The 61134-nt window shown below is 41.3% G+C and overlaps 2 protein-coding genes across 6 annotated transcripts in view; both read right to left on the bottom strand.

Moving 5' to 3' along the window:
* Positions 1–1988: 1988 nt before the first annotated feature.
* EPG5 (ectopic P-granules autophagy protein 5 homolog) lies at positions 1989–56895 on the bottom strand. 3 transcript variants are annotated; one of them, XM_015615212.1, is made up of 44 exons: positions 56800–56895; positions 51643–52566; positions 49144–49387; positions 48159–48295; positions 47481–47588; positions 46416–46489; positions 44649–44757; positions 44217–44331; positions 43483–43633; positions 42431–42586; positions 41919–42076; positions 38341–38495; positions 37645–37785; positions 37252–37416; positions 35932–36054; positions 33838–34097; positions 31843–31983; positions 31299–31443; positions 30270–30467; positions 29381–29491; positions 28543–28662; positions 26999–27165; positions 26583–26807; positions 24656–24779; positions 23622–23763; positions 22381–22552; positions 21043–21205; positions 20300–20442; positions 18858–19014; positions 17653–17847; positions 16463–16676; positions 15540–15700; positions 15216–15423; positions 14379–14454; positions 13414–13517; positions 13036–13211; positions 12363–12548; positions 10668–10877; positions 10372–10516; positions 9110–9352; positions 7913–8132; positions 6193–6408; positions 4970–5084; positions 1989–3913 (listed from the first exon to the last, which is right to left on the bottom strand). In XM_015615212.1, the coding sequence occupies exons 1-44, from the start codon at positions 56845–56847 to the stop codon at positions 3731–3733; spliced, it is 7728 nt and encodes a 2575-aa protein (XP_015470698.1). In that variant the 5' UTR covers positions 56848–56895; the 3' UTR covers positions 1989–3730. The 3 variants fall into 3 exon arrangements, with proteins under 3 accessions (XP_015470698.1, XP_015470701.1, XP_015470700.1); XM_015615215.3 differs by having other exon boundaries at positions 13414–13514; XM_015615214.1 differs by having other exon boundaries at positions 3731–3913; positions 35932–36051.
* Positions 56896–58325: 1430 nt separating this feature from the next.
* The window catches only part of PSTPIP2 (proline-serine-threonine phosphatase interacting protein 2), a 21181-nt gene continuing 18372 nt past the window's right edge, over positions 58326–61134 (bottom strand). For 2 of the 3 annotated variants that reach the window (XM_015653578.2, XM_015653579.3), the window contains exons 14-15: positions 60782–60839; positions 58326–60274 (exon numbers count right to left, since the gene is read on the bottom strand). In XM_015653578.2, coding sequence (XP_015509064.1) covers positions 60790–60839 — 50 coding nt within the window. In that variant the 3' untranslated portion in view covers positions 58326–60274; positions 60782–60789. The remainder of the gene's footprint in view (positions 60275–60781; positions 60840–61134) is intronic. The other variant, XR_001525530.2, reaches the window with a different exon arrangement.

Below are 61134 nucleotides of genomic sequence, written 5' to 3'. Positions count from 1 at the left end.
CTTCTAGTGCTCAGAAACTCAAGAGCTTTGTGAAAAATGTGCTGTGAAAATGTTCCAATACACCTAATTGTTGGGTTTTTTCCTAAAGCTAAAGAAATTATTTCTAAACCATTTCCATCCTTGTGTTACACGGATGAGTTTTTTTAAGGTCTGACTACTCATTTCTTAAATCCCTCTCTTCTGAAATGAATGACTACTACAGAATCACAAAGGTCACAAGGGCCAACCACAGGGAAATCTCTAACCCAACTGTAAACACTCTCCAAGATCAGGTGAATAAGTCCAGCTTATGGTATAGGGCCATGTGGGTCAACCTGGAGTCCTGGAGGCAGGCAGAGGCCCCAGATAGGGCTGGAGACAGCAACAGGTTGGATTTGATGAGGAGGAAGAGAAAGAATTAAGAAAGAGCATGTGGCTTGAACTTACTTTCATGTTTACACTGCTGGATTTGATGCTCTGTTCAATCATCCCAGTATTGCAGTCAGAGGCACAGAAAATAATTCCTCATCTGTGCTGACAGGCTCAGACACTCAAGAGAACACTGAGTTCAACTTAAAACCATGGAGAAAGCTTCTAGAACTAAGTGAAGAAACTGAGAATGTGAGTGTGGGAGTTAGATAGAATCATATAAAGTCACTGGGTGAGAAAGTTAGTTAGGATTTAGGGTTTAAGTTATATTAGTGAATAAGAGACAACATGGAGGATTTAAGGTGTTGTCCCTTTCTCCTTCTTCTTCTTCTTCTAGGGTTTTTGGGTAATAATAGGTGATTGGATAGAAGAATCTGTATTGCAGGACACAAATGTTTGGTTATTGGGTTGTTAATGACAATAAGTTACTTGGCATTTCATTATTGGATGGGTTGACACTTAAAATACCTTGAAGAGATTCTTTGTCCCTCCATTTTGCACCTTGTTACCCTACTGTACATAGCTCCTTGTAGTCTGTAAATATGTCATACAGACAAGGAAAAATAAACAACTGAGCCCAAACATGGAAACAGTTTCCCTCTCATCAATCTCGGTCCTGGGGAAAAGAACTGAGCTACCAGTGTCACCCCAACACAGAGCTCCAAAACTGCTCCCCAAACAATCCTGCTCCTGGCAACAGCTACTGAAATACCATCAAGCTCGACCCCAGGCTGGGAATCATTATTTTAAAGTTCACCTCTTCATAATATCTGCACTGGGAAAGCAAACCAGAATTTTAAATGACTTGGCCAGAATGATAAGGGGGGGAAAAAAATAAATGCAAGGATATACTTGAACCTGATCTTTTAAATCCCTGCTTAAAATCCCAGCAGTGAAAAAGCCAGATTTAATAAAAATAAGAAAAGATGCAAAGAGAAAAGGGAAATTACAGCAGACAGTGTAGTCACAGACTGTAAGCTCAATGTCACAGGTGTCACAGAGGAAAGAGATCTCAGATATATCAGCGCTGGACAAACTGAATTTGATTTCTGAGCCCTTATGATTTACAGACATAGAGTAATTAGAGCTCACTTCTACCTGTGCATGGAATTTAGGCTTGGCTTTCTGAATTTTTCTCTCAAAAATTACTTCTTTAACTCAAATAGTTTGGGTCCAAATAGAAGCATCAGACATCACGTCCCAAAACCAACTCATTCTCTCTGGTCCTCATGGGAGACTCAAACACCCACTAAAACCAGTATGAACTGGAGGGGTAAAACACAGCACTGCACCAGGACACTTCTGGTATTGAACTCATCTGGGAGATGCAGGGACTGACAAAGTCCTTCCAGTAAAACTGTAAGGCTTAGACTAGAAACCAGAAAAAAAAGCTCAATCTGTTGGGCACCACTTGGAAAATGAGACCCCAGGCTCCGGAGTTCGTATGTCCACAGAGAACTGCAATACAGGTTCAGACTTCAGACTGAAGACTGGTCTGTAGGTGACACATACAGCAATTATGTGTTATCTGATGTGGATCCTTCTACCAAGTTGAAAATATCACAGTGTCAGTCACCAACTGCTTGATTTTCTGTTTTTATTTTGCATGGTCTTTGCAGACAGAACATGTTATAAATACAACATCTGTAAAAACTCAACAGCTGAAACAATTCCTCATTTTGAAAGTGCATATCAAACACGTATTTCTGACTTTTTCACATTTATATGCAACTGATCAATAACATTGAGCCTAGTAAACCCAGTGCTTTTAAGTCTTTGGGGGGAAAAGCAGCAGAATGTATTCCTCCAGACATGAATTTTCAAAAAGTCTGTTAAAAACCATGCTGCATTGGTATCTGGTTACTATACAGAGGGATGTACATATATATATTTATTTATAGGCTCGCAGATAGAGCAAAGAACTCTAAGACCACATTAAAATGACGGTGATCTAATGACCCAGCTGGCATAATTAGCAGAATCTGCCAAGAAGGAAAAGGTGATCTGTCCTCTAGCACCAGAACCATGGTTTAAGAGCAACAGCTCAAAGCATCATTGACCAGACAGTAGGTAGCACATTTCTATCCCCTATTGACCAGAACTCATGTTTTAACGTGCAACCATGTCAAAAACACAAAGGCACAATTAATGGAGGAAGGGAAAAAGTGGTCAGTTCCTTCATAGAGCCGTAGGAACTGGGACTGCAGGACCTTGGGCCAGCTCAAAGAGATCAGTGATTAAAGGGACATCAAACAAGCACCAGGAAAAATTTGCCTTCTGCTTTCCCTAAACAAAAGTGCATCCGATGATCAGACAAGGCAACAAAAGCAGTGATCATTCAGCTGAAACAACAGATTTACAGGCTCATGGTTCATGCTTTGGCAACAGAATTTTAACAAGTGATCACCAAATTTAATACAACAAAAATACCTCTTCACAGCGTCATCTAAAATCCTGTCATGTCCAGCCAGGCAGAAGAAAATAAGCTTAAGTGGTGGTTATTAAACCCCTCCTAAACAACCAGACTTAGGAATTAAGGAATCCTATTTAACATGATCATGACTGACTGTTCTCCTCTCAGACACTGGAGATCCAGAAAATATGTCTCTGGATTTAAATCCCCTTGAATGTGGCTAGAAGTTACTTCCATTTAATCAAGAAATATAGATGCAGACACACTAATATTTTGAAAACAGGAAAAAACAATGTTCTTAGTTCCCATTTTTGTTGGTATTTACAGAAGTGGGTAAAGATTGTAGGCATGCCTCTAAACTACAGATTTCTGTGGAATAGCAAAAAAGTCAAGATTTAAAATACCATCTTTTCAAATACAGGGATTTCACAAAAATTGCTAGACACACACTCATCAGGTAAGACTCAAAGGTATCCCAGTTAAGAAAGTCAAACCTCTTTTACACACTCCTCCACTCACTTTTGAACTGGCCTAATTGATGACACACTGGAAAAGAAAAAAAGGCACAAAGCAAAAACTTCAGACAGTACAGAATGAGCTGTGCTGACTAGTGATTTGTACATCTATCCCCAGGCACCCTTCCCTCCAAAGGGCACCACACACAGAAAATATTCAAGTGCTTTCAGTCAAAAAAAAACAAAACAAAACACCCCAAAACGCAAACCATTAAGCAATTCCACCTAAAAATCAAAAGGAAAGCAAGAAAACCTTCAAGTGGAGAAAACTTGACAGTGTGCAGTTCTAATTCACAGGTCTGACTTAACTGAAGTGGAACTCTGAAGGTAAAAATCATTTGTGCAATAAGGACACTATTTGTAAACCAGAGCCACCGCCGGCCCCTGCATGCCGCTACCGAATGCTGTCCAAAAAATGCACTTCTGGGTACAGCGTGTTCACCAGGAGGGACAGGAGGTTATTGCCATCCTGAAGGCAGTGCTCAGGGTGCTTGATGAACAGAGAGGCCTGGGAGAGCTGCTCTTGATAATCCATGTATTGTTTGTTGGATGACATGGCTTCAAGAGCACTCAGTGCCTACAGGGAAAGGGGAAAATTCTGTTAGTTTTGTGTATTTTGGTCTGTAACACACCACCATCTGTACAATCCCACTAAAGAACCCTCAGCTACTACAGAACCCAGAGTACTCAGAACAAAACAGTTGCAAATTACCATCCCATAACAGAGTTTCAAGCCAACTTGTATTTTTCAAGCTGTTCTCTTCCTGAGATCAACACAAAAACTGTCCTATTAATGCTTCCTAGGATTCTGTAACCCAAATATTGTCAAATATCTACTTCATGAACTCAGACATGGTTTCACAGAAAATATATCAAACTACAAGCTGCAGCACATTTAAATCTTCACTTTAGGTTGTTCTTATGAATATATTGACTTTCACGAAAGTATTGTATTGCTCCCATTAATAGAATCAAGGTTATATATTAAGTTAAAAATTGTATACAGAGAACTCTATGTCGGCAGGACTAGCAAGGGCAAATGTAGAAAATATTTCTGAACAAGTTTTGTTCTTTTATTAAAGAAACAGGCTGTACCAAGCTACTTTGCTTTGGTTTCTAACCAGCTCCTCCTTCCTCTTCTCAAGTGCTTACTGAAAGAACACAACGGTCAGTGCACATGCTAAAGGGGGAATGTTTATTTGTCACAGGGCTTTTAAGCCCTGACCTCACATAAACAAATGTCACTGTGAATGTAGCTCTGTTTTATCACTGAAAAGCAGTGCAAATCACAGCAGCACTGTTTTTTCCTGTCTGTTTTAAATTCCTTCTACCTGCTATGCTCCAAAGTTTCTGAAGTCAGGCTTTACAGACATAAATTTATCTGCCTCTTTTAAATGTGTAAGATTCAAAAATAGTGTCTTCATATTAATGCAGAACACCATATAAAGTTTTACCCAGGATCACTTTAGGACAGAGTCAAACACACAATCCTGCTGCCAAAGCTTAGCAACAAGGTGAGAGCAGGATTTACCTTGAAGGAATCCTTGCAGTGACTCTTACAAAGTTCACCCCAAAAGCTGAACAAGCATACAGAGAGGGCAATGCCAAGCAGCCAGAGATGAGCACAACTCACCTGCTGGGCCTTCTGAGACAGCCTGGGATCCGAGCCGGCCTTGAGGCGCACCTGGCTCTCTGCAGGGATCTGCACCAGGAGGAAGGCAGACAAACTGCGGGCAACCACCCGGAACCTGCGCGGGGAGAGCACAGAGGGACAGGGTGACACCAGACAGGTAAATTGTAAGATCTGTCCAAGTATCTTTTGCATGAGGAACAAAGTAGAGGCTTTAGACCCTAAAGACATATTCCAACACATTAAAAATGACTTCAGTATCACAGAATCCCAAAATTTGGATATGGGTTGGAAAGGACCTTAAAAGCTCATCTTGTTCTACCCCCTGCCATGGGCAGGGACACCTTCCACATGACCAGGCTGCTCCAAACCCCATCCAACCTGGCCTTGGACATTTCCAGGGGTGGAAGGGGATCCCAGATTCTCTGGTTATATGCACAATAGGACACAACACATACTAGAAGATAATACTTTTATAGGAAAGTATCTGTTTCAAGTCTAGCTGAAATACTCCTCAGCTCATATCTGAAATTCTCCTCAGGTGACAGAATGTAAAACATTCCTATCATCCTAATCAAGGAATTAGTTGAATGACACCAAGAATTCACAGCAATTTGAACAGCACTGCATCCCAGAAGGTCTTTATAAACACTAAGTTATGTTTAGGTGCAGGGTTAAATTGTTCCACAAACATTCATGAGGTTCTTTTCTCAGCATTTTTTCCAGAGTGAACTCGATCTTGACACCTAACAATCAAACTTGGTGTCTCTATTTAGAAGGTAGAGTGAATCACAAGCAAGCACATGCTTTGTGCATCTCTTAACATTTCCAGTACTTCAAGGTTAGGACAGAAATGCCAACGTGTCTGTTTTTATATAAAATCTTGGGACGTCAACTGAAATAGTTTTCTACAGACCAGGTGGAAGTACCTTCCTCTAACAAATGGTGTGCCTACAAACTTTGCCTGAGGTGGACACTAAGTCAGATTTAGAACTGCATTTTTCACCACAACCTTTGCAGAGGTTCACACTTGTTTCTTAACATGATTAACACACTCACTGTGCTATTTCTGTGACAGGCCCAATGAACATTATAGATCTGGGGACAATGTGGACTCTCATCATCTTCTAACACTGCACTGGACCCAGACTGGGCATTCTAGACCCAGGCTGCAGTTCCTTTAAAATGACTCACACCAATTAATTCACCACAGCTTCAGCCCTCACCTGGGTGACAAAGGAGACCTCCTGCCTAAGCCAATAGCACCAAGTATTCCAGAAGTGAGTCTCTCTTCAGCCAGCTGGCTCTGCCGGCCCTGGATGGACAGCAGGGTCCGGATGACAGATTCAATCAGAACGGGGTCATCTTGCTCCAGCTGCACCAAGGATAACTGCATGGCTTTATGCCACCAGAGAAACAGCTTTGCCTCCTCCTTTGCTGAGCTTTAGGTAAAATTTAAAGGAAAGCGTAAGAGAAAATAAAAATTAAAGAGTCATATGCATAGGTTAAGAAGTTTAATTTCCTCCCCACCAGGTCTATGAAGAATTCACCTTGTTACTTAATAACAGCTAATTTTATCACATGAGGATAGCATAACTATACTACCCCACCAGTTATTATATTGCCATGATCCTACTGTTAGGGATTTGATCCACCAGCTAGCAGGTTTTATGGGCCTGTAACAGGACAAAGAACAGTGCTTCCTTTTAAGCTTTACAACTGGAAATAAATGATACTGCAGTCATAAGTGGATTTAAACTTGCTTAAGACTTGGCACAAAAGGAAAGAAGCTGTATCTCTACTCGTTTGTTCTTTTCTTTACTTACCAATAAAACACTTTAGGAAGCACTGGATGTTGTTACCACAACAATTTAGATATTTAATATGATCCTTGAGAAAAGGAAACATTGAAGCTTTTTGTTGAGTACAGCCCAAAGTGAAGTTCCCCCTATGCTATTTTTAATCTTTCCTCAAACAGTTGGCAGTTTAAGTTAACAAGCTCAGATTTTCCACATAAAGCACCAGCACGAGTTTCCTGTATCAGATTATCTTCCCATTACTCCTCCCAGTCATTTCCCATCGCAGGCAATCTCAGATCTGATGTTTAAAGCAAGGTTTAATCTGCATTATATGGTGGCTTTGCTGTCTTCTTCATACTTTGGCAATGAGATTACTGCAGTACCTACCGCAGTGAAAGTATTTTTTTCAATTTCAAGAAACAGCAATATAGATTTTTCCAAATTGTTCTTTTACAGAAAATATGAACATTATCAACATTAACATGGAAAAATAATAATCAGGTTTGCCAAATCCCAGAAATTTCAGCAGCAACTCTAACTACACTTGTTACATAAACACTTTTATTTTGACCCCAAAGCTATGCATCCTTTCCCCTCAGAACCCAGTTATCTAATATGTTCTACAGCAATACAGTCTGCTAACCCTAACCATTCCATCAGATCCACTGGCTCCAGGTTTGGTTCAGAGATGCTGCATTGTCCCCATCCAGCAGCTTTCAACACCAGGTCTCTCAGAGTGCCAGCCTGAACATTCAGCACATAACTCATCCCACCTTGTGGACACGCTGGGAAGTGGAACCCAGAACGATTCAAGGTTTGCTTTGAGTCGTTTTAACAGAGCACAAATCCAGGCTGCCATTGAAACCAAGCTTGTCTGACTGAAAAATGACTGAAACTCACTAATTTTCTAGCAGATTAAATTCTTTCCTCCATCTAACCACCACAACTACTTTCTGGTGGTATTGCCACTACAGACCCTGTATTAGTAGATATAGAAGGACAGACCATTTCATTCAGCACTCTGTTGAAATTAACTTGATTAACCAGGGCTACCTAATTATACCAGCTATACAACTCTGAATAAACTGTAATCTAAATAATAATAATCCAAAAGTCCAGGCACATTCAGAAGTTTCAAGTTTCATACCTGGGGTACACTTGCTCCAGCCATTTGCTGATAGTCAGCAGGATTTTCATTTCATTGGTAAGGGTTTGGTCAGTGTTCAGGCACTGCAGCAGGTAGACATAGAGGGTCAAGTAACTTCCTAAAGACAGGCACTCCTGCAGGAATTCTTCCATGGTTAGCTCAGGAACTTGGAGGGAAGCAAGTATAGGGCCCCAGCCTAACTCCCGGTGGTGAGGGGAATCTTTGAAGAAAGCAGAAGGAAAGAACAAAAAGCATGTGAGAAAGCAGCACTTGATAAAACATAAGAACCAGGACTACTAGTTAAGAGAATCTCAGCTGGTTTACACTGTTCTTCAGGTAATCAGCATATCATGCAACTCTGATGGAGAGAACAGAAAAATTTCACTATCACAGGGCACCTCCTTGAGGTCAAGGTGAGGTATTTTCCCAGTCAGGACTAAAATTTTAACATTTTAGCAATGGAATTAGAAGTATTTCCCCCAGGTGTACTAAAATCTTCCAAACAGTGAAAGAAATAAAAATGTAGTTCCACAATAATTATGTAAACAGAAAAACAAAGAAAAGAAAAAAGAAAAAAAATCATGCACACTACACTACCAGAGTTTTACCAAACCAGAATATTTTTTTCTTTAATTAGCCTACAGAACACTAGAGAAAGGGAATAATGTCTTCCATTTTCTTGGGGTTATTTTTTTTATGAAGTCCTCCACCTTAGCTGGAAAAATGGCAACAGTACACAGAGCAAATCGGTTTTCAGAGAGATGGGTATGGATATTAAGAAAACATACAGGTAGAGCAGCTGTAATACCCAAACCACAATCACAGAATCCCAGAATGGTTTGGGTTGGAAGGGACATAAAAGACCATCTTATATTATCCCCTGCCATGGGCAGGGACACTTTCCACTACCCCAGGTTGCTCCAAGCCCCATCCAATCTGGCCTTGGGCACTTCCAGGGATGGAGAAGCAACAGCTTCTCTGGGAAACCTGTGGCAGGGCCTCATCACCCTGAAAGGGAAGAATTTCTCTCTCATCTACCCTTGTGACAGTGTGAAGCCATTTCCCCACAGCAGAGAGGCTGGAACAAGGTGATCTTGAATGACCCTTCCAACCCAAAGCAGTCCATAATTCCGGACAATTTGTGCTCAGCAGCGTCTCAGACTGAGCAGAGGCTGTGAGACAGAGATGGGCTCCTACCGTCGCTGAAGTAGGAAGTGATGCAGGCCTCGGTGGTCTCGGCCATGTGGCGCACGGAGGCCAGGCTGTGGCATGCAGCTGTGAGGAGGGGCATGGCCAGCAGCCCCTGCACCCTGCTGTCGATCCACCTGCGCAGGCTGCCCCGCAGAGACTCGGCCGTGGTGATGCTGGAGTTGTTGAGCATCATCAGCGTCTCCGTGAACAGGCTGCTGAGGGCCAGGTGACGCGTCTGCAGATCCATGTCTGCAAGTCAGAAACCACAGAAGCCTTTCAGTGGAGAGACACTGGAACCCAGATTCAGCTTCACCAGCAGACTTTCTGTGGACACTGGGAAAAGCCTCTTCCTTGTTACACACCCATGGGCAGAAGAGACACGATCCCTCACAACCACTTATGTGGAGTACAGCGAGACACGGATTTTACCTGAACTCATAGTTTGACAGAAGAACCTCAAGATGGTACTAATAATACAAATGAGGTCTAGGTGATCTCACCACACAATCCTGGGTGTCTGGACACATTATACCACTAGGGTACACCAGTATACCTCTTCTACTTCAATACATTTTCCCGGTTTCACAGCTGAAAACCATTTCTGAGTCACAGAATTATAGAATATTAAGAATTGGAAGGGACCTTAAATATCATATAGGTTCCAACCCTCCTGCCATAGGCAGGGACCTTCCACTAGATCAGGCTTCTCAAGGCCTCACCCAAAGTGGCCTGGAGCACTACCAGGGTTGAGGCATCCCCAGCTTGCCTGGACAACCTGTGCCAGTGTCTCACCACCCTCACAGCAAGAATTTCTTCTAAATACCTAACATAATCTTCTCCACTTTCAGTTGGTACCCTTTACTCTTAATCTGTCAGGACCAGGCGAAAGGATCTGTGCCATTCCTACCTTTAAAACAGAGGTAAATGACAAGTAAAATAAAAATCAGAAAAAACCCGAAACCACCAGATGACAAAGAAATGAATTGCTTAAGCTCCTGTGAATCAGCCAGTTTTACTCTCAAACATAACCCCTGTTTTTAATGTTGGTTCTGTCACTCTTGACAGCTCTGTAGGGCAAGATTCATATTTTTGTTTTGTGCTAATATACCACCTATGTATACATCACCAAAGCATCATGCCCTGCTGCCCATAAGGGAGACATGACAATAATGCAAATAATTAAATCATCACAGATGTTCCTCAATCCACTCAGCGGAATAAAGGATTTTGACAGCTTTAGAGTAATTTGCCATTTCCTCAACACAAACCTGGGGGATTAAAGATGACTACATCATCTAGCAACTTGGCCATTTCTTGCTCCAAAACTGCAAGGGTTATCTTTCCACTTTGTTCTAAGGTGCTGAGGAACTGAACCACCTGGCGAATATATGCTCGGCACTTCAGTGTTGCATCCTGTCAAACAAAATTAAAATCAATTAGGGGAAAAAAAAAAGTAAAATCACACCTAGAACTCTTTCCATAATATTATTCCATAATATACACAAGCATAACTTCACAAAAGCCAAGAACAGCATGGAGATGCTCCAAAACTAGTTCAACTCACAAGGTGGATGTGACTATCAGAAGATGCCCCAAAGCCTGCTGAGATCTTCAGGAGCTTCACGATCAGTTCAGCTCCAGCATCCTTAGCAAGGATAACGGAGGGAGGGTAGTGACTGTTGCAGTAGCTGATGATGCTTTCATAAGATGAAATGCCCACAAGCTGCCAAGGAAGGGAGCTGGTCTGTCCAAGAAGATTTATGAGTGGAGATTCCTGAAGATTTAAAGACATCAGTTTAAGCTACACCTTCTTTGCAGTTTTCAATTCATACGCACAGTACTCAATATTGTAAGGAAGCTCTGGCTTCAGAATTTGAAGGAGATGGAGCTGAAAACCGGCAGAAATAGATGACCTTAGGGAGTCTGTCTGAAAATCAATTCCTTATTCAAGCAGTAAGCTAACACAGGTATTTCATCTCTAGCATTTGCAGAACTGTATTCAGACTGTTGCAGCAGCTCTAATCAAGTACAAAACTGTGAAAAATGATAAAACATGCCATGTAAACATATAAATACAGCTAGAAGGATATGGAAACCCTTCAAGGTAAAGTCACCTCAGTACAGGTTTAAAAGAGGCATAAAAATATTATTTTTAAATTATAAATTATTTCTAAAAATATGTTAATGTAACTATGAGAAACTGTGTCCCTCAATTTTCCATTTAGTGAGTCATCCACCAACCTGGGGGACTCCTCATGTGCTTATTCTCATAAATACCACCATGAACAGCCCCACAGCTCACACAGGGAGTGCAAGTCAGCAGATGTAAAAGTCTCTCTGTCTATGAGCAGCTCCTATCTATTCTTAAACATCTGCAGTAAAAAAGAGTCCCCTGGGCACAGAGAAACACCAACTGGCATGGAGCTGTGTCAAAAGTTTTGACTGGAGATCAGGGAAAGGTTCTTTCCCCAGAGGGTGCTGGCACTGCCCAGGCTCCCCAGGGAATAAGCACAGCCCGAGGCTGCCAGAGCTCCAGGAGCATTTGGACACTATTCCAGGGATGCCCAGGGTGGGATTGTTGGGGTGTCTGTGCAGGGACAGGAGCTGGCCTCAATGATTAATTCCAACTCAGGATATTCTATACCCTATTCTATGTTTCTACAGGTTTTACAATGAATAAATACTGGAATTGTGGTGACAATCCAGAACTAACCCAAATTACACTACTTGTACAGGAATGTGACACTGTACTCCTCAGGTTGCTCATGCCCTGGAACACAAGGCTGAGAAAGTTTGAGATTTAAATCAAGGTGTCACAGGAGTGCTCTGGGAGGCAAAACCCTCCTGACAGTGTGCCAGTTTAACACACTGCTGGAGGGAAGAAGAAATTCCTCAGGTTGACTCACACCATATGCAGACAGCTATCTTCTGAAGATTGAGAAGCTTCTGATAAGCAAAGACATTCAGGTCAAAGCACATGAACTCTGGTAATTTTCCTAAACTGAAATACAATGATGGTCAAAGGCTGCTGGTGACATCTTGGTGCAGCATCTTGTAATGCCTCAGAGAAAATGGAGTGCAAAAGAAACTGCACATGGAAGAAAGCTGACAGATGTGAAATGGGACTTCTTGAAGATGATCAAGACCCTCCAAAGAGTCCTCCAGAAGCAATGAACTGCACTTAGTCACATCTCATACCCTTTTTAGTAAAGGATTATTTTTCTTTTAAGAGATGGGTATGAACCATCACAAAAATTACCTCTTCACTTATAAGCTGTTCCTCCTTTGCCAACAGGACCATCATATACAGCAAACAGACAATCATGCTGTGAGTCTGAGGGTGAGGGTTGGGATTCCAGGCATCAGAGAGGACACTGACCCAGTTTACTTCACATAAAACATAACCCAAGAACAAGAAACAACTCTTGGGGCTGCCTCTTTCAATCTAGGAAGGAGAAAGGGAAAAAGACAAGTGCATAAAACAATGTAGGATATAAGCAGTTTTACAATTTCCAGATCCTTAACCAACTGTAAATCTACAGCAGCATTTTAGGTCAGCAGAGGAGCAGACAAATGTCTTCTCTCCATCATTTGGTTCCCCCCCTTGCACCTTTACTTTGTCTCAGGTGACTTGGAAATGAGAACAATATGACAATAGCAAAATATATTAAATCTAACTATACATATATAAATAATACATATGCAGTAAATAAGACATTCTGGAAGATCAACAAAGAAGGAGCTGTACAGCTCCCCACAACTTTGTCTAAGACTCAGAATCACTCCTTTCCAAAAATCCATCACAAATTGAGCAGCTGTGAATGCTGAAAACAAACTTTAAAAGCCTACTTGCTAAAAGAACTGTCTCCTGCTCTCCAGCTATTTTCAGGGGCAGCACTATGAACTTAATTCAACAGATGCCACAAACTCACTTTAAAGAACTCTTCCATAAGCATCTGGTCTGGATGCATTTCCTTCCATGGAAGCTTTCTGAATTCAGTGTGGAAAGCATAGAGAATAAACTCTGGCATTTTGGGGGCTGTGCAACACTCACAGTAATGCATTAGGTGTAACCAGAGAGCCCCATGGTGGCTTGGCAACAGCTTTTCTACAATCAAAGAAAATAGCTGAATTAAGAACAGAAAAAAAATTCAGATAAAACTTGATTTCAGAAGAAAGTCTATTTTTGAAGATGAAAAACTTGTAAGTTACACTAAAATACACTCAAAGAAAAAAAAAATGCACACTGAACTTTTGGGGTTTTTTTCCTCCAAATCAACAAGTGGGGAGAGTTAGGATTTGATGCTCACCTTTGAAGCTCTCATGCAAGAGCTTGATGCAATCTGCAAACAAACAGACCACAGTGGAGGCTACAGGAGTGTCACTCTCCAACCAAGGGTAGCAGGGCTGGCTACTGAAAAGAAGCACAACACAAATTTCAGTGTACAGTTACCTGAGCATAAACATTCACAATTTAAATATTCTAAAGCAGTCAAGTACAGGTATCAGCAGTCCTCCCAATTTCAGCTCTTTGGGACTCTCCTTCCTTAGAAGAGCTGCACATTTCACTATGCCACTGAAGATCCACTGAGTAAGCAGAAATTACTTGTTTGGCATTTCATAATGGAGCTGAAACAATAGTTTCTTAATGACATTATTCACCAGCTGCAGACAACCTTCTAACTTCAGTGCTGAAGGTGCACTCAATTCCAAAAGCTTTTAATTTTGAAAGAAAGCAAAATCTGAATGTGTAGCAGCATAACTAACTTTTCATGAGAAAGCAGAGGTACACAAGGCAACATGAACTGTGTACATGAATGAATGCTGTGAATGAATGATGTGAATCATCAAAGCATTAATTTAGCCTAAAGTTTCTTTATACACCATTGGCATTTGGGGTTGTGTATGTTTGGCTTTTTTGTTTTCTTTTAAACGGGTATTACAGATATTATGGAAGCTAAAAAGAGGAAATCCAAAATTCAAGTTTCAGTGTTTTTAAAACTGAGTGAAATTCTTCAAATAATCAAGCTCTGCTCATATTATTACAAGATCTTTCTCATTCTAAAATAATTATTCTATACAAACCTTGGAAAATCTGATGTAGGTCATAAATTAGTTCTGTAATTATTAAGGAAATGACAAAGTGAGAGCTATTTAAATGGAAGTCAAGACAGTCACAAATTATTAAAAACTAGGTAATAATGAAAGCCATTCTTACAGGACTAAAGTCCCTACTTTAGCAAAAATTAATTTAATTTTAAAATTCAATATATACCTTGCATCCTCTTTCTCCAAGACCAGAATCCATGGTTTAAAGAGTCCAGCAATGACTGAATACAAGGACTGCAAAGCTAAAAGGAAACAAAACAAAGTTGTTTTTTTCCTTCAAATCAAACACTTTTCTAAATTTGCACATAATATCCTTTTCTCATTCTAACATTCTTATCTAACAGTATTATAAATATCTAACAGTATTATAAAATAATAAAGATTGGAAAAGACCTCTAAGGATCATTGAGTCCAAACCTTCAACCAGCTCCTTCTGATCAAATAAAAATTTAAAATACAATATGCTTAATAATAACTCCAGTTAACAACAGGGCAGTTTTAATAACCACCATAAGCAATTTGCTTTGTTAAGATGTTTTATTAGTATAACTTTAATAACACACTAGAGATTGTGGGGGCAATGATGATTCACACTTTAAACCTCCGCATATTAAAATGTGTTAATTAAAATTTAAATTTAAATTAATTAAAAATTAAAGCAAATTTTCTCCAGATCTAAATCATGCATGATGAAATTCAGTAGTTTCTCCTTCCAAGCCTCTGCTCAGTGCAAAAGACTCCTCGAAGTCTCAAAGAAAGTACAGTTGCTTCATAAAATAATTTTGAAGCAATTTCAAATGCAAAAAAGCTTCCTTTCAGATTATAAAGCATAAAGTCCAACATGGCCATAAAGTAGCAGCAACATTTCCTGTCTGTATTTTAATATTACCATTATTCCACAAATGCAAAGAAGATTTTAGTGTATATTTAAATGGCCCTTAACAGAGGGAATTAGAAAAATCAGGTGTCGGTACTTTAGTAATTTGCTTTTAAGACACATTACCTGCTAAAATTCTGCTACTGCCAACAGGCTCTTGGGCTAAATTAGCAACTTCAGTGTCAATCAGTCGCTTAACGAGATACTTCAGGAATGTGTTCACTTCAGCCACATAAGGAGTCCATTTTGAAAACAGGCCAAAAGTCCTGAAGTCCACCGAGGCCAGTCGGAGCTTGCAGAAGGACGTAGAAAGCCACTCTACTGTCTCTCTGACCTATAAAAAGAAGGAAGCTATTAATCAGCTGCAGAAGGACTGCACAGCAGTGTTACCTGTCTCTAGAGGGCATCTGTTTCACCTGAAAAACATAAATCAACACAAGAGGCTCCCACCTGCTCTGTGGAGAGGAGAGATTTTGCAGCATCCCTCACCACAGGACCTTCAGCAGAATCACTTTTATTGAAACTGCCCTGCTCAGTCACTGCTGAATCACATCCCAAAGCTTGAAGTGATGCCTTCCAACAGTCAGGGCTTAGGAGCTGCTCTGATGAGCCTTAGGAGAAAGAAAGGAATGCGTTCGTGAAAATCAGAGAGATGTTAGTCCCTTTATCCAAATAAGTCAGAAGAGGTTGAAATTAGAGCTCCCTGCTACATGAAAAATTAGGTAACATGGGAGTTTGAAAGCCCCAAGTTTAAAGGTGAGAGATTATCTATAGTTTGCAAATGTAATCAACATTTCATTTTGGCGTCTACATGTTTCTCTTCTTAGACAGCTTCCCAGGCACTTTGTACGTCCCTGGCTGCAAATACACATTTAAGAGACAGCTGCTGCCACAGCAGACATGGTTTGACAAACAGAAGTACTTTCGTTCTCATTTGAGGGGCACATCAGAATATGGGTGGCATCAAATGTCAACCAGGACATTTTGAGCAGATTTCAGTGTCAGTAACACGTCTTGATAATTCCAGCTCTCTGCCTGATATTGAAGGGTAATCAAAAACAAGGGTTCTGCATTACAGACCATGACATAACCACCATTAATAGGCGCTTCCATTAACAGAAGACTCTCCTCCATCCTTCTCCTGTTACATGGGCTGAAAAATCTATAGTCACTGATGTGTGCCTTGACCCACAGAAGAGCTACAATATGTCTAACAAAAACCTATCACTTAGGAAGACAGGTAAAAATGCCCTAGGTAGAAATCTAAGGAAGTGTAGATCATTCTGCAGTATAACTTTGTTGCATAGACTTCATATTTTTAAACCAGGAAAGTTCTACACAAAGGCTTAGGATGCATCACCTCAGATACTCACTCTGCACAAACAGCCTTAAGAAATCACTGTAATGATCAGGGAACTGATACTGGAGAAGGTTAGTCCAATGCTTGCAGAAGATACTAAATGGCATCAAAATATCTTCTTCAGGTTCCAGGCCACATGCATTGAGAGCCAAGTGAATGGACTCCAGGAGCTGGGTGCGCTCTGAGAGAGGTGGCTTGGCCACACTCAGCCACTGTGTGAGGTCAAACTACAACAGAGCACAGAAAGCACTTGAAAGCAGGAGATTCAACACCTTTACAAGGAGAAAAATTTAATCATGGCATTTTCATGTATTTAAGAAAAACCTCATAAATTTGCATGTCTTTAGTCCTAACTCCATACATCGCTCTCTAAAGGCTATGATTTGGCATACTGCAGAAGCCTCTAGAAATGTGAAACAGCCCTTGGCAGAGGAGCTCAGATTCATGAAGGTGTTTCTGAGTTTGCACACAAGCATTAAACTGGACTGATGCCCACTGTTCATACATTTTCAGATGGAGGAGCAAAGCTTTTGCAGCCTCTGGAGCACCTGCTCGGACCTTGGTCAGCAGGGAAAACACTGACCACTGCCACCATGGACAGCTCAGAGTCCTGCCCAGGACAGACTGCCTGCTGCTCCCAGCTGTGCCCCTGTAACTAAAGAGGAGAATCACAGCAATATCAGTGTTACATTAATTTCTCCACTAAAGAGGAGAATCAGAGCAATATCAAAGTGTTACACTAATTTCTCCACTGGCAGTATAACGAGTTACAGCAGATGTGCCAATCACTTGCAATTACCTTACTCTGTTTTAAGGCATGCAGGATGGAGAAGGGTGCCAAACAGAGCTGGAAAATGCAGACACTATCCCAAATTTTATTTTGATAGATACCTGGCATTCACTAGCTATTGTGATTAATGTCTTTGCAGAGATACCAGGCAGAAGAAGTCATTGAGAGATGGTTTTAATTTCAGCAGTAAGCCCTGGGAAGCACATACCAATACTATCTGGGCTAGAAAAGGCTACTTAAGCTATTTGCTTTTGATTCCAGCCCCTCTTGAGCTTAAATACAACACTTACCATTCAGTATGACCAACACAGCTCTACAGAACCTGTCAATGCTATTTTAGAGCACAAGATTGGCACCTCTTTAAGCTAAGGACATGGTCTTTAGGCAAAGAACACCTACAGACCAGACTTTACCTTTGTCAGCAGCATGAAGACAACATCACTGTTATCCTCACTCAGAAAGGCCACAACTTTTTCATATAAAGCCACAAATTCACTGGGAGAGGCAACAGGAGTGAAGTAAGGAGAAAGGAGAGTACAGAGCCTCCGATTCTGCAGGATTGTCTGGAGCAGACGCTTGCACTCTGATTTGGTCCCGCTGATGAACACCTGAGAAAAGTGGCAGTGGTGGAAAAAATAACACCCAAATATCAGTCAACTGGAAAATACACCTCTTAAGCTTGTTGAGACACCCACAGTTTTGGTCCTTTTATAAGTAGGGAAGTTTTTCTCAAAAACAAAAGGCTGAGATTATAAGATTAGCATCAACTAAATGCTGTTTTTCCACAAGATTTAACACAAAACAAACATGCCTTCCTAGCTCACTTTAGACCAGCATTTGTGGTAACATATGTTGTCTAAAAACACCTAGAAAAAACATTTTTTTTCTGATGGAATAGTGTAAGAAAATGAATCTTGATTTCACCAGCTCTGCTTGATAATAGGCAAAATTTAACAGAGTTACAGCTGTGAAGAACTTCTCAGCACTTCAGCTGTTAGAGGTGCTCAAGGACACCTGAACATGAAAATAAACTATATCTAAAACAGAAGTATCTAGACCTAAAGCAGAGTCTAAGGATTTTATTCAGAGCACAAACACAGCAAACATTACCACTACCAACAAGCACTTGACTGCTCTACCAGCAAACTTCTGGTATAAATCACTACACAGAGAACACTGCAAGGTTGTAGAAGAAGGTTGCCCAAATACAGAGGTTGATAAAATGTGAATCAACCAGAAAGTGACACCTAAAAGCAAAGTCTGTGCTGAAACACACTTTTATTAACTGAAAATATCCAAACTTTAGTTACCTGCCCAAAACTCCAGCACTTAACTAACACAATGACAATTTATTAACACTAACCAGAAACACCTCAGAGCAACAGCTTTTATTTTGCTTAAATTCAAGCTTCACCTCTTCTAAAGACTGTGAATATTACACACTTAGATGAAAACAAAATGGGATAGAAGTTTAGAAATTAACTTAAAGCTTTTGAATGTGTTTAGGACCACCTCCCCACCCCTCCATTAACAGCAGTGAAATTGGAATAAAAATAAGCATCAAAAATCAGATTTAAAAAATTTAGAAAATATTTTCATATTCAAGAAATAAACTCACTTGGCCCAGAATCTCAATGCAGGATGTGAAGAACTGCCTTGTGGGAGGATTTCGTTGAGTTTCATCACACACATACTCTACCAATGTGAAAAACAAACCAATTCCAACTTTCTTGATTGCAGGCATAGGCTGCACCTTGTAGATATTTATCAGAGCCCTAAAAAAATTAAGTTAAGAAGGCAAATTAAATTTACATACAGAAAATAACCTGTGACAATAACAAAAGGTTTCCTGCCAATGTATAGCCTTGAGATGAGTATTTATACTACCCCATCCCTGAGTATCCCCCTCCTTCTCATACCCAGACTGAAAAGTCATAGATTTAGCTCATGCAATTTTGCTGCCTGAAATGGATACTTCCAAACCTTAGAAAATCTCCATAATCAGAGTCAGAAAGTGAACACTGAAAGATCTCCAAAACACAGTTCCAATGGATTGTTTCTCCCTTTAATCCTGTAATTCTCATATTCTGATGGCATCTCAACTGTCTTCAGAACTGTATTTCAAGAAAAACTACCTCATTTTATTTCACAACTCAACAACAAGCTCAACAATAAAAAATTAAAACAGAATCAATCTTTTCTTGTGTATTGCCAAGTAAATGTTTATTGAGATTAAATCCCTGTCTTCACTAAATCTGAATTAAAACAGGTGAAGATGCAATTCCACAGATGTAAATCCCAAGAACTAGCTCATCCACATAATTTTTCAGATTAATGATCAAGAATGAACAAGTAGAAGCAGAACATAATTCCTTTTAATTGTACAGTCATTACACTCCATAGTAAACCAGCTACACTAAGAGAATCCCACCAGAAATCTGGAAGATTGAGGATGAAGTTGCAAAAGTGGACCTGTGGGATGAACTGTAAAAGGGCTTCAAGTGAGGAAGAGGGCCTTTGATGACCCCATTTTATTCACACACACCCCCTCCAAAAAAGTGGTATTATCTAACCCCCTTCCACTGCACCATTTTGTTTCACATATTGAAAAACTACCTCAAATTATAGCACTCTATGAAAGATTTATGTCCTGCACTGTAACACAGAAAAACCAATAGTCATATTCAAATCATGTAATTTATTTACTATGGCTGAGACAGCTGTGGTACAAGTTTGCCACTTCCTAAAGTTTAGGACAGCATCCTTGTCATCACTCAGTGTCCTTTTGCAGGATTAGGAGGACTATTATAATGCACAGAACAATAAAAAGAAGTAGAAAACAATAAACAGAAATACAACACAATACTGGGTGCCCTGCTGAGTAAGCCTCTGATTAATTACTGTGTCACAAACACAAAGGTTTCAGGATTCCAGCTCTCTTGTTGGCCTGAGATGATGAGCACAAGGAAAAACACATGAACAGGTTCCACATTTTAGCTCTTAACATACCAAAATGGAAACACAAACACCACTACCCAGAGCAGCATCTGAACAACCTACGTTATGAAATTCTCCACGTGTACAGCTGCTTCCACAACACCCAGGGAAGGTGGCTTCATGGCTTCTGCTTGCAGCTGTCTCACTTCTTTACGCAAAGCGTGAAGCTGCTGGCTCACTGCTTCGTTTTTGTGCTTCCCTTCAAACTAAATGACAAAAAGACACACATTTGTTTCAAAATTAACATGGTTTTGCTAAAACTCTTCCATGTTGCTGCTATTTCTAAAAACAAAGCGGAGTCTGGTCAGAGAACTCTGGATTTGGATGGCTTTCCCCCTGAGAGTTTTGATCAGATTTAGTACATGATGTCCAAGCACACATCCTTGGTCACGTTCCTAATTAATTATCACATACACTAATAGAATTCATGTCTTTTATCTAAGGTTTATAATCCACAGGGACTGAAACTTAGAGGGGATCAAAAAATTAATTTACTAAGCAACATGGGAGTATTCCCATAAACATTTTCATGCTTCTATTCCTATCAGCAAGCAAATTCCCACACCCATACACTAAGAAGCAGTTTAGAATGGATGCCACAAGCAGAAGAAATTATGCAACAACTTATTCTTCAGCAGTTGATATGCTTCTCCTTTTGAGTATTACAGGAGGTGTTTCAGATGACTAATATGTGTGTAGATTTATTTGGTCAAATGCTACCACTTTTATAATAATATAATATACCATTTCACACTCATCCTCTATGTCCAACTGCCCCACAAGAGGGGTGATGCCATGCCTCTAACCTGTATGGTGAGCTGAGCTGCTCCCTGGCACTCTTTATTTGAAGTTCCCCGGCATTCCAGGTGGAGGGTGATCTGCTCCTCCCTGTTGACATACAGCTTAGGCACCGTGTCCAGGATCTCACTGTTCAGAGCAACATGCTGAGACTCCCAGAGAGCTGCAGTTCTGAAAGGCATTTATTAATAACATTACCAAAATCTTTCCTGAAAACAACAATTTTTAAGAGAGGAGGCTTCAATTCAATGCGCTGTACAAAGACTCATGACACTTTCCTGGAAAACATATAAGGTTATTAAATTAAATTGAGCTGAAACTTCAAAGTAATAGCACTTCAAAGTAATAAAAAACAGGTTCATAAGAACAAAACTGTTCAATTATGTGTGAGTTCTTTTGAATTACTTGATATGACAACCTGGAAGGAAACTAAACAGAATAATCTCTGTAGAAAATGCAATTTTCTACCAGACCAAAAAAAAAAATAAAAATCTGTGTGCAATGATTCAGTCAATAGTGAAAAAAAAAATAAAAAAAAAAAAACCAGAAAAAAGAGAAGCCACCTAAAACTGGTACTGGAATTATTAAGATACAGCCTCTCATGGGCTTAGTAGTTTTTGTTCTGGTTTGTAATATTGTTATTAAATGACTACGTTGGGTAAGCACAGCCATAGATTGACCAGTTGTGATCAAAAAAAATACAGCTGAATATCAGAGTTGGAATACTAAAAAACAGAAAGTCTCTTTCATTCACAAAGCTAGCAGAACCAGAAATCAGATTTCTCACCTGGATGCTTCACATTGCAACTACTACCTCAGTGCAAAGAGGTTAACTCATTGTCAATAAATCTAGCCTAAAAGAAGGCTTTATTTCAGGAAATGAGCCAAATGAGAAAATAAGATGCAATCTAAAGTCAGTAGATAAGACTTGTGCACTCTTATGTCAGTTGAAGAAATAGAATAATAACCTGATAAACCAGAAGAAAGAGAAAACGAATGGGACAAGAAGAAGGAATCAAGTAGTGACAGTTCTGTGCTAACACCACAAATAAGGTTGCTGAGAAGGACATCTTTAGGAAGAAATTGTTCCCTGGGAGGGTGGGCAGGCCCTGGCACAGGGTGCCCAGAGCAGCTGGGGCTGTCCCTGGATCCCTGCAGTGTCCAAGGCCAGGCTGGACAGGGCTTGGAGCAGCCTGGGACAGGGGAAGGTGTCCCTGCCATGGCAACAGGTAGGATGGGGTGGGCTTTAGGGTATCTCCCAACCCAAACCATTCTGTGACTCCATGATCATTTGAAGGCATTGCTGGACACACTGGTGAGGCACAAGGAGCACAGACATGACTCACTTGGCGTGTTGCTGCAAGATGTTCAGGTCCTTGCGCATGAGCTGGATCGCGTCTTTCTGACTGACGAGAGTGGCAGAGGAAATCACTGGCACAGGGGCTTTCATCGTCTGCAGAGGCAGAGGGGGCTTGGGAGTATCAAGCTTCTTCAAATTATTCATAATCCTCACTTTGGCTACAAAAAAAAATTTAAAAAGAGCAGAAGCAAGTTTGGTCAGTAAGAAAAGTATTGGAGAAACTGAATAAAAACATTAATTTTTTTGCATGAAGCATTTTTAACTGCATAGAAATATTTCTTGGGTTTCCCCCTTTAAAAAAAGAAAAAAAAAATCACTCAACTAATCCTCTTATTTTTGTCAAACTTTATTTCACACAGCTAATTTTCATGACCAGCTCTTTCATCACACAAAGATTAGGATCAAAAGACTCACTGGTCTCCTTGTTTTCCCTAAATACTCCTATCTTCCAGTTTTCTTGTCACTCCATTTATTTTACTCATCTGACATAGCACCCAGACAAAATTCTAAGCAAAATTCATCTTCCTTTCCCTACAGCTCATCCTCACCTCCAGTCTTGTCAGTGTCAATTCCTTCTCAGAGCACAGTCTCTCTCTGTGTCAGCCCTCTCCTGCTGATGTCCATCCAGTTTCTTTGTCCAGTGTAAATTCACCTATGAAACTATTCCCTTCTACTCCCTCACTCTTTCCTCTTCTTTGAATCAGCCCCAAATCCAATCCCACCACATCCTTAATGTACCAGCTTTGACTATCACCCCTTCTGTGCTAGAACGACCCTTTCACTATGCCAAAATTCCAGGGAAACACACAGGGAAAAACAACACAAAACAAAAAACAAGCAAATTAAACTAAACTAAAATAAAAACAGAGAAAATATGTTTTCAGATACAGTTGGTTTTACCTTTGCTTGCACCTCTCTCTCTAAATTTTGGAAAAATGTCTGGAGCACTCTGTGCAGAGGAATTTCTGGGGATCTCACCCATGACACCCTAGCTCTGCTATGTGACATGGAAAACTTGAAGCCAAAAAACATCAATGTTAGCCTCTCACATAAAAATCTCAGTGAAAAAAACCATGACAACTTCATGGAAAATATTGTACCCACAGAAAACAAAGAGTATTAATATCTTTATTGACAAGCATCATCAAGCTCCTAAAGAAACCAGGGCTTTGACATTCCAGTAATTCCTAAAGGTGCAGTTTCCTTAATGGTATTTTTATCTCTTACCTGACAAAGGGTTGGTGAAATCTGTTTTCCCTGCAGAAGCACAGGTTGTGTGTGATTCAAGCTGAACCTGCAGCCAAAGGTTCAGAGCCTCCTGAAACTCATGGTGTATGAGTTCCACATTGACATACTCCATCCACAGATCCTGAGGCACAAAAGAATTAAATTATCATTCCTGTTTTGGTCATTGCCATGCGCTGTCCACCCATCCTAGTAGCTGAGGAACTAAAGTAAGTATATAAAAAATATAGCCATCAGTTTTAAGTCATAAGGAATTTATTATTAAGAGCAAAAAAATCTACACTGAAGAAAAATACTGAACTATTTTTATTATATATATAGATATCTACTGAAAAGCATTTCTGACACTTAGAGATGAAACCTGGTATAACTTCTAACACGTAAGAGACAAAAGGAAAGACAGATTATTAAAAATCTGCTCCTAAAGAGGGAATAGTAGAGACCAAGATAGTCTAAAACATCACGGCATGATTAACTGCAGCCAGGCTAAAGCAGGCTTCATTTCAAGCAGTCATACACACTGGAGGAGTGAAAACAAAGCAAGCATAAAGAAATATCCTTCCAAAATCTTTTCTCTTGCAGGGTTTTGCTTATACTAAGTCTTTAGGCTTGAAGAATAGAATAATACACACTCACTAACTTGTATTTGAGCCTGATATTTTATAGACTACCAACACAAGCAGGTTTTGGCTTCCAGCCTTTTGTTATTTAAAGCTGCAACTTAAATAATCCTCTAATACTAACTTAGAACATAAACAGAATTACAGAGCAGCACAGAAAAATAAAATGTGTTGCAAGAAATGACAGATATGCAGGGAATCTACATCTGAGTCCTCTTTCAAACATAAAGGAAGGCAGTTCAGAATAGCACAGGATTTTAGGAAAAAAGGTTAGAGCCATGAAGGTATCATACATGCTGTATTAAAGATAAGTAACACAACTCTCTCACTGATTTCAATGACTTATTTTAGAAAGTGGACTTTAGATTTCAGATTTTCAGTGTTATTAGAACCCACCTGTTGATTCTGCATGACTTTAGCAAGTCTGTGTGCATCATACTGCTTTGGTAAAGAGGGAATGTACGTATCTCCTTTCTGGAAACTCTCTTCTTCCAACCACAAAATTAAAACATTACAAAGCCTGAGGGGGACAAAAAAAGAAAAAAAAAAAAGGAAAAGAAAAATCAATGTGAATTTGATTGTTAGAAAGTTTAATCTAAGGTTAGAATTGGGGCAACAAATAATACTACAAGGTGGCATAGTTGAAAAAAGATATTTCAGGTGTTTTTTCACTCATTTACTGTCCAGTTAAAGACCAGTAGTGGAAAGAAGGTACTTAGAAAAATATGAAGGGCAGCAACAAAGAATAAGTGGACAAAGTCTGAAGAGGAAAACATTTATGCAAACTAGCATAAGACCCAGGACCGGAATAGTCTCTTAGGTCAGAAATTATCACCACAATCCTATTCAAAACACCAAAGGAATTAACAGAGTACACATGAACAAGTCTGGCTTCTCACCAAAAATGTCATGCCTGAGTCAAGTCACATCTTTTAATTTCTCTTCAGAATCTCATCCATGGCTAGTTCATTCTCATTTCCTCCTTTGTTAAAACTTTAACATAAGTAGACCATTTTTTCAGCTGACATCATTGACCGACTGCTACCATTTTCACAGTCACACCATCCAAGCCTTCCTGACAAGGAAGCACTAGAATGCCATTAAATCTTCACACAGTGGTATTAAATATCACTAGCAAACTCCTGCTTCCTTCATCAGTGTCACTGGTGAAAAAATGGAAGTAGACCAATTCCAAGAATCAGCCCCTATAAACCCTACCAATAATTTCCCTCCTGTCTAGGAAACTAGACAGGTCGTTAAACTTCCTGAGTGTAAGATTTATTTGGGCGTAGAGCAGTCTGGTTTTCTGTTGGAGTGGGGAACTTATTTGAAATGAATCACTGAAATTATTAATCAAGCTCAGCCGGTGAGCATCTCTGGATTATTTTTCACAGACAACCAAGTGGGATTTATAAACTCCCTTGTTTGTTTGTACAGTAACTACTGACTGCTGAGGAGAGCACTGAGCAGGAGCTAGGATTCCACACATCCAGGGTTCCTGAACAAGAGACTCTTTTCAAATATTTCAAATAATCCTTCCAACTATTTCCTTGTGATATTCACATAATTCCTCACGTTCAGTATACATGAGATATTGATATCTCTTAGGAGCTACTATCTCTCACAAAAGTGGGTATTCACCAACTGAGTAGCAGTGAGTGTGACAGTGTCCCCCTCCTTAGCCTGCTCCAAGACAAAAAGGACAAGGTGGCAAGGTTTTGGTAAGCAGATTTACCATTTTTCAGGCGGCATAGAACACACTTGGCAGAGCTCACCTTTAGGTTGCCAACCAAGCAAACTGCACTGAACCATGTGCTGAAGCCCACAGTACATTTCCTGATGAAGTAATCTGACTCAGACATAAATTCAGGCCCTGGTCTGTAACAAACATATATACACACCAAGAAGCCTTTTACAGCTGTAGCTAGTGATGGACATACGAGTAGCAGATATGCCTAAATACTAAATATTTTTCCAGCATGGGGCTACCATTCATTTAAAACTAAAGCTTTTCCCCTAAAGGGTGCAACAAACCTATCAACGTTTTATGTTTAAAGCAGCCACCTCTCAAACTAAACAAGTCATGCAGAGGAATGGATTTGAGCCTAGCTATGCACCTGGGGACAAGGGTTAGTGGTGGCCTTGACAGTGCTGGGTTAAGTGCTGGACTTGATGATCTTGGAAGGCTTTGTCAAACTGAATGGTTCTATGATTTTATGCTTGTAATAAGTGCCTCCAGTACATCTATAAGGTCACATCCCAGCTACAACTGTGCTGGAGCAGCTACTCAGGCTGAACGTGGAACTGGGAGGCATTTTTTTACCTGACGAGTTCCTTATGCAGCTCAGGTGAAGTCAGGTAATCAGGTGAGCAGCTGGCCTTCTCTGGTGACCTGTCACTGCTCTCAGGACTCTCCACTCTCAGTGCTTTACTGGCAGCATGGTGGAAGTCTGCCACCTCTGTCAGCCGCTTCTTCATCTCATTTAGCAAGTTAACATGAGCTGCACTCTGAAAAAAGCGTCTTCCAATACAGCCATCTACAGGTAATCTAAAAATGAACAAAAAAGCATAACTAAGTCTTGTTACAAATGCCAAATCAATATTTCTGCAGATAAAATGGTTCACCAGAGAAGCTGCTGGTACTCACTGCTTTCAGGAACAGTCAGTGTAACACACTGACTCTCATTTGCTGTGCACTTAATTAGCACTTGCTAATCTGCTGGAGTAGGTCAGACTCACCCATACTGTGGTCCTGGTCGGTGAAGGTACAGGAGGAAGAATTTCTGCCAGATCAGTGGCATGAGAGGGTGGTCTGCAGGGGTGGCAAGGGCCTGGTGAGCCCAGCGGTAAATCATCAGCCTCTGAAGGGAAGGGACGATGGGCAGCTTCAGCTGGGTCTGGGCTTTCTGCAGAAATATTTCCAGACAAGTGTGGTGCTGTAACAGGCTGTCACAGGTTAACTGAGCAGATTAACACAGCGTGAACACTTGAAAATTACAGAGGAGAAAACTTAAGAAGCAGTCACACATCTGCTTTGAAGGATGAGCTGCCCATCTCACAGTTATGTTGGAGAGCAGACCTACATCTCTGATGCTTACAAAACCCCAGCATGATGGCTCTGGCACAAGGCCACCATATGGGCCACTGGTGTTAATTACAGTTAATTAATGTTCTTCCTCACAGAAATAAATGTTTAGCTTTTTCCACATTACATTTAATACAGCTCTAGTAAAAATTCGAAACACAAAGTATAACTAATGTGAAGATAGTACACAGAAACAAAAGCAGAACAAAAAAAAAGCAACCTATGAATAGCAGCATCCCATTCTAACACCACCAGACCCACTAAATAGTTAAACAGTCCCACTCCAAGCTCCCCTGGGCTATTCCCAAAGCAGGGAAATGGGAGGCTTTTCTGAGTTCCCACAACTGGGAGCAGACCCTGGCACTCCCTCATCCCCCAGCCCAGACCTCTGGCATCCTTTTCCACACATTGCCCACACTTTTTTTGTCTTCCAGCCAAATCAAGACAGGCAAGCCAAAGAACAAATGTTCTCCAGGCTAGCTCCAAGGATGCAAGACATGTACTTGACACAGCCCAAGCAAACCTATTCTCACAGAGCCACTTCCTTCACTGAAACACACTGAAACTGCTGAGATGAAGGATGGGCCAAAAGTTACACTTTGAGAATGGACAGCTTTGGTTTCCACTTGCTTCACTCCAGAATTTGGGCAAAGAAGCTGGAAAATGCTGCAAATGTGGCCTGAAGTACAGCTGATTTAGTGCCTTTTTAAAGGAGAGACCTAACTAGTTCTGAAAGCCTTGGAAAATAATTCAGAAAACAGAGAAAAGTAAAGGTCAGTCTTCTGCACAATTCTGGTCATCTGAGAAATCATCTGTTTGAAATACAGACACATTTTCCCACTTGGAAAATAAGCACTTCCCATATCAAGGGCATGGAATAAATCCACAGAAGGTTGTGAGGTATTCAGATGACCCAGAAGATCATGCAAAAGCACAAGTTAGTTTTCTATAAATATTGATATAGTAAAACCAGGTATTTCCATGGTAGCTTTTAAATGTACAGAACTCAAATATACTCAAAATGTAAGAGGAAATTTTCCTGCAGTATTATTTTCTCATGCACAGCCAGGCACAGCATTATTTATGCATTTATCCTGGTAAGAAAGTAGTACATAAGAGAAAAACTAAATGATAAAAGGGGACACTTTTCTCCAGCATTTCTCTCTAATGAATAAAAAGGGATGACCAGTTCTCTCACCTTCAAAGCTTGGTCAGGAGTTAAAGCATTGATAACCAGCTCCCCCTCCACAACTCTTCGAAGCTGTGAATCTTCCTCAAATATTGACTCCATATTTAACACTGTCCATGCAAACCAGACCTAGACAACACAGAAATGACAGAAATACTTGTAACAAAATGGCACAGGGCAGGATTAGGAAGCTTGATGATTCCTCTAAGAGGAACAACTGTTTGACAGATTCTCATTGCAAAAAGCAGTGTCACATCTCAACAACAAATTCGTCCTTAAATTCAGATTTCCCCTTTGTACAGTCTTGGGAAAGAAGGGGAAAAGGAGACATAACTGACAGAATTACCCAGAGAGCTCTGGAGGAAACAACCTCAAACTCAATAAAATAAGATCCCTTTTTTTCCATCTGCACTACACATCTCTCTCTGGCATACTGCAAGGGGCTCTTTTTCCTTTTTGCTTGAATAAGGAGCTCACTTAAGCAGAGAGAAAGTAACTCAAATTCAAAATATTTATCAGATAAAGACTGATCTAATAGAGATGTCAGGCTTTACATATTTTGTCTTGTTAAACAGATCAAGAACAATAGTAGATCAGAATAAAATTTAACTAATAAATCCTATTATATGAATTCTTGGATGCAGATTAAAGAAACTCTGCCTGTGCAAAATATCCATGTTCTTGTTAGTGCAATAAACCCACAGCATTCTCTTAGGCTAAACTGGGAAGAAAGAAAACTCTGGGACAGGAAGAAAAAGTGATCAAGAGAGAAATCTGGAAAAAAATAAAAAGACTGCTAGACCAGTGTGCTGCTTTTCCCATCACAAAACACCATCATGGCACTTACCTGGGAGGAGTTGGAATTGCCCTCCACAAAGGATGGTGTGACATTGCCTGCCACGATCCAGCTCACCAGTGAAGACAGCATGCCCTTGTCACAGTGATAGCCCAAAGCATTCTGCACAGAAACAGAAAACATCTGGGGTTCTTTCATGACCAGGTGATTTAGAAGCTACAGGTGCATCACTCAATCTTCATCCAGTGAAGATTTCTACCTCCTGTTGCTACTTTCCAGCCTCAGCTCAGCCAAGCACCACTGAAATGCCTGCTTGGCCTTTCCATTTCAGTGAAAAGATCCTGTTGCGGTGACTGTGGCTTTTTTCAGGAGAAGGAGCTTAATTTTTGTCCTAAACACTCCATCAAATATTTGAAATGCAAGGAAGACAAACCACAATAGAACTCACATGAATGAAAACTGTGTTCCAAACTAGTTTTATTAGTAATTTTTATAATAATTACTAAAATATCAGACATTTCATTAATCTTGACCCACTCAGAAAAAAAATATTTCTTGACCAACTCAGAAAAATATCAAAAAACCCCATCATAACTCATCATCATGACTGGCTATCCAGAGAAGCTGTGGGTGCCTCATCCCTGGAAGTGCTGAAGAAGTTTGGATGGAGCTGGGAGCAACCTGGGATAGTGGGAGGTGTCCCTGCCCACAGCAGGAGCTGAACTGGATGGGCTGTAAAGGTCCCTCCCTACCCAAACCACCCTAGGATTTCACAATCTTTCTTTTCACATTTCCCATTTATTTTCACAATAAACTCACATCAAAATCCAACTGTGCAACACAGGAGCTGACCATTTCCTCAAGAGGCACACCAAGACACCACAGCTATTTTTATTACCTAAAATAATAATTTTATTATTAATTTCATTATTATCATTACCTTGTGCTGCTGGTAAAGCAGCTTTTGCACACAGTCCTCTTGGCTGTACTGAAAAGCAGCTTTGCACAAGTCATCCAGCAGGCAGAGGGTGGCCCGGTCCCTGTGCCACAGCTGCTGGCTGGTGAGGACCTGCACCCAGAACTCCAGGACTGCAGCTGGCCCCACTCCATTTGGATGGTCGCTTACAAAAATGTGAGTCTGAAAAATTAAATGGTAAAAACTGGTCAACAGATTGCAGCTTTGGGTAATGCTGAAGAACTTACTGGAGAACTGTTTGACTTGCTTGAGGCTGTGGGGCTGTCTTTAAATTAAATAATTTACAACAACATTATATACCCTAGTAAGGACAGTTTTGTCATCTTCAGCCTCCAAATTTCTGCAGATTCTGACACCTGGAGAGCAGAGCACCTTGTGCAATCAGCAAAAACAGACACAGAAGCCTTAAGCAGGACCCCTGCAGGCATAAACAGCATCTGTTTCCACAGTCCAGGCTGCTGTTTCTGCAAATGGCCTTCCCAGAGTAGGTCTGTTTCCATTATCCCTCTCTAATGTTAGAAGGCCTTGGGTTTTGACCTCTCTGCGCTTCAAAACACACTTCTGTAGCCTAGCCCAAGAACATTTTTCCATTCCAGAGCCCTGAAATAATGGTAAAAAGCAGAGCTTGCAAACATTAATATCTCTGCTGCATTCCTCAAATAACACAAACAAGAGAAAGCAGTGAGGCATATTACATTTCCTTTTTTAAACAGTTTTGACCCAGTATGGGAAAATTAATTTTCCAAGAAGTCTGAAAGCAGAATATTGTTGTTAGTGTCACATGCATTGCCAGATTTAGGCAAGTTTAAGCAGGAGCATTTCAGGAAACCAAATCCAACTACTAATGCCTATACAGGCTACTCTGACTGAACTGCCAGGTTCAGTATCCTTTCTAACCTTTAACACTAACTCAGTTAAATAAGCTTGGTTTTAAACCAAGTTGACCAACCAACTTTCTCTCCCCCTCTTCTTTTTTTTAAATAATCTTCTTACCTGTATCATACTACTGAGCAGCTTAACATTTTCTCCATAGTTCACTCCTGTCAAGTGCTGTGTCACTTTATGGGTAACCTGTTGGGTCACTCCTTGAGGGACTCCACTATCCAGATGAAGGAACAGCTCCACATAAGATAAAAACCTAGGGATGTCAGCAAATGAAATTAAAATATTTCCTACTGCATATTAAATATAAAGCCTGCTTCAAGAGAATTTAAAACCAGCTCAACAGCACCAGTAGGACACATACAGAAAGGCTTTGACCCACAACCACAATGTAGATTTAATTGCTCAAGTTCAGCCATACATTGGGCACAGTTATGAACATTTCACACCAGTCTGTAATTCAAGGCAGCTCATCAGGACTAAATACAGTTCTTCATCTACTTCAGCACCCAAATCTTACTCAGGACTTGTCTGGAAGACTGTCAAGTGTCCAAACCAAAAGACTATTATTAACTTTCACTACAACTATGAATAAATTAAGTAAAAAAATGCATAAATTTTTTAAATTAACATTTTATGAATTTATAATGCTTACTGTTCATTCTTCAGGAGGTAGTACTGGCAAGAGTAAAACAAGGGTAAAATTTTATCCAGCACATGGACTACTGTTCTCAGATGTCTAGACTGAACTAGTACACCCAAAAGAGGGATCCCTTCAGCACAGAATTTCTCAATGCTGTCAGAAAACAAAACAAAAAAAATATTAAGAAAAACACATTAACTATGAGCAGAAAGGGAAACAAGGTGTTGATTTAATTTTTATTAACTGAGATGTAAATACATTCATAACTTTACACTTATCTTTGAAAATCTAAATAGCTAAATACAGCGGGTTTTTTCTTCAGCTGTAGGAGTCATTGAATTGTCGACAGATTGGATAAGTATTTCCTTCTCAAATACTTACTAAGTATCTCCTTCCTTCACAAATTCCTTTCTGGGGATCAGTGTCTCATCTTCCAAAAGTCACTAGAGATGCAAGTCTTCATCAAATTTCTATCACTTTAAAGATCACTATTCTTGCCTAACTTGGACAACTCGCCTCCCTCTACAGGGAAAAGAAGAGCCAAAGGCTAAACAGAGAAGGTGCAGGGGAACAGACTGAAGAGGTTCTTTGTTTTTTTATTCCAATCTCAAAGCTATGGAAAAATTTCTACTCTCAACCCAAAATACCCTAATATCAGTCTCAAACTACTCCAGTGCTTTGCAGTATCTATAGCACAATCTTACCACGAAGCAATGGCTTCCTTGGGGCAGGAGAAGAAAGCCCAGATAATTTTTCCTTAAAAGAGTAATGCAGTGTTATACATAGAAAACGAGTTAGTGAAAATTTTGAATAGCATAGCACATATAAAGGGATTTATCACAGACTCAAGGAAAACAGTTCTGGTGAGAACTGATCAAATTTTGTGTAGCTCTGTACCTCAAACAAGTACATTTGATTATGTCCAAAAGCCTTGCCTATGAACCACTAAAAGCGCTGTCAAAGACTGCTGGAACACAATCATGGCTAAGAGCTTCACTGTTCATATAATGTATTATATTTACCAGTCCTGGAGTAAGTGGGTTTTTTCTCCTCACTATTTTCTAAATGCAGTGCTGCCATGATAAAAGAAATTACCTCTAGAACAACCCTTTCAGTAACTGTGGTTCAAAGTTAATCCTGTCCAGAGAAATTATTGTTAACCCCCAGTTTCAGTACTATTTATTATGACTCGAGCCTAAAGTGCAGAAGGCAAAAACAAAATACTACTAGCAAAATACAGGAAACAGCATGTTGTTTGAAAGAATTCAGGAATAACTTCTTCACAAAAAGGACTATTAAGCACTGGAAAAGGCTGTTCAGGGAGGCAGTGGACTCCCCATCCCTGGAGGTATTTAAGGAATCATGAGACACTCAGTACTCTGGGCTGGGCAACAAGGTGAGGATTGATCACAGGTTGGATTTGATGACCTTAGAAGTCTCTTCCAACCTAAATGATTCTGGGATTCTGTGGAACTACAGTCATAGAATCACAGAAAGCTGCTGTTGGAAAAGACTTTGAGATTATCTAGTCCAAACCCCTCCAAGGCAGAGTGTTGTCTCCTACAAAGGAACGAGTCCAGGCGGGTTTGGAATGTCTCCAGAGAGAGAGAGAATCCATTACCTCCCTGGGCAGCTATTCCAGGGCTCTGCTACCCCTCAGTCTAATGAAGTTCTTCCCCATGTTGAGGTGAAACTTCTTGTGTCATAGTTGTGGCCACTGCTCTTCATCAGCCTGCTGGACACCACTGAATAGAGTCCAGCAGCATCCTCTGGACACCCCACTGAGATGTTTGTCTGCATTAATGAGATCCCAAATCAGTCTTCTCCAGACTAACCAGGCCCAGCTCCTCCTCATAAGAGGGATGACAAGCTGCTCAATCCCTTGCACTACAAGTCCTTTACTCTTTAAACAGGCACAAAGCTGTTAACAACCCACAGCTCAGCATTAGCGAGGCTGCTCAGTCCCTGGGACCATCCACCCGAGGCACACACCCAAAAAGCCCTCACCTGTGGCCCAGGGTGGTCATTGCCAGTGCCAGGTAGCAGCCAATGGGGATGTTTGCCTTCACAGCCTTGAGCAGGGGGTGCAGCGTGACCGACTCGGCCGTGTCCAGCGCGCTGTCACACACGGGAAGCGCCAGCCCACTCTGCTGCACCCCACGGTCATTCCTGTGCAGCTTCAGCCTCAAAATCAAACTCCAGGCCCACTGATTGAAGGAAGTCTCCGGTGTTTCCCCGTAGCGAACGATGCTGGCCAGGTAGGAGACCTGGAACAGAGCAACAGGAGCAGGAATGAGGAAGCACAGCCATGACACAGCACGTGTGGCTCTGGTCTGGGACTTGGTCCATGGAAGGGGAACTGGATGATCTTTGGGGTCCCTTCCAACCCAAACCTTCTAGGATTAGACCAACAGCAATTATTTTTTAGACATACCATGTAGCTTATCTCTTCCTATGGCCTCAGTTTCTACCTCCCTCTCCTTCCCTCCATCCCTTTAGGTAAGGGCTATCAACTTTCACTGTCTGCTTAAATTTTTCCAAGCTAAATGCTGACCTTGAATTAAATTTTAATGCTATTAAAAAGAGAACAAAAAACAAACAAACAAACAAAAAAAAAAACCCAGACACAACCTTCAATAGCTTTTAAAACATTTAAGACTTCTGGTGAAAGGAAACAGAAAAATCTATGCAAAAATATTATCTGTCCACAAGAAGCCTAAAACCTGGCAGCCTCTCCTTAGAAAAAAGCCTGCATGTGGACAGGCAGAGTCACATGTGTATGTGTCCACTGTCACAAAGACCATGTCTAGATCACAAGGAATTGTAAATCTCTGGGGAAAAAAAATGCACATAAATGTGCTGTGACAGTGCAGTGCAAATTGCAGAGCTGATGAGCAATGCAGACATTTCATCCTCTCTAAGCAGGGGTACAAGAATGTAAGCACTATTTTCTCTCAAATTCTAGTTACAAGGCTCATGCAAGTCAGGACAGATTGACCAGCACAAGTGGCAACTAGGGCTGACACTGGCTTAAAAAAGAGAACTCATCTGGCTGGCACAAGACAACAAACCATGGTTAAGTACTGCAGAGGAGCAGGTCAGAACAGAACAGAGACAACAAGGAACATTCAGAGTGTGGGAAGAAAAGGCTGGGGGAAAAATGTTCAGAGGAGGAGAAAACACCAGGCAAAAAATACTGAGAAGACAAAGCCCAGCACAATGCTAAAACTGAACAAATAAATAAATGTAAGTATCGTGGACTAAATATCCAAAACAGATTTTTTTTTTAACCTTGATCTTTCTATCCTTCTATTTCCATTCTGTAACTTGGAGCTATCCCTTCCTGAGTCCAGTGTGCTGTAAAATCAATTTAATGAATGTCTGTGGTGTGTTCAGGTCACACAACACTGCCCACTGGGATTAACACTTGAGTCTTCAAATAAGGTAAGAGCTGCTGTGAGTTCTCTTATGGTCACCAATAATGAGAAATAGCCTTGCATTAGCAAGTACTGTCTACTTCTGCATAAGTAAAGAAGGAGCAGTTTGTGATGATTCACAAACCTGCAAGTGGGTCAAAATTTTCTCTTTTAAGAAAGATGGAGAGAGACTGTTAATAAGAGCATGGAGTGAAAGGACAAAGGGGAATGGCTTCAAACTGAGAGAGAGCAGATTTAGATCAGATATTAGGAGGAAATTCTTCCCTGTGAGGGTGGGCAGGCCCTGGCACAGGGTGCCCAGAGCAGCTGGGGCTGCCCCTGGATCCCTGCAGTGTCCAAGGCCAGGCTGGAAGGGACTTGGAGAAATCTGGGATAGTGGAAGGTGGCCCATGGCAGGGGATGGGACTGGATGATCATTAAGGTCCCTTCTATCAAACCATTCAGTGATCCTGTGATTCTCATACAGATGCTCAACAGAAGCCTAACAGTATTTTCAAATATCTCTGTGGATGAAGACTGAGTGTTGGTATGTTATGAAATTGCAGTTGGACAAAGAACACCTTTAAAAAGAAGAAAAAAAAGAAGAAAACAAGGTCTTGCCCTGCAGCTTTTCCCATTTGTAGGCATCCCTAAGTTATTCCTTTTAAGTAAGAAGAAAGGATACCTGTTTTATGCTTTCAGAAAGCAGCCCAGTATATGGTTTTTGGGAGAGATATTTCTGATACGCTTCCAGGACCATCAATGCAACTTCAGAATGGACAGCTGGATCCAGGTGTAGAGTATTCTGCTAAAAACAGTGTCAGAACATAAAACCTTGAGTCATTTAAGAGGTCTCTACAACTGTACATTCAGCTGTACCACAGAGAAATAAATCCTAATATTTTTCTGAATGTTCAAATTAATTATTGCAATATCTAGGCAAAAATCTTACCCAATGAAAAAAATTCACCTCCATCTTAAAGCGTATCAAGCTCACACTAGGCAATACAAAGCCCAACAATTAGATTATTTTTTTATAAGGCACTATAATATTCACTTTCCACGTGGATTTTATGAACATATGATAATTAATTCAAAAACACATAGATGCCATCTTAAATTACATAATACAGACACTTGAACTCTTGCCATTAAAATCAAAACAAATCCCATCACCATGTTTTTTGTATGAAAACACAGCAATTCCTCTTTCAATTGGCATATTAAAGAGACATTTTTCCCCCATCAAAGGGTACAGACATGGCATTGCTATTGCACAGCAAAGAATTCTGTTTATTTTCTCTAATATTCATTTTTCTTTACATGTCCACAAGAAACAGGGAGAAAAAGTAAGTCAATATTCATGTACAACCATTAGCATTGCAGAGACGAGTTCAGGATGACCAAGTGCACAGAATGAAAAGCTAAACTAAATCACTGAACTCAGGCAACATTATTTCCCCCAATCTATTTCTGCTTTTCTCTGAAACAGCATTCACCCTCAGTTATATCCTGAACTCATGGAGCTCCAGGAGCAACCCAATATTATGGATTAATTCCAGATCATTTAAATGCTCAGGGTTTTGAAATGTCTCATTTCAATCTTTGCTTTTCTTGCATTATGAAAAACATAGCTAGATACCAGCATGCAAACTACAGTCACACCAGTCTCCTACACATTTTTTGGAAGATTCCTCTATTTCTGAAGCCAAAAGCATTTTAATCATGTGACTCATAAAAAATTATCCTGTCAGCTATTGCCTTGTTTAGAGAGGAAAAAATCCCTGCTTAAGTATCTCTCTTAAACTCAGCTGCAGCACTATAAGGAAGCAGCATAAGCAAATCCTCAGGCAGACTGCTGTAAAATTATTATGAAATTCCTATTTTGTGCCAATATAAAAGCATGCAATTAACTATTTTCAAATTCTGCTCTACTCCCAGGTTGAGTTAAACTTTTGCTCTGAAGAAAATGAGGAGGTTCAAGGCTCCTGTTTTCAATACCTACATGCTGACCAAATCCCCAGTTCAGCCCTTCCAAGATAATACAAGCCAGTTTATTCTCCACTGTTGTCAGGCTGTAATTTAACAACCAGTCACGGATCAGGGCTATCTCGGATGAAGAAGGCTTCCACAGGTAGAGGGGCAGTTCTTTAAACAGATATAAAGAAACCTTGAGGAGAGAGAGCAAAAAGGGAAAATCAGTACTCAGCAAACAACAACAATAATCACTGTGCTCTGCTATCTGAAAGGGAGTAATGACCAAAGACCCCATGGTCTTTAACACTTCCATTCATACCAAGCTGTGTCTTATCACACAACCTGGTTAACCTGTGTTAAACCTCCAAGTTTAACTGAGTGTCTGATTTAAATTATTTACATTATAGACATCAGAACTTACCATCCCCACTTTCTCAATGGTCTCTCTAATCCGATCCAGCAGTACAGAAATAATCTGTGTGTGGATGCTGGCAATGGCTCCCAAGAGTTCTCGACCAACCTTGGAAAATGTCTCCCTTGTGGAAAGACTAACATAGGACACCTGAGAAGATGAGCAGGGAGAAGTTACTGCTTCTGGCTGTCCTCCACTAACATGGAAATAAAACGTCTTTTGGAAAATACAAGACTAAACTGCTCTTGGTCATCTTAGACAAAGTTGATAAATGTCCATATGAAGAGTGAAACTGATCACCCTAAAAGACCAGGAAAGTTCTGTGTCACAGTGCCAAGAAAAATGTCCAAAACTAAACACAGGCACAATACAGCCACCAGTACTAAAAAATAATCCCAGCGAAAACAATAGAAGAAACACCACACAAGGAATTCCAGAGCTACAAGTTAGGCCTGCATGAGAAAAAATAAATGTATTTCTGCTTGCTTGTTTCATTCTGGGTTTGCCTACAGAAAAGCTGTTTTTTTACCCAGAAAAAACAAGTACTTCAGGCAATTTAAATTCAGTACTTTTTTAAAAAGGTAGCATTTTTTAATTCCATGGTACAACAAACTACAGAAGCCATGAAAGTTTCACACCTTCCACTGTTACAAATAAAAAGAGCATTTTCATTCTTTTCTTTAATGGACCAGTAACATTATTCACCTCATATATCTCCAGAACAACGATTTTGATAAAATCCTCATCAACATCAGCCCTTTTGGTTTGTGCCATCTGAGCAAATGTGGTGAGAAGACAGATTTCTTCTGAGCAGTTCATTGATTGGAGATACTTTTCAAACTGTGCAAGGTGCTCTGGATCTAGAAAAAAATGTCAAGTGAAAGAAACATGATAAAAGTGCAATAGGAAACACATCAGCAGCATTTATATAGTTATTCACTCAAATCCCAGAGAAGTGATCTGTGGAGATCATATCACAAAAATTCTGCAAGTATCTAGCCTCAGGTCTTGATTATGCCCAAGAGCTACAAAGAAAGGCCAGTTTTAGTTTCTCAAATGCAACACAAGAAAAAATACTCAATGCACTTGTTTTGACTATCACAAAAAACAGAGAACTGAACAACTGGGAAGGCTAAGAGATGCTTTCACTCACATTCAAGGCAGGTTCCCTCTTTAAACTCACAAGAGATATTGCTGAAAGCAAATAAATATTCCATTCCTCAGGACATGGGACAACAGAAAAATAAGGATACAAAAGGCTTTAAAATGCATTTTTTTATTTCTTCCAAATTTAATAGAGTCTGTGCAGAAAAAAAAGGCACTGAAAGCAGCATTTGAGTTGTAAAAGTTTTGGAAAGTGATCTGCCTTCTTTGAACCACAACATGCCAGCAAACACTGTTTACAGTGATTTTATCATAGCAGTTGAATGCACAGAAAAAGCACCCATTGTGCACTCAGCTACCTAACCTGAACATGCATGTGCTCGGTGTTCTTCTGATCAAACACTTCACTAAGGTTACATTCTATTTTAAGGGCTTTCAAGAACTTTGCAACTCTACTCCAGCCTGAGAAGGTCAGATTTGTACAGGCAAAACAGCTCATGGAAAAGCATGCTAGAGGATTGTGCAATTTAAGAGAACAGTTTCTTCCAGACAGGGAGAGAAACTACAACACTGCTGATTGATACAGCAGGCAGACAGGTGCCTCATCCAGTCACCGCCATTTCCTAATGCTATTTTTTATCCTTATGGCAGAAGTTACAGACTACTGTGCCTCCCCTTGTACTCTGGTTTGTTTGGGGTTTTTTTAAGATGATGCAGAAAGACATTAAAAATGACTGCATCATTATTGTATCTAAAGGAACAGCAGAGCGACCTACAGTGAGGAGAAGGAGTCAGCTGTGGGCTCCACACCAAGCCATGGCCTGGGACTGAAGATAAGGGAAGGAGAGAGACTCCACCTAAATCCTGTCATCTCCTAATGGAGAAAAAACACCTTCATTTGCTGCTTGACCCTATTCCTTTCCTCTAATCACTACAATTCAAGTCCAGAGCACACTAAAAATCACTGACTCCTCAAATCTTGATACTGGCAGCAAGGAAACTGTGACCACAAATAAAATCATAGCATCCTTGGATTAAAGGGATATTAAATATTATCTTGTTTCAAATCCCTGCCATAGGCAAGGACATCACTCACTAGAACAGTAACTATGCTCCTGATGCCTTAGGATTTTAGCTTTTCTATTTTTCATGTATTTGTAATCCTGCAATTCTTTAGTGTATAACTCTAAACTCCATAGAGAGTGTTAGCTGCTGCTTTCCCATTTTGGTCAGATAATTCCTCTCTGCCCTGGGAATCATGGGAAAATGGGAATCAACCTTACTGCCTTGAGAAATGTAAACAAAAGTGAGTTGGAGGGGATCAAACTTGGGGTTAATGACTTCATTACCTGAAGGTGTAATTGGTAGATTAACCCCCAATATGCAAATGGACCAAATTTATAAAAATATGAAAACCCATGACCTGTCATCCATTTTGGGTGTAGCCCCTGGGGAACCTCTGTCTGTCCAAAATGTACCTGAAGGCCCTTCAAAAAATAGAACTGCTTTCTATTCCCCCTAATTTTGTCTGGCCTCTGTTTTTAGGTAATCCCAAAAAGGCATTATTCCCACCCCTATAGATTTGGTGCCTAAAGCTTCCATCAATTACCAAGGCTTGCTTCCACCTGTAGATTCACCACCCTTTTCTCATGCTTAATTTGGGAGAGGAAATTACTAAAAATGGTTTTCTTCCAAGAGAATGTAATGTCATGGTCTTCCAGGGTACAAATTACAGGAAATTACGCATTAATTTAAGTGTCAGTTAAAAGACAATATTTCAGAGGATCAGATGGATTTCGCTGAAAGAACTGTTGATATTCCCTGCCTAGACACTGGTGAAAAACAGTATTATGCTGACCAAAATCATTGAGGAGAATGAAGAGGATACTGCAAAAGAAGAAAATAAATATTGCATCAGCATATCAGGCGCTTTGAAAGATAAAAGCTAGCTAAAAGACAAACAATGCCTGAAAAAGATAATTATATATTTTTAAAAAATAAAATCTGTGTTTGTTACTGCAACCCATAATAGATGCAGTAAAAAATTTCCAGCAAACCAAAACTAAAGACATACTACTGAAACAGTGTAACAGTCACCGTTTTGGCTGGCAAGTGCTTATCAGATTAGCACTTCATCAAGTGCAGGCAATTACAATCTTAGTATCTCTCTCCCTTCCTATGTAAATGGCCTTAAATGTTAGCTGAGCTTGCACAGTCAAGACACTCAGGAAGCTCTCAGAATCACCACTTTCTCCTGCTTCTCCATCAAGACTTACTAGATGGGGTAACAGCTACCTGGGGTACCAGCCAGCTGAGAAGAAATACCTACAAAAATGAGATTTTCTCTCCCTGAAGACAGCAAAGAAGCTGTAATGTAGGGAGTAGTAAACTGTTTGTTTACCTATCCCCCTGTCAATCAATTCCTGAAATATGATCCATGAATGCAGCAGCAGAGGGAAACTAGCATTCCAGCTGGCCTCTAAATAGCTCTGCTATGGCTGAAGACACCACGTTCACTGTGCAGATCAGCATGGGACAAAAGTCAAGAGGAAATAAAAATAAAATGTGCCACTTAGGAGAAGAAATGCATGAAAAGAAGGCTTGAGATAAGAGAAACATAGCTGGGGATTATAAGCAGTCTCCCACAATGTGAGTTATTAAAGCCAAAATTAGCAAGTTTAGTGGGAAGAAAAGGAAGACTCTAGATATACATTATTTATAGAACTATCAGCAGCTCAAAAGTCAATCAGTCACAAAAAAACACTAAAAAACAAAACAAAAAAATAACAAAACAAACCAAACCAAGAAATTGCAACACCAACCCTAAGTGATACAGAAGTGTGTACTTTAGGATTTTAATCTCATTCTCCAAATACTGTTGAAGTTCAAGGGGGGAAGTCATATGAGGATACACAAGAGGTACCTCCTGCATGTTACTCTTACAGCTCTGAGGCAGCCACAGACAAAACTAGGACAATAAATCTATCAATTACTGTTAAAATGACAATTTGGGCAAACAGGTACTAGAAAACAATTAACTGCCCAAGACATTTCTGTGGCCACTGGACCAGTCATGCTCCCAAGAGTGCATTTAACAATGCAACCTGCACAGAGTTAAACCCACAGCTGATGCAGCAGCAGATGAATGGATTAGAATTGGTTCTGTGGGGGAATTTTACCTTTGAGTCTTTGCTTGTAGTCAGCAGGCTGAAGAGTAGAGCAGAGCTGTTCCAGCTGCTCGTTCTCAGCACAATGCATGACAAAGAAGAGCCTCCAAAGCATGTTGCTGGACAAGGTTCCATAAGGCATCTCAGACATGAACAGCCAGACTCCCAACCTGTTGGATTTGAAGAGGCAGTTAGGAACAGTTCCACCCTGACAAATCCCAGCATTTGGAAAGGAGACATCTCTGGCCCACCTCTGCTACGTAACAGAATTAGGAATGTGAGGATGTGTATTAGCACCTCAAATTCTGAGCCAACCTCATTCTGAACTGACCAAGATTCCAGAGCTTCTGTCAGTTGCTACAATTCACGGCCTAATTCCTCCCCACCTTGATGCTACCAATGCACTGAAAAATCCTACTCATTTCAGTCTTGTTTAAACCTTTAAACATTTATTTAAAGCTAGTCCAAATCCCAGTTTCAAGGATTCAGCTCCTCAAAACTAAGCCAGTGAAGGGATTACCCACCTTTTTGCCTTCAGAACATGTAGAACAGCTCTAAAAAACAGCTCATCAAACTCCAGTTGCAATTTTTCCACAGAGTAGGGGTGTTCTACTGATCCATATTGTTTATTGCCACTAACATACTGGGCCCAGTGGTCACTCACATGACACAGTGTCATCCTACACAGCAGAGCAAACAAGCCAAAGAAGGATCATTAAGTATGTCACAACCACAGGAAAACACAGACAAGGGCAATCAGATCAGAGTCTAGCCACAAGAAACATTTCCAACGTTTTGCCCTCTGAGTTCCAGAGGTTTCTATAGAAATAGTATCAGTCAAATTTCTGTGTTCTCCTTCCCTGGTTTTACAAGCAAACAATGCATAATATTCTGTTATACCAAACTACTTTGTGTGTGACCTTTGGAGCCTTAAGGTAACTGTTCAGGATGAAATGGTGGTACATCCAGAAAGCTCATAAAGAAATAATTACACTGAGAAAGTTACTGCCTCCATAACACTAAGAAAACAATGGATTTTGTTTCTGATTTGACTGTATTCCCCCTTGAGGATACACTCATAGAAGCCATACAGAGTAAATGCTGGAGATTTAAAAATGAAGAGTAGCTTTTAGGCTTCAATTACATTTATTTACTGCAACAATAGGACAACATGCAGGGAGCAAAATTAAAAATCCTGAAACAATTCTGGGTAACAACAAATAAAGCAGTAACATTGGTTATAGACAGGAGAAATTCAAGGAAATTCTGTTTGCTGGGTTTCAGGGGCTACCCAAAACAAGCCTAACAACATTACTAATGGAAGTCAGCCTGGTGTTCCACAGCTCACCTCACTTCTTTGTACTCACAGGATTTAGATTTTGTAATTCCCCATTTCAGATTCCTAGACTGGGTAACCCTGAACTGACCAAACATCAGAGCAAAACCTACCTGAGAACTGTTTGGACGGGGTTTGGGTTTTTTTGGTTGTTTGATGATTGGTTCTGGGGATTTTTTAGCAGCTCTAAATACGAAATATTTAGATTCAATCACAGCACAGAGAAAAAAATTCTCTTACTTGATGAGCTGACCAATTCTCTTCACAAACTGTCGGTACCGTGCTCTGTTAAACGTTTCTAATCCCATAGACAGAAGTTCCACTAAGGAGTTTGCAAAGGCAAAAATCTTCATCATCTTCTGGGGAGATGTTTTTTCAGGAAAATAAGCACCTAAGATGAAGACATAAAAATAAGAGTAAAAAAAAAAAAAAAAAAGTATGAATTCTGGGTTTTTAATTTAACAAGCACTGATTTTTAATAACTAGCACTGAAAGCAACAATTCACCATACTGTGAAATGAAATGTATGTTTTGTTCATGCAGTGAACAATAAATATCTGCTAAGTGTGAAAGTACAAATAAACCATACAGGTAGTAAGACCTCTGTACTTGCCCAGAGGTTTTGAAAAAAAAAAAAATAATCAGAGAAAAATTACAGTAACATTACAATTAAGAGGTGAGGGGGGAAAAATAGTTCTGAAAGCACTTTTGGGCGTTAACAAACAAACAAATGAACGACCAAATCCAAACTAAAGGAGAAGACTCTAATGTTTTGAATGCATATTGCTATGAGGTTTTAATTTTCACACATGGCATATACTTCCATCTCATCTCTTTAGCCTGCAAGCTGTTGCACAGGTTTGTTACTATTTTTCTCAAAGAGTTTCATGATAGAGTAGCACCCCTGGCCATGGCAGTCATTAACATAATTACCATAAGCAAAATGAAGAATAACTCCCTAGCAACTGATTTACCTTCAGACGTAAACCCGAGAAACTGCTGAAACAGTTCATGAAATGGGAACTGTGACAGCAGAGCAATCAAGTCATCTTCCAAGAGTAGAATCCAGCTTGTTTCAGGATCCTCATCCTATAGACAAATACAGGTGCTGTCAGTGGCTTTACAATGACACCAGTAATAAAGGGCTTCACTATGGTACTAATTACAGTTTTGTTAGGAGTAACTGAAATATTTTAATTCTCTCTGGTAGTACTCATTACTAGAAGCTGCACTCTCTACAGTTATGCTACAGAAACAAAAGGAGACTAAAACAGAAGTCAATTCAAACCATACTTTTTACCTTTACAAGTCAGATTCTCTTCATCCATTTCACAAAGATCAATGAGCTTGGACAAAAGCATAAAGGAAAAAAGCAAAGAGATAAAAAAAGAAGTCATCTGCTATACCTCTTCTCCTCCTTCATCTACCAGAGTCCAGTTCCCAGATTCCATCCCAGATGAAGAGGAACTTTTCCTGTCACTTGGTTTCATATGGCACATAAAGTCCACGCGATTTCTGGTTTAGAGTGAAAATTCAAGTGTAAAAAATTAGGAAATAAAAAATTCTGAATTCAGTAATCTTTCAGTTAAGGGAAGATACTGAAAAAATCATATGCAAGAGGAAGCAATTGGCAAGAAAATCAGAAAGATGCCACTAGCTGGACAGGAGCCCAGGGGTGCCCAGGTGGGGAAGAGGCCAGTGGCCCCTGGGCTGTGCCAGCCAGGTGTGACACAGCCCCAGGGCAGGGCCCGTCCCCTGTGCCGGCGCTGCTGAGGCACCTCCAGTGCTGGGACAGCTCTGGGCCCCTCAGCACAGGAGAGACACCGAGGGGCTGGAGCGTGTCCAGGGCAGGGAACGGAGCTGGGGAAGGGGCTGGAGCCCCAGGAGCGGCTGAGGGAGCTGGGAAAGGGGCTCAGCCTGGAGAAAAGGAGGCTCAGGGGGCCCTTGTGGCTCTGCACAACTCCCTGCCAGGAGGGGACAGCCGGGGGGTTCGGGCTGTGCTGCCAAGTTACAAATAATAGGATACGAAACAGACTCAAGTTGCACTAGAAGAGGTTTGGATTAGATATTAGGGAAATTTTTTTCTTGTAAACTTGGTCAGGCAGTGCAATAGATTCTTTAGGGCAGTGGTAGAGTCAACATCTCTGGAAGAGTTCAGAAGGCTTATGGATGTGGCACCAGAGGACATTTTTCAGAAGCAGAAACAGTAGTTCTGGGTTAAGGGTTGCACTCAATAATCTTAAAGATGTTTTTCAACCTAAACAATCCTATGACTGTAAATGACTCTAGGATAACCTGCTTCCTGACATGCAGGAGCTGTAACATACAAGCCTCAGCTCTTTTACCAGTACAAACAGACCCTGTGGAGGCTCTGCGTTCTGGTATCAACATTTAGAGCAGCACCCCAGACACATTAAACTGGCCCTTGTTCCAAACACAAGTATCAAAAGACACTGGCAACACACACTCCCTCAGGATACACTGGTTTCCCCAGGCAATTCTAGAAAGGAAATGTAAAAAAAAACCCCTTTGAAATAACAGCTTTCAATAAAAAAAGATTCCCACTTAACTCTGACCAAAACTATCAAGATCACAGTGACAACCCTAAATACCAGTAGTTTGAGTCTTTGACCTCAAAATTTGGGCAGTAGAGGCAAGTTATGTATTTTATCTGGAGAACATAACTGCTTTCACTTGTGACTAATTTCATTAACTAGCTTCTCCAAGTACAACTTTCCTACTAGATTTTAAAAATAATTTTTTAAAAAAGGGTGAAAAATATATCAAGAAATCCAATCAGTGTGTACATCAGCTTAACATCTTTACTAGGGGGCTTCTGTTGCAGAGACAATATAAAAAACAGGCCATGGTGCAAAGCAAGAGATATTTCAGAAGCCACAGTAACAAAACCTGTGGGTCTGTCAGTCTTCACAAGCTATTTCACAGCTGAAGGAAAGCTGCAACATACTGTGTACAGCACAAGGAGGTAATGCCAAGGGTGAATTTTAAGATGACTGAATAAAAAGAGCTTGAATTAAACTATGAATCTATTTATGCCTGCTTTTATTACTTTGCCTGCAATGAACTTTCAGAGTTCTACAAGTAGATTGTATGTTGTGCTTTCTACTCTAAAATAATCAGAACATATATTATAAAATCTTGTTCATACTTACTTGACAGGAGACATAAGCAAGGCAAGAGACTGCATGAAATGAAAGACACCCGATGGGTTACCCAAGACTTTGATCTGAAATTGAATGCAAAAATCTAAGTAAATCTAGATTAGCAAAGGGCAAATTATTCTTAGCAGAGAAATTCACATTTCTCACCAGCTTTTTGTTAAGACTTGTAAGAATCCATAAAAGACAACACCCACATCCTGGACAAAGTATTGCCATGGCAAAATATGGTGACTTGTTCAAAAGAATTACTTAGAAGAATTATAGGATAGGGGAGAAAAACAAAACCAGGTCAAAAGCTCCATAAATAAAAAAGACAACCTCTCTTTTTGTGCCACATGTAGGTCTGGGCACCAGGGGTAATTCAGTGAGCACAGGGGATGATGAAATCCTACCACATTAGGTTAATGTTAGGTTATTTGGACTCAATGATATTAAGGGTCTTTCCCAAGCTAATTTAATCTGTTCTATACTTCTACTGCATTGTTTGCTTTTCCTGTTAGTGTAATTGAAGCCTTTTTCCTGTGACAAGATTTCCAATGTTTTCTCCTCTTAGAAAAGCAAAAGATGTTCTTTGAAAAAACGCCTTTGGATATCCACACTCCCTCTGACCTAGACGAAGTGAGCCCTTTCCTTTGTCCCTTTCCAGGGAAACCAGTCCCACTTCAATGTGTAGGATATAAAAAAATCTGCTTCTCCTGATCCTGTACACATCACAGAGCTGACTCCAATCTCACTTTTTATATACTGTTCCTGCTTCAAGTCTAAATATGCTTTCCACTATTTGGAGAATACTTCCAAAATCTGATGCATAAGGCCTTGACTTCCTTTCATGGAACCTCTGCAGTCAAGAGTGAGGTGTGTTCCCCTGTTAACCTGTACATGGTTAGCCTAACATGGATAAATGTATTCCCTGAGCCTCTCACTGGCACCATGATAACACACACCTGGAAAGACAGTGTGAGTCATGAGGGATTAAGTAAGCACAAGACACTCTCCTCTCCTACCCACACCACTCCTGCTCCAACCTGCTGACACTAAAGAATTAAACATTCACACCTGAATGAATGGACAAGCCCACTCATTGATGCCAGCTGGACACCGAAGGATGTGGTTGAAGAGGAAGAGATGGTCACCTGGACACCCAATTCTCTGCAACACAGATACCTGGAGGGAAGTAGATTGAAATCAAGTAAATAATTTTGAAGTTCATTTCCTTACAGTCTTGCTAACTAGAGTAATACTGCTCATTTCTTTTTCACACTTTCTAACAGACCTGAGTTTTCAGAGCATGTTACAGGAGAACAATATTTAAATTCTGTTAGCTTGCCTTAAGAGCCACAAACTGTTTTCTTTGGCATAAAGTAATTATTTTTTTTCTACAACTGCATTAAAATCTAATTTATTTAGAAATTGGAAAGAACAAAAGTTTCTCAAACATGACAAGTCTGAACAGTTCTAATTTCAAAGTAAGTAAAAGCACAGTGAGTATTATTAAGGTCACTGCAAGCAGTGTTGCCTGCTCAGGCACCAGTCCTCACTAATGCTGCATGACTTTATCAGACAAGGGAATCAATTCTAAAGATCTGCTGAGAGATTCTGTTCCTCAAGTAGGACAAACCCCACCAAAAAAAAACATCGCTCATGGGACAGGGAGCAAAACAGTAACACTTCCAGAAATTATTCCTGAATTCATCCTGTGTGTTGGATCAGATATATCCACGTCTACTTCCTCACCAGTCTCTGCAGCCACATGAGAAGGTCACTGTGAAACTGAGGATCTTCAATAACCCTGCGAGTGAAGCTGAAAAGGACACTGATGCATTCCTTCAAGTGGCTCAAGTCTGAAGAGAGATTTTCTGACTGCTTTGAAACTGTAAATTAAAAACAGAATTAATGAAGCTTTGACAAGAAGTTGCAGCATGAACAATGGGCTTGGGGCTGCATATAAAACTGCTCTCTGTATCTGCAGACACCAAGATATTTCAACACAGCCGCCTGCTCGATCCCTCAGAAAAGAATACTTACAATACTTTGTTTCTTCTTATAATCAAGCTGTGGATACTAATTATTAGAAGCTACTGTGGTCACTCCCACAAAAGGCCTTCCCTCAACATCAGCTTGAATAAATGGTAAGAATCATCATTTACTATGCATGTAAACTGTCTGGGAGGTGGAGTGCAAAGGGAGGAGCAATAAGAAAGAAAAATATCTGGGGCAGGAGGAGGAGAAATATTTTAGCTAAAAGAATATTGGCACAAAATATAAAACAGAACACTAAGGCAGAAAACCAAAAAGATAATCCTAAATATTAAGAGCTTAAGATTTCAAATGGCCTTCCAAGAGGAAGTAAAGCAGGAAAAATACCCAGTTCATTTTAAAAGTGGGGAAAAAAAAACTGTATTAGATATTGCCTGGGACAACAAAAGATTGGGAATTCGAGTGTCCCATCCACACAGTGTTATCAATGTCAGTCTGCAGCTCACAGAGCAGAAGTCACCCTGCATTCAGCTTTTACTGCCCAGGTGACAAAATCAAGGGAAGTGGACATTTTCCTGTGAGAAAAAAGTCCGACTGATCCCTACATAAGATCAACAGGTTTTTGTAACAGAGCAGAAACACTCCAGTACACAAATTCCACCACAAAACTCCAAAACTGCAGCTGCAGAAAGTGGTGGGCACCCTAACCAGGACTGGGAGCAGTCCAGACCAGCAAACACACCTTGTTCTTGCTGCTGCAGGGCCACAGATCTCAGCAGGGACGAGCTGCTGAGCAACCTGTAAACATAGGACTCCACTTGCAAGCGGGACAGCACCGAAGTGTAGGAGTGCAGTGCCAGGGTCTGGTGCACATGCTCTGCTTTGGCCTCAAACAGCTTCCTCAGCTCCCCCAGCACACTCTCGTTCAGCTCCACTGTCTGGTAGCGGTGGTGACCTGTCACCTTGCACTGATCTGCACACACACCCTGAAAAGAGAGCAAATATTTTATGTCAGCAGTTCTGACATTTTGTTGGGTCACCCTAACAGAAATCAATCATGATATAACTCTCTCCTAAACAGATTTCAAGACTTTCATAAAAAGGGACATTTCATAAATGAAAAGACAAATATTTGGCATATTATCCTATATGCTTTTTATAGCTACTGATTACTGAAGATTCATATCCTTGACTCCTGAAGAAAAAAATGTTATATAAACCCTCAGTAACTCAAGTTAAGAAACAGCCAGAAGTTACTTGCCTGCAGCACTGAGAGATGTCAACAAATCCAGGTGTCTAACTCCCAATAATTATGCACCTGCTTCTTAGTTTACAGATTTCCATATATATTTGACCTGCTATTTTAAAGCTGAAACACTCATTGGAACAAGATAAATATTTCCCAAACTCCCAGGACTGATAATTTGCAGCAATTTCCCACTGCATGTTTAAAATGTTCAGAAATTACCTGCACTCTAACCTTTTCCCAAACTGAAATTAAAAGCTCAGTCCAGTTTTCCTCTGCCTCATCTCTACTTCTTCAGCAAAAAAAAAAATTCAAAAAATAAGATTCTTGTTATTCTTACGATAAATAAAATTCCTGTTAATCTTTTATGCAATCAGGAAACATTCCTAAGAACCAGCACTTTGAAAGCTTACCTTGAGAGCTTCTCTGTGTTTCCTAAATTAGTAGAATAAGAACTTTAAACAGGTATAAAAACAAAAATTATTCTGTACACACAATAAATATATAGTGAATTGGGGTGAAACAAAGCAAGCAGCAACTTCTTTATTTCATCCCAATTCACTATATATTTAGATATTTAGACAGCTCTATGATTCCCTTATAGGATGCAAGACTGAAGCCAAAATTGCTTTTGCTACAGAAAATGACCACTGTAAACTTAAGAATCCAGTGAGGCTCAGTGTTATTCCCCAATAAAAAGGAAAGAATTCAGATGTGTTCAGTTCCTCAATTCTGATGAACTGCACTCACAGAAACAGAAAAATCTACCATATGCATAGGTGTTCAGCATCTTTGCACAATTTTGATGATGTGTGGGCTATAAACAGCACCAGAACAATTTCTTTCACTCCTAACTGTAACACTGAGCTACAAAGGCAAGTGTCACAGAAGGAGTCAGGGGAAAAACTTTCCTGATGTGCACCCCAAATTGCTCCATAAACCCCTTTGGTTTACAGACAAAAATATTAGAGAGTACCATGCCCACTGTGGAAGTAAGAAAAACCACAGCTACACTTCTGGAACAACTTGCTGCAAGTGGATGGCCCTAACATTCCCTTTGAGCTATGGGGCTACTCCTGAGCACGACTCCAGCTCCCCTGCCACTCTGACAGCAGGAATGACATCAATGGAAACTGTCCCTACAGTTGGCAGCAGGCCAGATGGGACATCACTGCTACAGCCACTCCACCACGTGTCCTCCACATCTGCTTGGAGTGCGGTGATACAAATTTCACCTGACACCACAGACAGAACCGGGTGTACACAGCTCATCCTTACTGACCCCAAAAGAAATCACCAACATATATCCCACTGCCCTGCACACATCAGAGGTTAAAAATCAAACAACAAACAGTCTAAAGTCTCAAGAGGATGATATTCTGAAGTGCTGGGGGACACAGAAGAGACAGAAAGCAAAGGCAATAATCTCTGGACATGGAACTCTTAGAGACAGAGGAAGTCCAGAGGAAGCAAAGAAGTTGGTAAGAGGACTGGAGCACCTTCCCTATGGAAACAGGCTGAGAAAGCTGGGGCTGTTCAGCCTGGAGAAGGGGAGTGTAGAGACCTCACAGCACCTTACAGGATCTGGAAGGGGCCTACAGGGAAGCTGGACAGGGATTCTTCATCAGGAGCTGCAGTGACAGGACAAGGACTAAAGGGACCAAACTGAAAAAAGGGAAATTTAGGTTAGATATTAGGAAAAAAGAAATCTTTACTGTGAGTATGGTGAGACACTGGCAGTTTGCCCAGGAAGGCTGGCCCAATCCTAGCAGTGCTCAAAGCCAGGTTGGATAAGGCCTTGAACAACCTGGTCTAGAGGGAGATGTCCCTGTCCATGGAAAGCAAGGCTGGGATTAGATGACTTTTAAAGTCCCCTCCAACCCATTGCATTCTGTGATTCTTTTACAATAAAACAGCCTAACTACCATAAACCTGGCACCAAGTAAAGTTAATTTCCGAATAGTTTGGGTTCAAAAGTAGCTTCAGCAACAGCACCTGTACAGTCTTCTGTTGTTCCTTGAAAGTCCATAATCTCCCCTTCACGTTTTGGCAGTCTGTTGTCATGGCCTGCAGCTCTGCCTCAGCCAACAGCAGCTGCTTCCTGCAGCGCATGTAGTTCAGGAGCAGCTCGTAGAATTCGTGCCTGTCCTGGTGAGCCACACTCTCAAATTCCTCGGCATAGGAGTCAACATTCTCCAGCCACGAACAGGGCTCAAAGATTTTCAGCTGCTCCCTGGTGAATGGCACCAGCTCTGGCTCGGAGGGGAGCTCTGGGTAAAGCCTCTCCTGGTGCAGCAGGGGCTTCACTGCCATGATGGTGGGTTTCTCGTAGGACAGCTCCAAGGACAGGTCTGGATAAATTGGCCGCAGAACGCGCGACTTGGATTTCTCAGAGCGTTGTGAGGTGCTGAGAGGAAGCTTCTCTGAAGAGCAGGCAAGAGGATCTCTAAAGTCTTGTCGGTTTTCAGCTCTTCTGCCCTGTACAAAGCCCATCACTAACAGAGGGGGAGCAGCACTGGACTGAGAGGTACTACTCAATAAATCAGAACTCCTAGATCCACCAGCAACTGCCTCTGCAGAGCTCTGAGTTTTGTCCAACTTGTTCTCGCTCTTCTCAACACTCTCCCCACATTCTTCCTGGGAAGGATCAGCTTTGGCCTTTTCTGCATCTTTGGGAGGCTCCAGAGTCACTGCCAGAGCCCCTTCATTTGCTGAAGATAAATGACTTTGTGGGATGTCAGACTCATCATTTATAGTTTTCCTATTTTCTGCTTCATCTCTGAGCTGAATTTCTGTAAATTCTCCAGGATGTTCCACTTGCACACTCCTGGCTTGAGAAGATCCTTCTGCCACAGGAGGCAGGAAAACATCATCAGGCTCCTGTACCTGGGGTTCCTCACTGCTTCTTTTCTTTTTTTCCTAAGCAAACAAAAAATTAACAGTGTCACTGCCAAGTGAATCTCTCCATATTGCATCCCAAATCCCACCAACACCAATAGTAGTATTTGTCAGCATTATGACTCCAAAAGCCCTTTTAAACATTTTCATAACATTAAAGATAAAAACAAATATACCAAACACATCTTTGCTCTTTAGCTGCCCTATGAACACTGTCTACCAGTATGTGTTTTCTTGGTCAGCTCTTGCACATGGCTTCAACATTTCTAAGTAAAAATCTATAAATATCACAGGACAGACTGTTTCATTAACACACAAAATAATCAACATAACCGAACTCTGACACCTAAGAAGAGTTACTCAATTTCACCATATTGACAAAAACAAGAAACAAACAAACAAACAAACAAAACAGCAAAAAAAAAGATACTCTATAATCCAGACCCACCTTAAATTTTACAGAATATTTTAGTGACTGGAAAAACATTTTTGAAACAGTAATTTCAGAACAAAGCAAGTGGAATGTAACCCTTAGCTACATTCTAAAACCATGGTAACATCTGAACAAATACTGAAATACCTGTTTTCAGCAGACAATATACACTGGAGATTTAGAAAAACTTAACAGTACCAGTAAAACTGTAAATCAACTCAAAATTACAATTAGTTTGAGAGAAAATAATTCCCATAAACCTAATCTAAGGTGTAGATTAGCTTCCTTCCCAAAAGCACAGCATAGGAAATGAACTGAGATTTTGATAACCTGTAAATCATTTGCCAACTTGTAAAACAAAAAATTGGCAAAGTGATTAGCCAATCTGTAAATTGTGTAGACCTAACACTTTATTAGCAGTAAAACTGAGGAGCTAGGTCACAGTGCTCCAGTTTTGGATGACCCAGAAAATGTAACAATGAACATAGGTGAAATCAGTACAAGCTTTTAATATGGGGAAATTATAATAGGGAAAAGACAACAGTTTTAGAAACTTGCTTGCAGTATCACATCTATTTTTACTAAACATCTGAATACTCTTGCCTTAAGAGAAAGCATAAATGAAAACAGCTCAAATCAAGGCACTAGCTCACCTTGGTCTCAAGGCTAATTTTATTCTGAACATATGGTCGCAAGTCCTTTAAAAAAAAAAGTACTCTGGCTTTGCTTTCATACTTTTTTCTGGTGTATTAAAACCTGTATACACTTCTGATCATAAAACAGCTCTGACTCACTAGCTGAGTGAGTAAAAGCTGCAGGTGAGAGGCTAAAAATACATCAGTGCAATTGTTTAAGCCTGGACTTGTCATAACAGGCATCTCCCGACAATTACCACAAAGTCAATAATTTCCACAGGATATTGTATAAAAATCATCTTTATACAGTGTATTGATCCACGTACTTCACAAACATATGCTGGTCCTCTCCCCTCTACAATCTCAATGTTTCCTCTTGCAGTCCTCATATAGAATGAACTCCCTTTATCTCTCAGTATCAGCCTGCATCCCTCCCTCCCTCCCAGACCCAGCTGTTTTTAAAATTTATGATGTGCCTTTCAGTTCTCACTTTCCTAGGCAAAAAAAAAAAAAAAGGCATAATCATTTATACATTTCATCTGAGAAAGAATGAGAAAAATCAAGTTCTGAACTGACAAGCAGGAAAATTCTGCTTAAGCCACATATCAAAGAATCCCAGAATGGTTTGGTTTGAAAGGACCTCAAAGACAATCTCATTCCAACCCTTTCCACAGGCAGGAACACCTTCCACTAGACCAGGTCGCTCCAAGCCCTGTCCAGCCTGGCCTGAAACACTCCCTGGGATGGGAAAATGATACCTGCTCATTAGCCTTGCCCCATGCCTGACAACTCCCTTCTCCTTGCACATCATCAATGACCCTCAAATTCTATGGACACTTCAGACTTTTCAGGAAATATCTCTGGAATAATCCTGATGCCTTTTTGGGACTACCTAAAACAGAGGCCCCACAAAATTAAGGGGAATAAAAAGAAGTTATATTGATTGAAGGGCCTTCAGGTACATTCTGGACAGACAAAGCTCCCCAGGGGCTACACCCAAAATGGATGATGGGTCATGGGTTTTCACATTTTTATAAGTTTGGTCCATTTGCATATTGGGAATTAATCTTCCAGTTGCAGCTCCAGGTAATGAACTCATTAACCCCAAGTTTGATGCCCCCAAACTTTTGCTTACATTTCTTGGGGCCTGAGACAGTGAAATGCCCTTGACTCCCAAGCCTAGAGAGGAACTGTTTTGTCTGACCAAAATGGAAAAGCAGTAGCTAACAGTCTTTATGGAGTTTACAAGTATATGAAAAATATAAACCCTAAAATCTCAAGGCATCAACCTGAGTGCCATACACAGAAACAAGCAGACACAGGGGCTCCTCCTCACCATTTCCAGGTGCATTGTTTGTACCACCTCTCTGTGTTTGAATCAGTCTGGTGCTGCTGGTGCTGCACAAGTTTAACTTTGGGGCTACTATTGTCAGAAAGCCCTGGGCTCCATTCCCCCACTTGGCAGCTCTGCAGCTGAGCCAGCCTTTCTCTCAGCTCACAAGAATTTCAGCTTTTCAAAGGATTACATCTTTTTCTGTCGCATGGGAATGGAAAAGTCCTTAATGTGACTGACCCGCAAACTGCATCCTCAGGCATGCCTGAGTATTAACAGAGGTGAGCACAGTAATAGCAACAGAAATACCAGAAATGGGTCATGTGTAGCACTGGAGAATTCAGGGCTCTTACATGTGACATCTCCAGTGAATTGTTTCACAGTGAATTTCACATAGAAGCAATGGCTACGGACTAGAGTCACCACACACATGTCCTTAATGAAACAGCAGTGTCATCCATGACTCACCGCCTTCCTGCAGGGAACCAATTTTACTAGGCAGCAGTTTGAAGGTTTGACTGCCCTGCAAACGCCAGGGTGCTGAATCAAAACTAAAAGAATGACACAGTAACTCTTCTGGGATTGCTCTTCCCTGCAATCTTTACTTGCCTTCCATTCGGGAAGTACACCCACACTTGACACTTAGATTTAACCTTGGTTTTACAGAACACAGGTCAATTAATTCAGTGTTTTCAAAGCGCTTTGACAGTCACGACTTCAATGTCCTTGCTCTCTATGGTTTCCCATAGGAACTAGAAGAAAGAGGTTAAGAAACCAAGGAAAACATTTCCACTTCATGAGGTAGTTCAGATCATTCCCACAAACACTCTGAATAAAGAAAATACTTTAAATAAAAGTCTTCAAAAAGCTGTCAGTACTAGTATCATGAACAAGGAATACACTAAAAACAGGATAAAAGCCTGGAAGAATGATACTTGAAAACAGCTTATGAAGAAGCAGCACTATCATGTGCTAGACACGGCAACATGTTCTCAGCATTTCAAAGCCTAATGTAGACAAGATGGAGTAACACAGAATCAATGACTTAGGTTAGAAAGGAACATAAAGAGATCTCATTCCACCCTCCTGCCATGGGCAGGGACACCTTCCACTGTCTCAGGGTGCTGCAAGCCCTGTCCAGCCTGGCCTTGGACACTGCAGGGATCCAGGGGCAGCCCCAGCTGCTCTGGGCACCCTGTGCCAGGGCCTGCCCACCCTCCCAGCCAGCAATTCCTTCCCAATATCCCAGCTGGGCCTGCCCTCTGGCACTGGGAAGCCATTGCCTGGGTGCTGTCCCTGCAGGCCTTGTCCCCAGTCCCTGGGCAGCTCTCCTGGAGCCCCTTTAGGCCCTGACAGGGGCTCTCAGCTCTCCCTGGAGCCTTCTCTTGTGCAGGGGAGCAGCCCCAGCTCTGTCTGTAGGACTGTCCCCCCACACTACACTAAAACACTGTAAACGCAGGTAAGTTCCACTGCTGCGCATTCCCCCAGCTCTCCCACAGGACACGGGACCCCTGAGGAGGCTTTACGACAACACAATAAAAACCTTGTTTACATCCTACTACAGCACAAGGCCCATGACAACCCTCACCCGCCTGGCAAACACGACAAATCCATGGATACGCAGTGCAAAACAGCAGGAAGCAGCAAGCATCTTTTTAAGAAACAAAAAAAAAACAACCAAAACACCAGAACATCACCCACAAACGCTCCCCCACTCTCCACCCTTCACCATTAGAGGCCGCACAAACACGGATGTAAACACGGCCTGGCGCCGCCGCCCCGACACGCGGAATCCTCCCGAGCCCCCACCGCCCGTGGGGGACGCCCCTACGCCCCCCTCGCTGCCGCGTTACCTTGGGGCGAGTGCGGGAGCGGCGCGGGGGTCGCACAGCCTCGGCCATGGCCGCCCTGCCCCGCGCTGAGGCGGCACCAAGCCGGGCAGGGACGAGTGGCGGGACACGCCCCCGCCGCACCCACCAATCACAGAGAGAGATGAGCGGTGAGACACGCCTCCGCGGGACCGCCCAATCACTGTGAGAGATGGGCGGTGAAACCCGCCCCCTTGTGGCCGGCCAATCACAGGGGGCGGCTGGGGTGGGGGCGGGGCGAGGGTCTGAGGGAGCGGGGGTGGACCGGAGGGACGCAGGGACTGTACTGGGACAGACAGGGACCGCATGGGGTCACACAGACACGCCATAGGGACAGACAGACATGCCATAGGGAGTCACAGAGTGCCCACGGACACACAGACTGTCTGTGGGGACTCCACAGACCATCCCTAGATGAGCGAGGTCTGCCACAGGGACCCACAGGTTGTCTATAGGGACTGACAGACACTCCACAGATGACCAGGGTCCACTCTAGGGACCCAGAGATCATCCACAGGGACATACAGACCATCCATAGGGACAAAGAGACCCTCCACAGGGACACACAGACTGTCCAGAGGGACTCGCAGATAGTCCGTAGTGAACCAGAGCCTGCTGCAGGGACTCACAGACTGTCCATAGGGCCAGCCCAAGCTCCTGCTACAGGGAATGTGGATGAGAAGCCAAGCCCCCACTAGTGAGGATGGGAGTGTGAGGTCACTTGTGTCTGCCCCAGGGCCTGAGACACCTCCAGCACAGCAGGAATGCTGGCTCAGCCCCGGAGCAGGAACTGCAGTCCCTCAGAGCCCTCTCCTGGCAGCCAGACATCCCCAGGGAGCTGCAGCTGAAGCAGGGCCCAGTCCCCACGGGGAGCAGGAGTGACTTCTCCCAGTGCCCCCCCAGAGCTCAGTGGCACTTTGCAGAACACATCACAGTCCAGTTAACTGCCTTAAACAGGCACTGCTCTCTCCTTAGGACCTTGTGCTTAGGGCTTGAGAAGTCTTTATGTTGCTAGTGTAACCTGGAATTTGTAGTATCTATGGGAAAGGTAAGCTGTACATGGGTGTAGGGGGAAACCTTCCCCATCACCCCAGTTTTGGGATTACTTCTGTGCTTTTAGTAAACGTGCAAGTCAAGGTTTAGCCTCACTGGGGACCTCTACATCCAGAAAAGCAACTATTGTGCTCAGTCAGTGGAAAAAATCACAAAAAAGAAACCATACAAGTTTTCACAGAGCAGATACTCTTCCAGGGGAAACAGCCCTGCATGGTCTGCAGCTCATGGCTAATCATAAGCACTTCTCCTCCCATTGTCTTTTGGGGTGTTTTCTCCCACTACTGCATTGGTATTGAGCAAGGACTGAAATAAAGGCAGAGAGAGGATGTGATCTTATAGGTTTCCATCCAGGAGAGACTAAGATGCTTTGCATGGACCCCAAACCCATCCCCAACAGAAAGTGAACATGACAACTTTAAAAAAAGAACACATATCCAGAACACAAGACTCAAAACTAATTTTTTAAAATATATATTTATAGAACTAAGAACTACAGCAGGCTCCTTCAGAAGAGTATTTGTATCCTTGGTCTTTCAGAAATAAATAGGATAGCTGATTCCTTGGCATGTGCACTCTGCACAGCTCACTGTGAGGCAGCAGGGCAGATGTCAGAGCTCAGTGTCATCTTCCCCACACAAATAAATCCAGTAAAAACGCCAAGGACTGGTGGGCTGAGGCACATGCTGAAGCCATGCAGATTCAACTTGAAAAACATAAAAACAGCAAATCCTGTTGCTCCAGGTTAGTGACCTGGCACCAGGTTTAGACAGGTAAATTGTGTGTTTATCCCCATGTCCTGTGTCCCTGTATCCAGTGTCATAAGGCAGCGAGGAGCAGTCAAGCAGCACTGCACACAGGGACATCAGACAGACCAGCAGCCCTGAGGCACATAAGCTTCTCAATCAAAGCCATAATCATATCTATGGATGTGGTAACAACAAGGGAAGGAACTTTCAGGAGATGCGGTCAGAAAACTAGTTTCATGCTCCAGCAGTAGATAAGTTTGTTTCCAGTGGTGCATAGTCAGAACAAATCCAAAGTTTAGAGAATCACAGAAGTTAATTAAATCATAGAATCAGAGAATCCCAGGATGGTTTGGGTTGGGAGGGACCTTAAAGACCACCTAGTTCTGATGCCTTAGGATTTTACCCTTTTTATTTTTCATATATTTGTAATCCTGCAATTCTTTAGTGTATAACTCTAAACTCCATACAGAGTGTTAGCTGCTGCTTTCCCATTTTGGTCAGATAATTCCTCTCTGCCCTGGGAATCATGGGAAAATGGGAATCAGCCTTACTGCCTCAGGGCCTGAGAAATGTAAACAAAAGTTGGGGGCAACAAACTTGGGGTAAATTACTTCATTACTTGAAGGTGTAATTGGTAGATTAACCCCCAATATGCAAATGGACCAAATTTAAAAAATATGAAAACCCATGACCCATTGTGTATTTTTGGGGTGTAGCCCATGGTGGGAGGTTTGTATGCCCCAAGTGTACCTGAAGGCTCTTCAATAAATACAAGTTATTTTTATTCCCTTTAATTTTGTGGGGCCTCGGTTTTAGGTGGTCCCAAAAAGGCATCAGTTCTAACTCCCTGCCATGGGCAGGGACACCTTCCACTAGACCAGGTTGTTCCAAGCCCCATCCAGCCTGGTATCCAGAGCTTGCCAGGGACCTGACAAACCTAAGAGCTCACAAGACCCTCAATGGAGAGGTGGTTGAAAGAGAGGAATAAATTCCTTCAGATCCTTCCTGGGACCTCCCAGCAGGTTGGATGTGGCACAGCCCCTCCCTGGGTAGATGCAAATCAGCTTCCAGTGTCAGCATTTAAGCCTGGAGCACAGCTACAGCTAAGCCAGATACGCAGTGCTACTGCTGGTGCTCCTCTAAGTAAGATTTCTGAGAGACATGAGTAAATTTGACCCAAAGGACAAGTTTAATCCCCACTAATGAAAGACTTTAGGAACAGGCAAAAGCCCTTAGGAACAGGCAAAACCTGAGATCTGAGAGGGATGCACATACCCTGAACACAAGCCAGCATGACCAAAGCATCGTGCAGTGCTCCTCTCAGCACATAAAACTTCTTAGTTACCTACAGAATGGGAGGCTCCAGACTTTCTAGATGGCTACACTTTAGAAGAACTTCAAATTGAAAACTTCCAACACAGATCACCCCTGTGTCTGGTCCTTTTCTTACTCTGAGTGTGAAGATCCATCCAAGGAGTTTGCTGATCAGAGGCATAGATTTTTAGTAAGCACTTTCTGAATGTACAAATAATTGTTGGAGTCCTCAAATATTCTCTTGAAAAGCAGAAGCACTTCAGCTCTATATGTCTGGGAGTAACTGAAAACATCATCTCTGCCATGCTGGTCAGACCAACAGTGTCTTCTGCCTCTTGGAAAACCTGGAGAACAGGACCATCAGTGTCTAAACCACAGCTACAGCTGAGACAAGCAATGGGAGGGCTGACAGAAGCATCACTTCCAGTCAGCCACCTCAAATGTCATTCCTTAACCAATGACCTTTCTCCACTGTCCCTGATGTGTAGCTTCATCTCATATTAAATCCTTTCTTATAGAATCCCAGAATTGTTTGGGTTGGAATGAACCATCAGAACCATCTAATTCCAACCCCACTGCCATGGGCAGGGACACCTTCCACTATCCCAGATTTCTCCAAGCCCATCCAATCTAGCCTGGGACACTTCCAGGGACAGTCACACCTTTTCTGGGCAGCCTGTGCCAGGGCCTGCCCACCCTCACAGGGAAGAATTTCTCCCTTCTAGCTGATCTAAATCTACCCTCTTTTAGTATAAACCATTTCCCCTTGTCATATTACTATCTGCCCAGGTAAAAAATTCTTCCCCCTCTTTCTTTTAAGCCTCATTTGTCCATCAAAAATGGGTACTTACTGTGATTGTTAGAAATGTACCAAGCTGTAGCCATCAACTGTGGCATAATCAGGCTCCCCTGAAACACAAAGTACAAAAAATCCCCTCAGGTTACCCATGTGAAGTGCTCATTATGTGATTTTAAACAGAGCAGAAACACCACACACTGGCCAACCACATTAAAGGGATGGGATGCAAGAGTGAATGAGGCTCAAGCCAGGCTGGGAGAGCTGGGGGTTTCACTTGGAGAAGAGAAGGCTCCAAGGAGACCCCTTGCCAGTGCCTAAAGGGGGTCCAAGGGAGCTGGAAAGGGACTTTGGGCAAGGGCTGAAGTGAGATTTCCCCTGGGGGGCCAGAAAGCACACGAAGCAGTA

Source organism: Parus major, chromosome Z, assembly GCF_001522545.3.
Source record: "Parus major isolate Abel chromosome Z, Parus_major1.1, whole genome shotgun sequence".
NCBI classification, from domain to species: domain Eukaryota; kingdom Metazoa; phylum Chordata; class Aves; order Passeriformes; family Paridae; genus Parus; species Parus major.
The sequence above is the reverse complement of the archived record's forward strand: the minus strand, read 5'-3'. Positions and strand labels throughout refer to the sequence as shown.

Coding starts and splice junctions, on each gene's coding strand:
- EPG5 (XM_015615212.1), bottom strand. CDS start 56,847: ATGGCCGAGGCTGTGCGACCCCCGCGCCGCTCCCGCACTCGCCCCAAG. Junction 36,055..37,251: donor ACTGGGGATTTGGTCAGCAT/GTAGGTATTGAA, acceptor CACTGTTTTTAG/CAGAATACTCTACACCTGGA. Junction 19,015..20,299: donor CACGTGGAGAATTTCATAAC/GTAGGTTGTTCA, acceptor TAATTTTTTTAG/GGCTCTGATAAATATCTACA.